The 72089-nt window shown below is 37.7% G+C and overlaps 2 protein-coding genes and 2 pseudogenes across 2 annotated transcripts; 2 read left to right on the top strand and 2 right to left on the bottom strand.

Moving 5' to 3' along the window:
• The first annotated feature begins 345 nt into the window (after nucleotides 1-345).
• LOC124969375 (olfactory receptor 7E24-like) lies at nucleotides 346-1278 on the top strand. The gene has a single exon (XM_047532303.1). The coding sequence runs from the start codon at nucleotides 448-450 to the stop codon at nucleotides 1276-1278; it is 831 nt and encodes a 276-aa protein (XP_047388259.1). The 5' UTR covers nucleotides 346-447.
• A 12971-nt stretch (nucleotides 1279-14249) lies between these two features.
• LOC124969340 (olfactory receptor 7D4-like) lies at nucleotides 14250-15185 on the top strand (annotated as a pseudogene).
• A 6756-nt stretch (nucleotides 15186-21941) lies between these two features.
• Nucleotides 21942-22952, bottom strand: LOC124967985 (putative gustatory receptor clone PTE01; annotated as a pseudogene).
• Nucleotides 22953-27553: 4601 nt separating this feature from the next.
• LOC124967984 (olfactory receptor 1D4-like) lies at nucleotides 27554-64167 on the bottom strand. Its single transcript, XM_047530399.1, has 4 exons — nucleotides 64009-64167; nucleotides 50185-50667; nucleotides 33757-34167; nucleotides 27554-27586 (listed from the first exon to the last, which is right to left on the bottom strand). Exons 1-4 carry the CDS (start codon nucleotides 64165-64167, stop codon nucleotides 27554-27556), a joined length of 1086 nt encoding a protein of 361 aa, XP_047386355.1.
• Between the last annotated feature and the right edge of the window lie 7922 nt (nucleotides 64168-72089).

The raw sequence follows: 72089 nt of genomic DNA, 5'->3' as shown, positions 1-72089 counted from the left end.
AGGAAAAGAAGAACTCAAGACTTTTTTCTTAAAGAAGATTTTTTTTCTATTTCACAAAGATAACAGATCTGTTATATACAATGTTCTTAGTGTTTTAAAACTGGATTTGATTGTTTCTAAAGTAGGTGTGTATAGAAGAAATGGAATAATACAGAAATCAATAATGAAAGAGTCCTAAGAAGTTTGGGATTGTTATTTTGAGAAATACTGGTAAAGGTGTACAGACCTCAATTGTGCATATTTTAATTGTGAGTCCATAAATTAAAAACACACACAGAGCACAGGACACTTGCTTATTTATTTCCTTTCCCCCATTGCCTTTTCTTTTTGAAAGGATTTCTAATGAATATAGTGGAACAAAATCTAACAAGTGCCTCAGAATTCCATCTCCTGGGTCTCTCAGAGGATCCAGACCTGCAGTCCATCCTCTTTGGACTGTTCCTGTCCATGTACCTGGTCACAGTGCTTGGGAACCTGCTCATCATCCTGTCTGTCAGCTCTGACTCCCACCTCCACACCCCCATGTACTTCTTCCTATCCAACCTGTCTTTGGTTGACATCTGCTTCATTTCCACCACAGTCCCCAAAATGCTCATGAACATCCAAACTCACAGCAGATCCTTCTCCTATGTGGGCTGCCTGACTCAGATGTCTCTTTTTAGCATTTTTGTGTGTATGGATAGTCTGCTTCTCAGTGTGATGGCCTATGACAGATTTGTGGCCATCTGTCACCCCCTGCAGTATCCAGTCATGATGACCCCTCATGTCTGTGGAGTCTTCGTTTTTGTGTCTTTTTTGTTTAGCATTTTGGACTCTCAGCTCCACAATTTGATTACTTCACAATGTATCTATTATAAGAATGTGGAAATTTCTGATTTCTTCTGTGACCCATCTCAACTTCTTCATCTTATCTGTTCTGACACCTTCACCAATAATATAGTCATGTATTTTACTGGTGTCATGTTTGGGTTTTTCCCCATTTCAGGTATTCTCTTCTCTTACTATAAAATTGTTTCCTCTGTTCTAAGAATCCCATCCACAGGTAGGAAGTTTAAAGCCTTCTCCACCTGTGGGTCTCACCTGTCCGTTGTTGGCTTATTTTACACAACAGGTCTCGCAGTGTACCTTGGTTCAGCCAAGTCACCTTCCTCCAAGAAGGACGTAGTGTCCTCAGTGATGTACACTGTGGTCACTCCTATGCTGAATCCTTTCATCTATAGTCTGAGGAACAGGGACATTAAAAATGCCCTGAAAAGATTCCACAGCAGAACATTCTAATGTCATTTTGTCATATATCCTTGCTCTAATGTGGTTCAGAACCATCAGTCATTGAGACCATCGCATCCTGCCTCTTTAAATCATTATTTTTGTGGTTCCATGGCTTTCATTCCACTCTGTGGTTCATATCTGAATATTATTTGCTTTGGTTTGTGATTAATTCTATTGCTCAGTATTCTGGAATCCTTTTTCATTGTAGACATCATAATAAAACCAATAAACCCAAGTATCTTCTGTTATTTCTGAGCAAGGACCCTAGCCTCCAGGTGAAACACTGAACTATTTTTTATATAGAGATAAAAGTTACTTCATCTTGAAGTTTCATGTGCACTTTCTTATAAAAATGAATGTAAGATATCTATTTAGGCATGTTATGTCTAGGGGGCATATGAATCGTGCTCCATATTGAATTTTATAGAAATTACCTTGGGAGGTTAAAACAACTGATGCTTGGGTCCTACCACCAGAGATTCTGATTGACGTGAGTCTGACTCATTATTAGAATTTCAAAGTACTTTAATGTAAGTTCAGATGCTGGTTCCTAAAGGGACTAGATTCAAAGGGGTTGGAAATGAGTTTATTTTAGCATCAGACAAGGTGGTTTTCTTCAAATATCTTCTTGAAATGCCTTGTTCTGCAATGCCATATAGGTTGTCATTGTACTGGTTTCATATTATTGTTTTGCTGCTTTAATCTCAGTCTTCTATAGTTACATTTGATGCTGAGCAGAGTCTCTTAAATGGTGACTGTGTTTTCCACCTGATTTTGTTGTTGCACAGTGTCAGGGTGGTCTGAGGAAACTGGATGGGGCAGGGCATCAGGCAGCTCAGGCATGCACCAAGGATCAGTGTAGCCTGCATGCCAGGGAACAACAATCAGGAGCTGACAGATCAACCCTAATGTTGCCTCACAATTGCCTGATGGTCAGTGGAGTCCCCAGCCAATCCCAGGAGGACACAAGGTCTTCAAGCTTCGCCCTGCCCACCCCGGTCTACAGCAGCGATATCCAGTTGGGGCCACGTGCAAATTCTCCAGGCCTCACTCTGGTGACCCGGTGATCCTCCACCGAAAGCCATCTCAATAAAGTTCTTTTTGATTACATCTAGCCTGTCCGTTCTTCAGTTACCTCTGTCTGAGCTTACACACATTCATGCGCTGTCACTGAATTTCACTACCATGAAAATTTGGGGTATTTCACTACTCCCTTCCTACCCCTGTGCTCTTACTGTTTTAGAGGAGTCATTCAGTTACTTTATCTATTGCCACACTCTTCCCTTTTTGCCTTGTTGACCACTAAATCAAACCAATTGCTTGTATTCAGTTTTCTCCACTGAAATAAGGATATTTGTTTCTATTTTCTTGATTGAAAGTTGAGTGGTAAATTGTAGCATGTGGACAAAGGTAAGAGGAGAGTTGCCTACAATTAAAATGTTTCCAACTATGCTCAAGAAATAAAGTTGGTTTTAAACAGATGTCGTTGTTCTGGCTGTTCTAGTGAGTTTTCATGGCGGTATCATATGTCAGGTCTGCCCCACTGGCTGCAAGGCTGGTTGCTCGGCTCCACACTCTCTGGCTTCCTGTCTCGCCCTGCATTCTCCTCCTTTCACATGGGTAATACCACTTGCCATGACACTCATCACAGTCAGTGCCACGCTGGGTCTTTAGCATCCCAAACTATAAGCAAAATAAACCTCTTCTCCTTGTAAGTTACCAACCTCGGGTATTTTATTGTAGTAATAGAAAGTAGAATAACACAAGAGAGTAATTTGCTTACTCAGCCACCAAATTCAAATGTCAATTTCAACTAAAAATACTAAAATCTTAAAGACACACATACCAGAACAATGTTTGACAAAATATCTGAGCACCAATGACCCATCAAGTTTACACATAAAATCGGCATTCACACTAACTCACAAAAAATGCTGAAGATATGTTTTAGAGGCATATATCTACTATTATGATTTCCCCTTAGACTGGTTGGCTTTCTACAGTGTGCTCCCTAAACTACCGAGAGAAGAAATGTGTGGCTTGCTTGTGTTTATTATTAGGAGGATTCAGATTTAGAGTTGTAGAATAAAATGCATGTTTGATTCTCTAAAACTAAGATATAAACTAATGAGGGCATAATTTTCTTAATTGGACACACAATAGGAAAAGCAAGAGATTTTGGTTTTGCTTTTCTTTCTTGAGGATAATCACCATAGAAGAGGGAACTGAGATTAGAACCAAGTAAGTTCAACATTTTACCTGTAAAAACATGGCTACCTTCAATTTTCATTTGCTATGTTCCATGAACTTTTCTGTGGCCAGGACCCTGGTAGGCATTCCTGCCACACAGTGTAAAATGACTTGAAGTTAGAAAAAAATAACTTTCCCTATGGCCCAGTCATTATCATGTGTCAACTGATAGATTCTTCAATTCCTATTCTCCTCTTTATAAATTTTTTCTGTAGTTGTAGATGGAACAAATGCCTTTATTTTATTTGTTTATTTCCCCATGGTGCTATGGCTCACACTCAGTGCCTCACAGGTACTAGGCAAGCACTCTGCCACTGAACTGCAGACCCAGCCCCTATTCTCCTCTTCATAAGAAAAAAAAAGTGAGTATTTGTCTAAATGCTGGAGTGTTGAACTGATGTTTACTTCTAGCAGTAGAAAACTTGCTAGGACTGATTCCTAATTCTCTGATCCACTTTGAGTTGACTTTTGTGCTGGGCAAAAGATAAAATATGAATATTCAATTTCTCAGCATCATTTGTTTAAAAAGACTATTTTTCCCCCAACATGTGTTTTTGGCATCTTTATCAAGTATCAGAAGACTGTATCTATGTGGGTCTGTCTCCTTGTCTTTTATTTTATTCCACTGGTCTTCATGTTTTGGTGCCAAAACCATGCTATTTTGTTATTGAAGTTCGTAGACTACCTGAGATCAGGCATTATGATACCTCCAGCATTATTCTCTTTGGTAAGTGTTGCTTTGGCTGTTCTGGCTCTTTTATTCTTTCAAGTGAGTGTTAGAGCTGTGTTTTCTAGTTCTGTGAAAAATATTGGGTTTTGATGTGGACTGCATTGAATCTCTACATATTGGCACAGACACAGACTTCCAAAACAAGACCCCTTAAACTCAAGAAGTAAAACCAAGAATCCAGAAGTGGAGTGACATCAAGTTAAAAAACCTCTCCACAGCAAAGGAAAAAAGAGTGTGAAGAGAAAGCCTACATTATGGGAGTAAATATTTGCCAACTCTCCTTCCAAAAGGAGATAAACATTCAGAATATAGAAAGAATTCAAATAATGCCAGACAACCCTCACAATTCAAGCACTAAATATGCAAAAGAACTAAACAGACATTTCTCCATAAAATAAATAACAATGACCAAGAAATATATGGGAAAAAAAATTACACATCCTTATTAACGAGGGAATTGTAAATCAAAACTACACTGAGATTTCAACTTATTCTAGTTAGTATGGCAAGCATTAATACAAATAATAATAAATACTGGTGAGGACGTAAAGGAAATGTTATAGTCCTACACTTCTGGTGGGAATGCAAACTGGCACAACCACTGTGTAAAGTGGTGTGAGGATTCCTCAAAAGACTGGGAATGGAAGCATCACGTGACACAGCTCTCCCACCCCTTGGTATTTATCCAAAAGAAGTACAATCAGCATACTATAATGACATGTTAATATCAATGTTTATAGCAGCACAATTCACAATAGCTAAATTATGGAACCAGCCTGGCTGTTTATCAACAGAGAAATAGATATAGGAAATGTGGTATATATACAGAATGGAGTTTCACTCAGACATAAAGAATTAAATTATGTCATTTACTGGTAAAATGGATGAAACTGAAAAACATCATTCTAATGAAATAAGCCAGGCTCAGAAAGTCAGTGATAAAATATTTTCTATCATAGGAGGAAGTTAGAGAGTAATAAAGGATTTTTAAAGGGGGGAATCCCATAAAAATATAAGGGAGATCAGTGGAGTAGAGGTTGAGGGGAACAGAGAAGGGAAGAGGAAACGGAAGAACTGTAGAAGGAAGTTGACCAAAGTATGCTATGTGCACATATGAACATACCACAGAGAATTCCACCTTATGCAGATCTATAAATGGGAAAGCAGTAGAGAAAAGGGAACTGGGAGAGGGAGGAGGGGAAGCTAAGTGCAAGAACTGGGGATTGAAATGGACCAAGTTATATTCATACACACGTCCTAATATGTCAAAATGAAACCCACTGTGATGAATAGCTATGATACACTAATGAAAACATTTAAAAAGTGAGAATTCCAGGAATTAAAGGAAGTCTGATATAAACAGTGCAATTTTGAATATGATACAAAACACATTCTGTTTAACTTCTTCCAGTGTGTGCTTGGGGTTAAAAAAAAGAGGGTGCTTGAGTGGATGTAATGCACTATATGACTTCAAAGTATTCAGCTCTTTGTAATACATTTAAGATTTTCCTTCTCATAGTAATAGACTCAACCAATGACCTTTACAGACAGAAAATTTGATTTTTAATATTAGCTCCTGAATTTATTAGCTGTGTGTGTGTCAGCACTTGACCTAACTCTGAAGTTTTCACTGTTTTTAGTTTTAATGACACTTGCTTCCACTCCTCTAGGATTAAATAGAAATCTGTGAAAATCATAAGAATTCCTCAGGGAGAAATGTCATCTCTGTCATCATCATCATTATTGTCATCATCATCGTCATCTTGTTCCAAGGTTGATGTCCACCCAATAAATTTTTTGGATTCTAAATGTGCTTCAACTCTTGATGCCTAAGAGCCTGTAACATCTTTTGTCTGTGTATGGAGAATGACAGGGTCAAGGGCAATAAATGAATATCAATGATCGGCATGTCAAAATACACCACAGAGAAGCCAATTATTAACACATGTACTTGGATACCATTGGATATATAAATTATTCTTATAAGAAAACGTAAAGACAGGGTGTCATCTATGCAACCAGCACTTTCCCTTCTCCTGGGAGACTGGTGCCTTCTGAACATGTCTCAGATGTCCTGAGAGAAGAAATCCAGGAGTGTTTTTATGTTATCATGAGTAATTAATAGGATATAGTTTCTTTTAAAACCAATAACTGGGTCGACTCATAGAATAAATGATGGGATTTCAATGTTCTGCAAATAATAAAGGGTTACAACAGGGAGGAATGACATAGCCTAGTGGAAATCTAAGAAACAGAATGTGAGAGTTTGGTGATCACACACATAATGTGAGATAGAATTGGAAAATCACACAACAACTCATGGTACTACACAAGTATAAATATCTTCTTTATTCCAGGCCGTCATTGTCTTCCACCTTCTTCTTGCAGTGATACTAATATCTGACCACTTCTGTCCTCTGTGAAATGATTTTGGTTTCCTATTACATTTTTGCTTCTGACAAAGCATTGTAACATTCCTCTCCATCTGAAATTACACTCTGCACACTTGCCATTGATCATTTGATTTTCACAAAATACTCTCTGCTATTGTCCCCACAGAGTTACATCTTTTCTCTCATATCTACTTTTATTTGGTATGTGGTTAATATTTCTTTATATCAATTAATGACACTGCTATCTCTAAATTCTCAAACAAAGTCCTCTGAGTCATGTTGGCCACATGGACAGGAGATAGAATGTGGTCAAAGACTACCATTCTCATCCAAATTACCTTATCAAGTTAAAAAAAAAAAACAAAACAAAACAGAGGAACTAAAGCCTATTTATTTAATTCCAGAAGTGGTGAACACAAATTGAACTAAAGAAGGTACCATCTGCAGCAAGATGAGATTTTTCTAGAAAAGGATAACTCACATCACTGGACACTCTTGCTGAATGTGTGGCATGATATCAACATAGCAACTCTATTAATGAAAGAGAAACTGCCTTTGCTTCCTGTGCCTAATGGCCTGGAATAGCATAGTACAGTCTACAGAAATACAAATATCAGAGGAAATTTCTATCCACATGACAGTTCTTCTGCAGGGAATTTTTGTTAAGACTGTGTTGGTGTGAGGGGTTCTGGACTATGAGGGAGAGCAGAACAGTATCTCCAGAATATTGTTATGCTTACAACTCAAAGCTGAAATGAGATCTGTGTGTGGGCAGCTTTAATATATTCCCATGACCTTCATTTCTGGCATTCATATATCATTTCACAAAACCATTTCTTTGAGTGTGTCCTGGAACCAATGTTTTGCTTCCAATCAATACAATATGGCAAAACTGTTGAAACATTTCTTCTGGAATTAGGGTTCAAAAGGACTCTGAATTTGAACTTCATGGCTGTGTGTTTCTTAGTCACTTGTTTGCTAGCTCTGATGGAAGCCAGTTGCCTTGTTGGGAGCAAACTCATGAGAGTCTCAAGTGGAAAGCACCAATGAATTCTTCTTGCCACATCCTGAAAAGATCTGGTGTCAAGGCACCAGCAGCATGTGAGTGAGCTTGTAAGCTGGAAACTTCCCAACTTGTTCTCCTCCAATATATAGCCTTGAGGTGACAGTGGTCCTAGTTCACACCTTGATATAGCCCCGCAGGATACTCTGAATTGCTTAAGGGAACAGCAACTTATACTTTCACAAAATCAATAGTTTTAATATCTCAATATATATCTGTTTAAGAGAAAAATTAGAGTTTTACTATCATTTAAATATGCAAAGCTTCAATGAGTATAATCACAGTCCCCAAGAAAGGGAATAGCAGGTTAGTCTTAGAAATAAATCTTAACTGGGCAAATGGAAATTGTGTGGGACTATTCCTACGGAATTCCTAATAATCCCTAAATTACATGATTAATACAATGATTGCAGAGAGCAAATTGTTAAAGTCAGAAATTAGATTAACACAATTTGAACTTTATATTAACATCCTTGCAATCAGAAGTCAGGTATACACAGAAGGTTTATCACCAGAAGAGGAAGGTCTCAGAGCCTTACATATTTTCATGTTTTGCTTCTTCTTCATGCATTACTACTATTACGCTGTCAGAGACTGGGAAAACATGGACCAGCCTGACTAATTATGAGCTCCGTATGTGGAGCTCTCAAGGTGACACAAGTATAAATAATCAAACTTTTTCTTTAGCCATTTAGATTGTCCCTATCGATGGTCAACATGCATAGATCTACTTCCAGAGCCATCATCTGCCCAAAGGCATCCATGAGTGACTCTGTCTTCCTCCCAGTTCTGATAAGTATCAGTCCTCATCACATGCCATCTGGTGAAGGGCCAAGAGTTTCTTACACACAGGTCAAGAACTAACAGAAACCCAGAGCATCCCAGTAAGATCTGAGGGAGACAGTGATTTGAGGAGGAAAAGTCAGGGACATCGTTTCAACATCACCTGTTCAGACTTGATAGTCAGGTTAGTAAAATGGAAATGCTCCAACATGCAATGTTTCAGCTCAGGGGCCTATGACACTTACATTCTTCTTGTGAGGTTAGGGAGACTGTCATAGAGAGTTTCCTCTCCTCCACACTGGATCTACCTCTTCTTGACCTCTATCCTACCAGAACAGGAAAATGGTCCCCATAAAGCACTTAAAATGATCATAAAGTTGAATATGATGGTAAAGATGAAAATGATGTTAGGAACTACATCATCATGAACATTTACTTGGAGCTTCTGAAGGCCAGATTCGAAGCTGAGATTTTTTTAAAAAACGTAGCTTGTTACATTTTACTTTTATAACCACCTTCTAAAAATAATAACATACATTATTGTACAATTGAGGATAGAAGCATAGCCTGTCACTCCAGGCAGAGACCTCCTCTGCTCTCTGTGCTCTGCCCCCTGGGTTTCTGGTGAATCTCAGTGGGTAGATCTTGTTGCATTAGATAAAAATATGGACATAATATTTCAGACTTGGGTTTGGTATCTCAACTGTACCCAGAGGGTCAGGTTTAATGAGAAAACCTGTTAAGGAATGTTTGGTATTAGAAAACTATTTAAGAAGTTTCCAATGTCATGGAAAGCAATGGCAAAAAGTAAGAAATGAACTCAATCTGAGACATTTCCTTAACATTGTGCAGCACTGATAAAAATAACTCTGCCCTATTGAAAAATAAGTGTAGAGTATTTATTAAAAGGTATTTAGTGTTTAACCCATTATATTCTATTTTTTCCACATATAGAACCTTAAAAATAGAAAAATACTTAATAAATAATCTAATATCACACCTCAAGTCCCTAAAAAAGAACAAATTAATTACAAAACCAGTAGAAGACAGGAAAAAATTAACTTCAGAGCCAATATTAAGAAAATTGAGGACTGGGGAGATAGCTCAGTTGGTAGAGTGCTTTCTTTGCGAGCACAAGGCCCTGGGTTCCATCCCCAGCACCACAAAAAAAAAAAAAAGAAAGAAGAAAATTGAGAATACAAAATACAAATAATCAATGCAACAGAGTTGGTTCTTTGAAAAGACAATAAACACTTAACAAAATCAACCAAAAGAAAGAAAGAGAAGATCAATAACAGAGATTTTGGAAAAGAAGGTATCACCATAGACATTTCAGAAATAAAGATTATCAGAGACTCTTCTTAAACTTAAATTTTGATAAATTAGACAATCTGGAAGATGTTGAAAAAATTTTAGACATGTACTACCTGCTCAAGTTGAGTCAAGAGTGTATAGAAAACCTAAACAGAAAAATATCATGCACTGAGATTCAAATAGCAAATGAAAGACTTCCAAAAAGAAAAATCTAGATCTGAAAGATTCTCAGCAGAGTTTTGCCAGACCTTGAAATAAGAAATAGTGCTGATCTACCCTCAAACTATTCCATGATATAGAAATGAAGCAACATCTCAAACTCATTCTATGAATCCAGGATAAGTCTGATACCAAAATCAAAGACACATCAAAGGAATAAATACTGCATACCAATATCCCTGATAAGCATAGATGTAAAAGTTCTTAATAAGATATTAACATTCAACATCCAAAAACATATTAAGAAGATAGTGCACCATGATAAACTGGATTTAATCCCAGGGAAGTAAGGTTGGTTCAACATATGTGAATCAAAGAATATAATCCAACACATGAATTAAGGACCAAAAAAAAAAAAAAACAAAGATCATTTCCATATATGAAAAAAAAAAAAAACTCTTGACAAAATCCAGTACTACTCATGTTAAAAACTCTGAAGAAAGGAGTGCTAGAAGGAACAGACCTCAAAATCTAAAATATACACAAGACATGTTTATAGTAGCACAATCCACAGTAGCAAAACGATAGAACAGCCTGGGTGTCAAAGAATGATGAATGAGGAAAGAAAATGTGACATATATATACAATGGAATTTTATTCAGGCATAAAGAAAAATGAAATTTTGTCATTTGCAGGATAATGGATGGAACTAGAGACAATCTTGTTAAGCAAAATAAATCAAACTCAGAAGATAAAGGGGGATATATTTTCTCTCATATGTGGTAGCTAGAGAGGATCAAGAAAAGAAAGGTGAGGGCAGATTTTATTAAAATCAAAGGGAGAGCAGTAGAGGAAAGGCACCAAGACGAGGGAGGTGAGAAGAAATGGGGGGAATGCTGGGGAGTGATACTGACCAAATTATATTGTTATATTGCATGCATGTGTGAAGATGTAAAAATTCCCATCACTGTATACACTATAATGCACCAATAAAAAATGTGGAAAAATAAAAAATAAAAAAATACTATACATGACAAACCCAAAGCCAACATCATACCAATGAAAAACTGAAAACATTTTCTCCAAAATCAGGAATGAGACAGATTTCTACTCTCGTCACTCCTACCTGATGTCATTTTTGAAACTCTACCAAAAGCAATCAATCAAAAAAAATCAGCCAAGAAAATAAAATTCAAGGGATACAAATAGGAAAGTAAAGGTCAGATTATTTCTGTTTTAGTCAACATGATCCTATACTTAGAAGACTCAATTCCACCAGAAGACTTCCAGAATTTATAAACAAATTCAGAAAAATAGCAGGACATATGATCAGCATACAAAAATCAATAATTTTCCTATATTCCAATAATGAATCTGCTGGTAAAGAAATCAGAACACAATTCCATTCATGATAGCCTTAAAAAAAACTGGTAATGAATCTAACCAAGGAGGTGAAAGATCTGCACAATGAAAGTATAGAAAACTGAAGAAAGAAATTGAAAAGATCTTAGAAGATAAAAGACCTCCCATGTTCTTGGAGAGGCAGATTTAATATTGTCAGATATTAATATTGTCATATCAGCCATATTACCCAAAATGATTTACAGATCTAATGCAGTCTCCATCAAAATACCAATGACATTTTTCATTCTCAGAACTAAAATTAATATGGAAGAATAAAAGATCCAGAATAGCCAAAGCAATCCTGAGCAATAAAAGTGGTGCTGCAGGCATCACAATATCTGATCTCAAATTAGAGTAACAAAAACTGTGATATTTGGACAAAAACAACATGAAAATCAATGAAAAAAAGACACAGAGCCAGATCCATGAAGATACAGTCATCTGATCCTTGACAAGGTTGTCAAAAGCATATGGTGGAGAAAAGACACTCTTTGGAGAAAGGAGTTCTTACACATCCACCAATGTTTATAGCAGTGCAACTCACAATAGCCAATTTGCAGAACCAGCCTAGATACCCCTCTTCAGACAAGTGGATAGAGAAAATGTGGTATGTATAAACACTAGACTTTACTCTGCTATAAAGAAGAATGAAAATATGTTATTTACAGGTCAAAGGATGGAACTGGAGCATGCCATGCTAGTTGAAATAAGCCAGACTCAGAAAGTCAAGTGTCAAATGTTTTCTCTCCTGTGGAAGGTAAAGGAAGAAAAAAAAAAGAAAAGAAAAAAGGGGATCTCACAGGGACTTGAATGAAGTAGAGGAAGGATTCCGGTGGGAGGAAAGAGGGGAGGCCATGGGGAAATACTGGTAAATGAAATTTAGCAAATCAGAATATTCATGTACAAATATAACACAATGAATCATGCTTATATATGTAATTATAATGCAGTAATCAATAACAATATAATAATATAAGGGGGATCAGCAGGGTAGAACACAGGATTGGGGAAGAAAGGAGGAAAGGGAAAAGCAAGGTATTTCAGAATGAGATTGATCAACCTGTTTTGTGTGGATGTGCAAATATGGCATAATGAATTCCACTATCACTTATGGTAATAATGCACCATTAAAAATAAAATAAATAGAAGATATTGGATATGTAAAAAACTGGACTTAGTTTCCTTTATAATGTTGTGGACACCATATGATTCAGAGTGCCACAGATTCTTCTAAGGAAGTACATCCAGAGATGTTTGGGGGGGGATGATTTGTTCCTTACAGAAGTTAAACATTACTTAAAATAAATCTTGTGACTTTGAAATTGAAATATAGACAAAAAGAGTTTCTCCAATGGAGGAAATCTATTCATCTTACATAGACACAAGATGGACTGATAATTTTCCAGTCCGCTTTCTTATTTGTACTCCAAGGATGCTGATTTGTTTGGAGAATGGAAAGACAATCGAACATTTTATTTAATGAGGAGCTCTGAGAATTCAAGGTTGAGATTCTAGAAATTATAAACCTCCACTTTTGCCCCTCACCAGCACTTTTCTGATCAGAGCCTCCATGAAGACACAGGAGGACTTCATAAAGACACATCATGGAGAAGAGAAAGCTTCAGTCACAGTCACCATGGAGGGCTGGTGTGACCCTGTGAGGCTGGTTGTGGTGAGAAGGGAAAGAGGAGAGAGTGTGGGTACTGGGCTTTACGCTAGAATAATGAAACTGGGAAAGTTCTCTTATTTTTATTTATGTATCTATCTATCTATTTATTTATTTTTAAAATTTATTTATTTATTTATTTATTATTTATTTATTTTAGCCTTTGAAGGTGAAGTTCCTTTGACCGGGCTTAGTTTCCATTGACATCTTTCTTTTATAGCAATTCTTCCATTTAATTTTCTCATTCTTTGGATTCTAGAGTTTCTCTCTAATAACTTACTTTATGCTGAGTCCCTGAATCTTCTTCATTCTCTCCTATAAATTGCAGGTTTCTGTCAGATTTCCTGCTTCCAATTATTCAGGCATTATTTACTCACCTGAAATCTGTTATGTGGAAGTATTGTCTACTTTGTTCCAAATTTGGTTGGCATTTCTTCTCAGGTCCCTACCTATATTTCCTGGCAGATTAGAGTTACTGATAACTTTGATTAGTTTTATTGTTGTAATTATCCTTTCACCATGGTGTCTAAAAATAGCACCTATCAATAATGAAATTATTTGTTAATTAATTACCAACTCAATTTCCTTTTTTTTTTTAAACATTCCCAATTCCTATAAATGTCCAGGAAAATCTCAAATGATTGTGTTGAGGGAGACTGTCTTGATGTGTTCATGAATTAAATATGAACACTCCCGTGTCTCAATGTAACATTTCCTGTTGCTGTGGTTTAAAAACTACCATTCTTTATTGGGTTCACAAAAGGTCCTTGTTAACTGACAGTCTCCAACTATATAAATGTCTGTTCCATTTTCTCAAATCCATTCTTCTATTGTGGTTATCATTACGTGTATTCAGTATATAGTTTTGTGATGAATTATGTCAACAAACATTCATATGTTGAGGAGGCTTCCAAACAATGAGTATTCTTGGTTCATCATGTATTATTCTTCTAAAATAAATATCAATGCATTGTATGTAACCTTACTATTTAATTTTATGTCTATATTCAGGCAAGAGCTAAGCTTGAAATTTTTTCATTTATTATATAGTAGACATTTGGTCTCATTATTCATTACATATCTAACATTTGTGTTTGTTGAAAAACAAATATAAACAAAAGAAGGAAGTCCATCCAAGATGATGCTGTAATTTGGGAACAACTTGGCTGTTTATTGAACATTGTCTTTGCCTCCTTCTCTAGAAGATACACCAGCTACATGGAAGGAGAGAACCACACAGGCTTATCACAGTTTCTCCTCTTGGGTCTCTCGGAGGATCCTGAACTTCAGTCCTTCCTCTTTGGCCTGTTCCTGTTCATGTACCTGGTCACAGTGCTTGGGAACCTGCTCATCATCCTGGCCATCTGCTCTGACTCCCACCTCCACACTCCCATGTACTTCCTCCTCTCCAACCTGTCCTTCACTGACATCTGTTTCACCTCCACCACAGTCCCCAAGATGCTGGTGAACATCCATGCACATAGCAAAGATATTTCCTACATAGAGTGCCTCACTCAGGCATATTATTGTATGGTTTTTGTTGGAATAGATGTTTTACTGCTGACCATAATGGCATATAACAGATTTGCAGCCATCTGACACCCCCTGAACTATATAGTCATCATGAACCCCCGGTATTGTGGCCTTCTGGTTCTGATTTCTTGGCTTATTATATGCTGGGTGTCCCTGATTCATATTATATTGATGAAGCAGCTGACCTTCTCCAAAGGCACTGAAATCCCACGTTTCTTTTGTGAAGTGGCTCAGCTTCTCAAGGTGGCCAGCTCTGATACTCTTGTCAATAACATCTTTATGTTTGTGGTAGCTGTTGTGCTGGGCATATTTTCTGTTACTGGAATTTTGTTCTCTTACTCTCAAATTGTCTCCTCCTTAATGAAGATGTCCTCTGTAAGCAAGTATAAAGCATTATCTACCTGTGGGTCTCACCTCTGTGTGGTCTCCTTGTTCTATGGAACAGGACTTGGAGTTTACCTCAGTTCTCCTGTGACTCACTCTCCCCAGAAAATCTCTATTTCCTCATTGATGTACACTGTGGTCACCCCCATGTTAAACCCCTTCATCTACAGCCTGCGGAACAAGGATGTGAAGTGGGCCCTGTGGAGACTCCTCAGCAGGGCAGGCTCTTGTCCCTGATGGATCACTGACCTCAGAACTAAGTGGAAGTTGTGTGCTCTAAAAGCAAGTGTTGTGGATTTCAACATCTTGGCTCATTTTCTCCCACAAAGGCCAGGTTGAATTTTTTGCTTTCCAGAATCACATATCCCTTGCTAATGTTTTTCCTCAAAAGTTTCCTCTGTAGTTCTATTTTAACATTTCTTCCCTATCCATGGTCCATAACGTATCAAGTTTGGTAACTTTTCTTACAGATATTCCTGAGACTTCTGACATGATGGAAATTAACTGCATTAACTACTGACATATTTTCTAAAAAATTAGTGCTGAAAACTTAATGTTCTTCACCTTAGTTTGCTTTCTTGTTTCCCCTGGAAGGAATGAAATGAAAACCATCAATGCAAAGTGTTTACCTCATTAGACATGTGTTTTTCTTTTTGCATGCACTACTTCATTTAGTCCTGAAGTCACTTCTTTTCTGTATTTTCTCTAATTCACCCATTTTCCGTAAGAAAGAGCCTGAGAATGGGGTTCTTGCTAACCTGGAACCAGACCCTGAGCCCATGTCCCTCCCTTTGCTCTCCTACATTTTTTAAGAACAGTGATTGGATTTTCAACATGTCACCGGAGTCGAAATTTGAATGTGTGTATTCTGATTTGGCTCTTGTGATACGATGCCTGGGAAAACTCCAATGTTGCTACATTGTTTGTGGTCCTGGATTTTCTCCTTACAACCCTTTCTGTCTTCTTTTGTTCATTCCTTCCTCCCTCATTCTCTCCTTTGCCTTCTCTCCTTCATTTTGACTGTTGTACTGGAAATGGTCACTTACCTGCTCCTTTTTATAGCTGAATAATATTCCAGTGTGTGAATATACACAGAATGCAAGCTGTTTTTCCTTTCACCCATTGATGGCCATTTGGGTATTTACCATCTTTGGACAATTGTGAAAGAGGGCTTCTGTTGATATGTTTGCATGTTTATCAGTTTGGGTACAGCCATTTAGCTGATCAGAAACCGCATACACTATGGTTGTTCCATCCCATTGGATTTATTCATGAAGTCCTGGCCATCTCAGTTTGTGGAGTATCCTCTGTAATATTTGTACAATGACAAAATCAACTAACAAAGCTATTCTTAAATCCTACACTGGCTGTTAAGCAGCAAATGACTAAACTTGTTTTCAATTATTATTTTCATAATCTCAGAATGGAACCCCTGTGTCATACAGTCATTGTGTGGCTAATTCTTTGAAGAGTAGCCAAATAAACTTTTAATTCTAATTTATACAGTTTCTAATGTATTCATCTCCTTGCCAATACTTGTTATTTTCAAAAATTTTCAAAGTATAGCTCTTTATTGGATATGGAGAACTACCTTATTTTGCTTTTGATTTGTATTTCCCTATGACTCTCTGAGCTTGCTCTGGGGGGCTTATTGGTATTTTGTATGTCTTCTCTGCAGAAATTCATTTCAACTCTGTGCTCATTTTGCAATGGAGGTGTGTATACTTTTGCTTCTACACTGTAAGATTTCTTAATATGCTGTTGGTACTTGACCTGTTTTGCAAATATGTGTTCCCTTTCTATATTGTGTTTCCCTTTATTTCAAGTATACAATTTTACATTTTTTACTATATTCAGCATGATATACAATAGATACTTTGAAGTTATTTCTCTGAGGTGAATATTTGTGTCCTTTTACCAACACCTACTAAATCTCTGCCCACAGCCTCTAGCAGCCAACATTTTACTCTTTGTTTCCTTGAGTTTGACTCTTTTAGGTTAACTGTGAGTCCATGTGGTGCTGTGTTTTTGTTATGGGATCATTTCTCTTAACAGAATGCCTCATAGGTTAATTCATGCTGCCTGAAAGGACAGGGTTTCCTTCTTTTTATGCCTGAATAAGGTTCCTGTGAGTTTGCTCACATTTAGTATCTAATCATCTGATTGTAAGCAGTTCACTTTGTTCCATATCTTGGCTATTGCTAATCATGCCATGATAATGGGAATGCACAAACATCTTGACATACTGATTTCAGATGTATTAGATATATGTGTAATTGAGGGATTGCTGGATCATCTAGTAGTTCCTTTAATTTTTTGAGGAAACTCTGTAATTTTTTTCTCCAATGTCTGCATCAATTTATATTCTCACTAATAGTGTTCAATAGTCTCTTGTTTCCAAATCCTCCATAATGCCTATCATCATTCATCTTTTGGATAACAGTCATCCTAACAAGCGTGATGTGATATCTCATTGTGATTTCTATTTGCATTACCCTTTGGATTAGTGGTGTTGAATATTATTTCACATACATATCACTAATTTGTAAGTCTTCTTTTTAGAAATGTCTATGCAGTTAATTTGCCAATTCATAATTGAGTTATTTATTTATTTTTTTTACTATTGCATTGTTTGATTTGCATTTATTTTAGATATTTTCCTCTTATCCAATATATGAATTAAAAGTATATTCTCCATCCCTGTAGATTATTTTTCTATCTCTCCAGTGCTTTTTTTGCTACATGGAGGACTTTAAGTTTGATATAATTTTTTTTAAATTTTGCTTTTGTTGCCTATGCTTTGGAATTCATATACAAGCCATCGTTTCCCTGGTCAATGTCATTGAACATTTCTCATTGTTTTCTTCCTGTAGTCCTACTCTCTAGTTCCTTTGGCCAATCTCTATCTTTAAATTGGGGATTAAGATGCATTAAGATTCACAGAAGTAGAAGGAAATAAAAGCAATTGTCCTTTGAAGAGTCAGGGTTTCTTTTCTCACCACGAAGCTCGACTGTACTTTACATTCTCACTGACAGGTTTCAGGAATGGTAATATATGTGGCCAATTATTTTTTTTAAACTGACACAAAAATTGTACATACTGATGGGTTATTATATGCTGTTTTCATATACATATACCCATTGTGTAATGTTCAAATTAGGTTAACCATATCTAAGTCCTGAAGCATCATTTTTTGAACATTTTCAAAATAATTTCTAAATTTCTTATATTACTTAAAAACTCAGTTTGTGCCATTTTCTTCTACAGATTGATTGAACCATATACTTAAGGGAGAATTTGTTCTTCTATAACAAGAATCTGATACAATTTCCATTTTCTGCAATTCAGATTCATGTCTCTAAGGAGAATATTCTGTATTCCTTCTATACTACTGATCTGTGGTTCCTATTCCTTGTTTTGTATGTTTTTTGCTAACATGGATAAGATCACAATTCTAATTTTTCTGTTAATTTGATATATACTTGTATATTAAAAACTGCTGGTCTTTACAAAATTACTTGCTAAATTTCTGCTCTCTTCTAATGTTTCAGGGTGTCTAACAAATCTGCAGTAAAAGTGCTTTCCGAGTTTTCATTGATCTCATGACTTCATTAAAGGTGACATGCTCACAAATTATATCATTTGAATGTGGGCAGGATTCAGGTTCTTGCAGGATGGTAGCCAGAGGCCTTCCTTAGTTTTAAGCACAAGGGACTCTCATGAAGGCATCTTATGGCTATAGCAGCTGGCTTCCATCAGTGTGAGCAGGAGGTAATAGAACAAGCCCTATTACCAAGACATTGGTCTGTAAGCACATTGTTACTATAGTGATGTCCCTATGCTTTTCAGGAAGGTCTCCCACTCATCAAGACACCACTGTGTCAGAAAAGAATTCCTTTCATCCAAACTGGAAAAAGAATCCACAGATGCAATTATGAAGTTCCTTGACCTACAGTGGTAAAAGCCACCTTGGTTCTCTCCTAGCTGTAATAGCATATTAAGCTGCAGTCATCCTGAGCCCAAATACAAATGTATAAGATGGTTTCTGATTTTTTCACTCATCAGGAAAAGTGCTTCTCTCACGCCAAGTGTATTATTGTTAGATTTTATGTGTGTGTTATCACCTAATGAAGTATTTAAGAAAAAGTATTTTTGACTTGTCTTTATTGAAGTTGATAAAATAAATTCTAATACAACCTTGAGAGTTATGGTCCTTGGAAACATTCCACATTTCATCCATCACAGACTCTTGTGGCTCACTGTGACAAACTCATGCATTAATCCTTCTCTGATCCATGTTATGAAGCATTATTATATAATCCTAATCAGTTGTATGTGCATGGAAGAAAAGAATCTATCTGCTGTGTGTGCAAACATGCTGAGGTGAATTTGACAGGACCAAAGAACCACAGAAGCATGAGCGTGGAGCTGCACTGGATAGGGGTCATTTGATGTTGAGGCATTTTGCTGTGTATGGGAGGCAGCAAAAGTTAATTCAAAACTGCCGTCTTTCCACAGTGAATAGAGAGGATAAGACTCTAGATGCTCCACCATAGGGTAGAGTAAACACACGTTGAATGAAAGCCAGGAGAGCTACGTTTGTGCAGTAAAATGAGTCAGTTGCTTAGTACTTTTCCTAATCTTTCCTCACATGATGAATGTCTTTAATGGAAACAGGATAATTCTAAATTCTGACATTTTTTTGGTGTGTATGACAAATGTCTATCATCAGTGTTTCATTCCTTTTTTATTTGTAGAATTTTTCAAACCTCACCCAACATTCTAGGATTCTTTACCTTGTAAGCATTGATTAAGAAGTCTAGATCCTATTAAACAGTCATGACAATTTATAAACAAATTTTACATTTAATCTCTAAGAACTGCTTGGAGATCTTCTTAGACATTTCCAGTTTCTAGTGAAGAAAGAAGTTACTGGGTATATGAATGTCAAATTCCCTTTTCCAATTTTTTTTTGTAAGACAGTAAACAATTTCTTACAGGCATGTACACTATCTGTTTCATCTTTGATTTCCTTCACCTAAGTACCATTAAAAGTGAGCAATTTGAGGCCATGATAGCTCCAGAATGTGCCCCAGTCCACTCAGCTAATAATTTTCAGCTCATGTTGAAAATCATATTTGACCTGAAAAATCCATATTTTCAATAATTCCTTGGTCTATAATATGTTGATAATGAGATCTTTGCTTTATTATCCATAAATATGAACTAAATACTGTTCTAATAGGTCTGGTTGATTATATCTCCTGATCAAGCCTTTCAAGGAAGTGCTTTAGTTATCAAAACCCTATAGACTTGGGAATTAAACAAAACATGATTTGTCTCTTGCTGTACATCACAGTTTATAATATCATGATACTTATGAATTCTGGGAATGCACCTTTAAACCACATCCTCTAATGTAATAACAGGAGCTATCATTGACAGGGAATCGTCATTTAGGGTGCTCATGACATACTTATGTATAATCATTGCATGGTTTTGGAAGAAAACACTGTTGCTGTTAATTTGCTGCTGAGGAATCTGAGGCTCAGAAAGAAGTTGGAAGCTGCCAAAATTGTCATGTTTATAAGCCAATATAGGAGTGATGAAGTGTGATGAAGTGTCTATAATCCCCAAATTCTTTCTATTATGTATGTTAATAAAAAAATTTCATACCAATTTTAGACATCCATTGAAAACTTTATAAACTTTTCCCATGAAAGGTGTTACTGCATCATGACATTCTCCTTGATCATTAAATAATAGAGGAAAACCCAAAGCATACCTGCAGGAAGAGTGTACTGTGGGACATGAGTCAAAATTATTATCTCACTTATGAAGTTCTTCAGCTACCTATAGCTGGAGTCACAGAACTTGGAAATCATACAAAAAAAGTAAAGGAAGCCAAAATTCAATTCATTTGAAATGAAATAGTTGACATACTATTCAATACCACAGAGCCACACAGCAACTGTAATCCAAGGCTACCACTGATTCCTCACTTGGACAGCTGAACAAAGCCACACATTTAAAACCACTCTTATTTCTTGAGCCCATGTTGAAATATCACAACTACAGAAACTCACAATATACCTTTACTCTACTGGGATTTATGATTTAGAGTTTCTTTAATAAATTAAAAAGAAAGCTATATATTTTAGTGGAGAATTAGTAGAATGCAGAGAATCTTTTGAATTTATACTGCAGTATACTGCAGTACAAAGGTAAAAAGGGACCTCGTTACACATGAAGGGAGTCTCTAAAACACTGAAGTTTGTGGGGTGTGAAAGCAATAGTGGAATATACTGAGTTTTCAAGGTAGCAAATTGGTGACCATGAATGAAAGAGTATGACATCATATTCAGGTGGAAACTAGAGTAGTGATTTCAAGTCTCCACTCAGTATCACAAGATCCCTATGGACAGGTAAGATTACAGCAGATAGAAAATCCCCTAAATCCAACCTAAAGATAATCTGGTGTGAAGGCCAATGCATTTAAAATATTTGCAAAACAACCTTGGTCTTGCTCAAACAAGTACATTTGTAACTTACCCATTTGAGCTTGATTTTTTAAAGGAACGATCATCTGGGTCTTTCCTGGAACTTTATAAAACCCTCATACCTTATCTAAATAAATCAGACCTAAAATGAGTTATCAGATTTTTATGTCCCCTGTTTATTTCTGCAAAGTCAACACTGAGGACTAGTAAAACAACCCCTACATAAAACTTGCCAAAATAAATATGTTGGGTGCAAATTTTAAAGAGAATATATATGAATTCTGTAAAAGAATGTAATTTAAAAGCGTATTTAGAATTTGGCCTGGAGGATAGGATCATCGTTCAGAAATGACAGAGACTGCTGAGATATATTTATTTATTTATGATGATTATATGACAAAGAATTATGAACACTTGTACAATACAATTATATACGAACCAAAGGAAGTGGTATTCCTGTATAAAATATGGAGTGGAATGAGAGTCTTGCAGTTAAAAGAGTAATTTGACCAAGAGGCTAAGATTTCCAGGTCTAGACGATTGATTCTTCCAGTAGAAACTATGAAAATGAGGGGAGAGATAATGAGATTAGATTACTTGGCTCTGTAGCTTCTTCAGGGCAATTTTAATGTCCCTGTTCCTCAGGCTGTAGATGAAGGGATTCAGCATAGGGATGACCACAGTGTACATCACAGAGAACACAGTGATCTTTCCAGGAGAATTTGACACTGCTGAAGTAAAGTACACTCCAATGGCTATTCCATAAAATAAGCAAACAACTGAGAGGTGAGACCCACAGGTGGAGAAGGCTTTGTACTTCCCACCTGTAGATGGGATCCTCAGAATGGAAGAAACAATTTTATAATAAGAGAAAAATATCCCTGTTAGAGGAAAAAAACCATAAATGGCACCAACAGTATACACAAACATATTTTTGGTAAAGGCATCAATACAGGTAAGCTCCAGGACTTGAGAAGGTTCACAGAAGAAATTAGTGATTTCCACATCCTTGAAATAGGTAAAATATAAGACAATCAAAACGTGCAACTGGGACTCTAAAAGACTGAATAAAAGAGACAGACAAACTGAGAACATACAGAAGTGAGAGTTCATAATGGCTGAGTAATGTAGGGGGTGACAGATGGCCACATACCGGTCATAGGCCATCACAGTCAGAAGCATGTCATCCATACATCCAAAAATGGCAAAAAGAGACATCTTTGTTAGGCAGCCCACATAGGAGATGATTCTGTTGTGAGTTTGGATGTTCATAATCACCTTTGGGACTGTGGTGGAGATAAACCCAATGTCAGCCAAGGACAGGTTGGAGAGGAAGAAGTACATGGGGGTGTGGAGGTGGGAGTCAGAGCTGACAGCCAGCATGATGAGCAGGTTCCCAAGCACTGTGATCAGGTACATGGACAGGAACAGTCCAAAGAGGATGGGCTGCAAGTCGGGGTCCTCTGAGAGCCTCATGAGATGAAATTCTGAGACACCTGTTAGATTTTGTTCTTCCATATTCCTTGTACACCTTTGGTGAAAGAAAAATGATTGAAAAAGAAAACGGTTACTCAGAACTCTATATATTTTGATTCACCCTTGAAATCCATAAACCATTAGCAATATTTCTCAGTTGTAATAAACCCAGTCTTCTTACTTCTCTTTCATTATTGGTTTCAGTGCTATTCACCTCTTTCTATACAGACCTACTTTGTAAATGCTCAACTACACAGGTTTTAAAGATAAAAATAAAAATAAATGTATTTTAAAGATAAAAATACATATCTCAGTGAAATAAAACTTACTCATTAAAGAAAAAGAGAAAAATATTTCTCACTTTTAACCCCAAAAAAGTAGTTTTTAAAAAAAGAAAATTAAAATGCACAAGGACACTTCTCAAAAGAAGAAATACAAATGGGAAAAAAATATGAAAACATGTTCAACATCCCTAGCAATCAGGGAAATGTAAATCAAAACTACATTGAGATTTCATCTTACCCCAGTTAGAATGGCAGCCATCAACCAAATATAAAATTAATAAATAAATGCTGGCAAGGATATGGGTCAAATGGCTCACTCTATGTTGGTGGGACTGAAAATTAGTACAACCACTCTGAAAAGTGGTATGGAGTTCCTCAAAAGACTAGAAATTGAATCACCATAGGACTCAGCTATTCCATTTCTTGGTTTTTATCCAAAAATCTAAAATCAACACATTGTAGTGAAACAGTCACATCAATCTTTACAGCAATTCACAACAGCCAAGCTAAGAACCAGTCCAGGTGCCCATTAACAGATAAATGGGTAAAGACAATGTTGTATATATACACAAAGCAGTTTTACTCAGCCATAAAGAAGAATGAAATTATGATCTTTGCTGCTTCATGGATGGAAACAGAGAACATTATGCTAGGTGAAATAAGCCAGACTCAGAAAGTCAAGAGTCAAATATTTTCTCTCATATGCAGAAACTAGAGCAAAATAAGGGTGAGGAAAAAAAAAAAAAACAGAGGGATTCCTTGGAAATAGAAGGGAGATCAATGGAGTAGAGGAAGAGAACTGAGTGGGAGGAAAGGGAGCTGGAAAAATGGAGGAACTGCAGAATGAATTTGATCAGCTATGCTATGTGGATACATATTCATAAACTGAAAATACCAAAGTGTATTCCACCTTTACGTTAATCCACAAAGCACCAAGTGAAAAAAGTTGATAATGCATCTCTGAAAACATAATGCTCCTGTTTTCTACCAGGTTTTTTCTACTTCCCATGTTTCTGATTTCACTTTCTTGTGAGTGAAATCCTAGCTCACAAATTTTTATATTCAGAAATTATCAGCATAATATTCTCCAATTCCCTTCATTTATCTGCAGATACCATAATATTATTCTTCCTTATGACTCCATAATATTCCATTGTGTATATACACCACAGTTTCTTAATCCGTTCATCTATTGAAGGGCATCTAAGTTTTTTCCACAATCTAGCTATTATGAATTGAGCTGCTATAAACATTGATACAGCTGCATTACCATAGTATGCTAATTTTAAGTTCTTTGAGTATAAAACAATGAGTGGGATAACTGGGTCAAAAGTAGGTCCATTTCAAGTTTTTTGAGTACTCTCCATACTGCTTTCCAGAGTGACTTAAGCCAATCCCAAAAATCGAAGGTGGAATGTTTTCCCTGATAAGTGGATAATGATATATAATGGGTGTGGGGGAGTAGGGGATAAGAATGGAGAAACATTAAGTAGAGGGAAATGAGAGGGAGGGAGTATGAAAAATGGTGAAATGAGACAGACATCATTACCCTATGTATGTGTATGGTGTGAATCTACATTGTGCAAAACCATAGAAATGAAAAGATGTACCCTATTTGTGTACAATGAATCAAAATGCAGTCTGTAAAAAATAAAATAAGATAAAGAAATTATCAGTATAGGCCTGTACATTTGGTGGACTTCAAAGTTTGGTAAGTACTTTAGAGTTGCATGCAGATAACAAATATCATCCCTGATCACATAGGTGGCATTAGGATACGCTGCACCTGTCCTGAGTAGGAATGAAAGCAACACTAGACTATCTCTGCTTTTGAGAATGATTGAGCAGATTGTTAGGAATGGGGAGGAAGGTGGTCAGCGGCAAGCACGTCCTGTCGGGGGGCAAGAAGGCAGGGAGTGCTGTGCTGTTAGTGCCTTTGCTTCCTGGGGGCGCTGTCTGGGGTCTGCGGCCATTCCTCCTATCTAGAGACGGAGCAGCAGGCACCACCCACTACTCTGCTCAGTGATCCACCTGGAGCATGGGCTGGAGGAGCTCAGTGAGCAAGGGCTCTTTTCTGGGGTGACGAGGATGGAAATGACCGGGTGGGTTGTGGGTTGTGCAAGGGACCCCGGCCAGGATTCTTCTGGCAACATGAATTCAGAGAACTCATTTCAGTCAGGTCTTTTCTCTTATCAAACTAACAACTTAGCATGAGTTGCATGAAAAGGTATTCATTCTGTTTCAGTAAATATCCTGGGAGCTCACAACCAAGGGCACACTGTGCACGTGCAACCAAGCGAGCTCTCCAAGCCAAGGATTAGACCTCGCCTGGGAAACCCTCAGAAGGGGCTGGTGTCCTGGAGACTACCCTGCTCATCCTGGATGCTTTGTGGACCTTTGAGAGTGCTCGCCGCTGGCTCTCAGGGACCCATTCTCTGCTGCTGTGGATGAGACGTCTTAGGGAAGTGGAACCAGGGTGGTAAGAAAGGAAGGTTGTTTTTACTGACGGGAGGAAAACTCATTTAATTCAGTAATTGTCAATACAGTTCCAAATCTGTCACATAGTTCTAAAAAATAAACAAAATTTTAAAGTGTGTTTGCTATTACCTTACATTATAACAGCACGATAACAAAATCCCATACCATATTGGCCTGGTAATAAGAGCCCCTGAAAGAGATAACTGATTTGATTATTTTCTTAAATTTTTTCATGGGATAATGGCATATTTCCAATTGCCTGAATAATGTACTTTTAAACTGTCTAGGCCCATGGTTATTTTGTGATTTCCACTGCACTTCAATTTCCTATTCACTTTACATTTGTCACTTGACCCTCTACCTAATTCAAGTTGGAACTGGAATTATTTGCATTTCCCTCTCCTGCATCACACATCTCTACAGTAAGCTACAAAATTACTCTAAATGGATCCTCCTCTCAGGATTCTCACGGCTACTCCCTAACATCAAATTCTTATGCTTTCTATCTTTGGTCACTTTTTGGACAGTAATAGGGATTGAACCCAGGGGTGCTCCACCACTGAGTCACATCCCAGTCCCTTTTATTTCTTATTTTGATACAGGGTCTTTCTAAGGTGCTCAGGGCCTCACGAAGTTGCTGTGGCTGCCCTTGAATTTACAATCCTTTTGCCTCAGCCTCCCAAGTTTCTGGGATGCTCTTGTTTATCTTTTTTTCTTTTAAATCCATTTTTAATTTTTGGTGCATTGTAACTATACATAATAGTGGGAATATTTATGCCATATTCATAAATCTGATTAAGATTATCTCATCAATTTCATTCCCCAGTACCTTTCCATTTCCTTTCCTCTTTTTATTCTAGCCTATTGATCTCCCTTTTATTATTATTATTATTACTTTAATTGGTTCATTATAATAAATATAAGCAGAAGTCATTGTGGTGTATTCACACAAGAGAGCATAATTTGATAGATTTTATTCCCCATTCCCTCCTCTGCTAACTCCCTCATAATCTCCTTCCTTACTCTATTGGTCTCTCTGTTAAGGAAAATGAAACTTTTGATGTAGATGTTTGGCATCTTCACTATCAACAAGTACATAAACTTCAAAGTTACAGCAGCTGATATTCTGTATATTTGCATCCTCCTGACCTCCACAGACTGTCTTGTGCATCCTGCTGATGAGGAAACCATGCTTCCACCAGTCCTTCCATCATCTCTCCTCTCCCTCAGCACTTACTGTGAAAAGTTGCCTCTTTCCTGGGTCATGACCAAGAGCTGAGGACCTAATGCCCCTCCTCTGCCTGGTGTCCACTGAGATCTCAGGCTCTGCAGTCAGAATTGATATGAGTAAGGTGACAGACAGGAGCTTCCTGAGGCAGAAAAGCATGGGAGAGGCAAATGCAGGTATGGGGCCAACTGGACTGGAGGCATCGACTGAACGGCTGGAGGCTCAGGATGGTATTGATTATTATATGACCTTGGAGGCTCCAAGCCCAGAGCTCATAATTAGCCCAATTGGTCCATGTTGGCCAAACCTCCAAGGACTTCCTCATGTTAGTGGAGGAAGTAAGAGAAGAGAAAAAAATGTCCACAGGTTTAGGGCTGTCCTCAGGAGGAAGCTTGTGTGTTCTCTTCACAGGTTTCCCCCTACCCTTTTTTTTTTTTAAGATTCAACTTCTGTTTAATTCAGTTGATTATTGTGCAAAAATATACCTAGCAAAAATTTACCATTTTAACTGTTAATTCACAGATAAGTGGCCTTGACTTCATTCATATTGCTATTTAACCATCGCCAAGATTCATCTCCAGTTACTTTCCATCTGAGTATAATGAAAATTTACACCCCTTTAAATAACTTCCCCTTCCTTATATCTCACATCTCTGGCCATTGCTATTCACCTACAAAACATAAAGAGTAATTAAAGCCGTAAAATTGAAAAGCAATGTGTCCAAAGAGCAGGGATTCAAAGCTAAGTGGTTTTGCTCCCTTTCCCAGTCTGCCCTCCAAGTGAAGCTTTGGTTTCTGAGATTAGATGGTTCTGTGGAGCCTCCTGAGGATATTTCAATGCCTCTGTCATTGAAGGCGTGAAGGGTTCAGCAAGAAGGTGATGACCGTGTCCATCACTGAGGCCACTACTTGGTGTCACAGAGAAAGTGACACAGCTGAACTCCATGAGCCGTTCCAATAGATAGGCAAACAAGTGACCGGCAAGATTCACAGGTAGAAACGGCTTTATCTTTCCAGCTGGTGGTGAGATTCTCCAAAATTTCTTTATTATTTCTTGTACATTTTCTTTATAGTAAAAGAAAAGGAACCTTCAGAGAGGAAGAAAACTGAAGCTGGAAACAACAAAATGCCTGATTATGTTATGGGAGAAGATGTGAGATCAGACAAGATTAAAAAGTTGAGGGGGACACAGAAGAAATTAGAAGTTTTGGCATCTTAAAAAATATGAATTTTAAGAAAATCAAATTGTGCAGCTGGAAATCCAAGGACAGACCACAAAATCATCAAATCTTAGAAAAAACAGAGGCAAGGATTCATGATGACTGAATAATGCAGAGAGTGACAGATGGCCACAAAACAGAGTTCATCACAGTCAGCAGTGTGTCATCCACACTTCCAGAAGTGAGAGGAGAGGCATCTATGTGAGGCAGCCCTCACAGGAGAGGATTCTGCTGAGTTAGGGCATCCACAGTCGTCCTTGAGACTGTGGTGGGGATGAAGCAGATGTCAGGCAAGGACAGGCTGGAGAGGAAGAAGCACATGGGGCGTGGAGGACAGAGTCAGAACTCATGACCAGGATGAAGAGCAGGTTCCTGAGCACCTGACCAGATGTGAGGGTAGGAACAGTTAAAAAAAAAAAAAAAAAAAAGACAATCTCTAGTTCTGGATCTTCTGAAAGAGATTCTGAAGCATGAGAACATTGTAGTTCTCATAGCCTTGACAACTTTCCAAAACAGAAAAGTTGGTAGGAAAATGAAAAAACAAAAATAAAAATAAACCACTCAGAATGCTATGCACATTTTGTATTCAAGTATCCCCAAGTGGAGTGTTCAAAGTTGACATTCAGTTTCCCAAACACTGGGACCAGTTCATGGAAAAATATTTATGTTTTATGCAGTTGTATTTGTAGGAACCCAATACAATCCTAGTAAATTATATATATAGTGAGAAACTCACTTGCTTTTTATGATTTTTCCATTTTTTCTTCTCTATGGCTTTGGAAAAATGCTTCATCTTTTTCTGATCAAAAACCCTCTCATGTACATTTGAGGAAGTTAGCACCAGAAAAGTCCCCAAAACTGATTCTCAAGTCCCACCCATTTTATGCCAATTAGTATATTTTCACATTGATACTTTCTAGCACTTAAATTTCAATTTTCTTATCTCAGCTACAAGAAGGCTACTCTAGGTTATTATTTTTGAATGCACACTATGAGATAATTCAGAAAAAAATAAAAGAGAAAAGTAGAGGAAATAATACATATAAACTTGGGACTTTTGCTCACATCTAAAATGGACATGATAACAGTTTATAGTGCTATTGTAAAACAGTTTTAAATTTTTTGCTGAAATTACATATAGTATGTAATTCTCCTTTATGAATATGTTTACCTGTTAATATTTTTGCTATGGTTTCAATATGTGGTATTCCCCCCAAAACTTATGTGTGAGACAATACAAGAATCTTCAGAGGTGAAATAATTAGATCATGAGAGCTGCAAATGAATCAGTGGGTTAATCCACTTGAATGGAATAACTTTGTAGTAACTGTTGGCAGGTAGGTTGTGGCTGGAGAAAGTAGGTCACGGCGGGTATGACTTTGGGTGTATGTTTTGTCTCTGGTGAGCAGACCTCTCTCTGCTTCCTGGTTGCCATGTCTTGAGCTGCTTTCCTCTGCCATATCCTTCTGCCTTTCTCTTCTGCTTCAACTTGGGCCCAGAAAAATGGAATCATCTGACTGTTGAATGAATCTCTAGAACTAGGGGGCAAAATAAACTTTTCCTCTTCTACATTGTTCTTGTCAGGTGTTTTTGTCACGGTGATAAAAACCTGACTAAAGCAGAAATTGATACTGACAAATGGGTTTGTTGCTATGACTCACCTGACCATGTGGTTCAGAAGTATTTGGAACTGATTTGTGGAAGGAGTTTGGAAAAGCTTGTAGATGCAGAATGGAACATTATGAACAGTTTAATGGGAAATTATAGTGGGAGCTCAGAGATCAGAATGTCAATAGGAAAGACTAAGCTTATGAGGTTTCAGAGGAGAAAGAAGACTATTGGAAATTTGACTAGAGGCCATCCCTGTTACATTCTGGCAAAGAATCTGTCTCTATTTTATCCATGTTCTGACACTTTATATGAGACTGAATTTAGAGGTGATGGACTAAATAATCTGGCAGAGAAAATTTCAAGGAAGTACAGCATTCAGTCTGTGGCATGGATATTGCCATCACTTTTTAACCAAATTTACTCTGATAATCAGGAGTAGAAAGCAGAATGGAAAGATTTGAAAAACTTTTAATTTGGCTAGAAAAGTACATTTAAATCTAGGGCCAAGAAAGTTGTTATTTAAAACATTATGGTCATTAAAGAGATGCTAAGTAGTTTACATAAAGACATTAGGTAAGATGACTTTGAGGGCATCTCAGAAATCAGCCAGACCATACCCATCTCAACCTCATGGATGTAGAAGTAAAATTTTCTTTGTTAAAGACCGTGAAGATACCTTGCTTATAGAGGGGGGGTCCTGGGAAATCATTTCACCATTATCAACCACACAGGCTCTCAGAAGCTGCTGCAATCATGGTCCCAGGAGGTCTGACCACTGCCTGAAAATGGCAGCAGACCTTTGTGTCATCTCCATTTTCCTGGTTCTGCAGGAATGTAGTAGGCTGGCATTTGGGGTCACCAAGGCTTCCACTAAAATTTCAAAGGAAGGACTTGAAGGCTAGACAGAGTGTAGCAGGGCTAGAATTCCTGCAGGCAGCCAGTGAGAGGGCAATAAGTGAAGAAGTGAGAAGGAAGTCAAAGCTCAAGAGGATTAAGAGATGCCAGTAACAGAATATCTGCTCAGAAAAGCTGTAGAAATTAGGCAGAGACAAATCAAGAGAAGCCACGTAGGCTCAACCAGCAAGGCCATACAGGTGGAGATACACAAGTCCTTTGGATAAAACATGATGCCTTGTGCTGCAGACACTGGGCATGGAGCTACAGGACTTGTTGTCCTGCTGGGTTTCAGTCTTACTTTGGTCTCATCCCTTCCTTCTGTGCCCTCCCTTCTGCCTTTTGCAAAGGAAATGTTTACTCTAGGCCACTGTACATTGGATATTTGTAACTCGCTTTTGATCATTACAGGGGCTCAGAGCTAAGAACTGGTCTTGAGTCTCAGGTAAGATTTTGGACTTGGACTTTTGGGCAATGCTGGAACTGTTAAGACTATAGACTAGAAATAGACTAAATGTATTTTGCTTTGTGAAATGGGCATGAGATTTTGGTCGCTGCAGCAGAAAGATGATTAGATTATGAAAGATGAAGCCAAATTGGTGGATTAATCCACGTAAATGGATTAAATGTGTAGTATCTGTAGGCAGGTGGGGTGTGGCTGGAAGAAGTACATCACTAGGGACATGATTTGGTATGTGTATTTCATCCCCAGTGCGTGGACCTCTTTCTGTCTCCTGGCTGTCATATCCTGAGGTGCTTTCCTCTGCCATGCCCTTTTGCCATACACTTCTGCCTCAACTTGGTTCCAGAGAAATGGAGTCAGCCCACCATGAACTGAACCATTGAAACCATGAGCCAAAATAAAGGTTTCCTCCTCTAAGTCATTCTTATCAGGTCTTCTTGTCAGTCATGAAAAGATGACTAAAACAATTTAAAAGTATCAAGATACTTTGTATTAGACCCAAACCAACTTAATCAGAGAATCCTCATGGGATACTCTTGGTGTTTTTTCTACATCAGAGTTGAGATCCATCCATTGCCCCAGGTTCCTATAGGGCACTTGGAAAATGGTTCATTAATATTACCTGCTAGTTTTGTCAACAATACTCATTACACATGTGGGGATTAAACCTAAGGTTCTGTGCCTTCTATGCAAGCTCTTCTCTACAGAGCTGCTCCCCACCTCAGAGCAGGCTTATTTTTACATAGATACATATATGTCCATACTGATTCATGTATCTATAATCATTTTCCTTTGAGACTTACCAAAACACGACTTAAGACTTACCTAACTACACCTATTTCCCCCAAAACGAAGTAGTTTACATAGCCATGTAGATTAAGTCTCTGTGTAAAGCACATGCAACTACTTCAAATGATTTACGTGATGCATAGTGAATCCTGGGGGAGAAATATAATTAAATTAGAGAGTGTATTGTTAAAAAATCTTTTCAAAATCCTTGTGTCTCTTTCCACATCATGCAAATATCTGAAAGTTTCCAGGTAATATGTGCATGTGAGATAAATATTTGAATTCCAATAGTTTATGCAGGTTCCTTTTTATTACTTTTTAAATTATTTATTTATGTTTTACAGACTGCATTTTGATTCATTGTACACAAATGGGGTACATCATTTTGTTTCTATGGTTGTACATGATGTAGATTCATATCATTCATGTAATCATGCATGTACATAGGGTAATGATGTCTGTCTCATTCCACCATTGTTCATACCCCCCTCCCTCTCATTTCCTTCTACATAATCTAAAGCTCCCCTATTCTTCTCTCACTCCCCACACCCCCACTCCCATTATATATCATTCTCCACTTATCAGGGAAAACATTTGGCCTTCAGTTTTTTGGGATTGGCTTGTTTCACTTAGCATGATATTCTCCACTTCCATCCATTTATTTGCAATGCCATGATATTATTATTCTTTATGGCTGAATAATATTTCATTGTGTATATATACCACAGATTTTTTATTCATTCATGTGTTGAAGGACATCTAGGTTGGTTCCACAATCTAGCTATTGTGAACTGATGTGGCTGTGTTATTGTAGTATGCTGATCTTAAATCCTTTGGGTATAAACTGAGGAGTGGGGTAACTGGATCAAAAGGTGGGTCCATTCCAAGTTTTCTGAGGATTCTCCATTCTGCTTTCCAGAGTGGCTGCACCAATTTGCAGCTCTACCAGCAATGTAAAAGTGTGCCTTAATAACAAATATTTGTTTATTGTGGTGAGATATTTCCAACAAAAATTATCATTTTTACCATTTTATGCACACTATTTGGAATATTAAATACACTCACCTTATTGTGCAGCTATCACCAACACCCGTTTCCAGAAATAATTCATCTTTACGAACTGAGACTATACCTATTTTTAAAAACTCCAAATTACTTCCCCTCCCAATTTTTGCAATGATGATAATACTAGGAAATATGACAAGGAAACAAAGTCAGAAAACTACAACAAAAATGAGAGAAAAGAAGAATGTGAGATTTCCAGTTGACATGTTTAGTTTCATTGACTTTTCCAACCTCCATTGCAAACGTATGTCACAGGTCCTAGGATTAGATTAGACTCTTCCTATGTGCAGCCTCCTCAGGGCCCATTTAAAGTCCCTGTTCCTCAGGCTGTAGATGAAGGGATTCAACATGGGGGTGACCACAGTGTACATCACTAAGGTCAATGCACCCTTTCTAGGGGAATGGGACGCAGATGAACCAACGTACACACCAAGCCCTGTTCCATAAAGTAGACAAACAACTGACAGGTGAGACCCAAAATTGGAGAAGGTTTTATGCTTTCTACCATTGGATGGATTTCTAAGAATAGAGGAAATAATTTTATAGTAAGATAAGAGGATCCTGGAGATGGAAAAATTCCCAAGTATGGCACCAATAAAGTACATGACTAAATCATTAGAAAAGGTACCAGAACAGGCAAGACTAAAGAGTCGAGAAGGGTCACAGAAGAAGTTAGCAATTGCCACATCCCTGAAGTAGTTAAATTGTAAGAATATCAAGTTGTGCAGCTGGGATTCCAAAAGACTAAACAAAAAAACCATCAAAACCAAGAAGCCACAGAGACAAGGTTCATACTTACTGGGTAATGCAGGGGGTGACAGATGATCACAAACTGGTCATAGGTCATCACAGTCAGAAGCATATTATCCATATTTCCAAAAAGGATGAAAAAAGACATCTGTGTCAGGCAGCCCTCATAGAAGATGGCACTGCTGTGAGTTTGGATGTCCATCATCATGTTTGGGACTGTGGTAGCAATGAAACAGAGGTCAGTCAAGGACAAGTTGGAGAGGAAGAAGTACATGGGAGTGTGGAGGTGGAAGTCAGAGCTGCCAGCCAGGATGATGAGCAGGTTCCCAAGTACTGTGACCAAGAACATGGACAGGAACAGTCCAAAGAGGATGGGTTGCAGGTCTGGTCCTCTGAGAGTCCCATGAGATAGAATTCCAATATAGATGTAAGGTTTTTGAGTTCTATATTGCTTGAGCACCTTTTGAATTGGAAAAAAATTAAAGGTTTGGAAACGTGATACATATAGGCCAATGACACCACTTTTGTATTTTTAATCCAGCATTTCCCAGGTACAGTTTTCACACCTGAGTTCCCTATGCCTTCAGGTATTTTCTTGTTTGTGATGAACCAGAAGCTCTTAGCACTCTTTTCTGGTTGATATCTGTTTTTTACCTCCTTCTATGCACATCTACCTTACAGAGGCCCAGCTGAGCAATGTTAGAAAGCTAAGATATTAGAGATAAGTTGTCCATGATCATAGTGAAAGACAATCTATTCTTTAAGAGAACATAGAAATAAGAAATATCCTTCCCCTTTTAAGAAAAAGATCATTTTAATTGAAGGTCATTAAAGCAGTAAATATTCCTTATTTTATTTTAAGAAGATGCTACAATTTTCCTTGACTTAGAATGTTTATAAACACTTCATAAGAACTAGGACTGCATTACCTAGACAATAAATTAAAAATTATATTTCATAATCAGAAAGCATTGCTCTGTTCCAATATCCACCCAGAAACTTTCCATTTTTCTTGGGTTTTTCATTACCCTCCTTTTTCTTTATAAATGTCATTTACCTTTTATTTGTTGTTTTTTTAAAAAATTGTTTAAAAATTTGTCTCATTCTGACAAGTGGTTGACACCTAATTTTGATATCAAATGTTGTAGGTAAATGCACATATTAGTAAATGACATCACTGACCTTACAAATATGGCATTAATGTCTTCTGCACCCATCAATGGATATCAAATGTTGAAAAGTGAGAGAATATTTTTAATTTTTTTTTAGGTTTATATGTATCAACCCTATTTATTCCTCATAAAACGTGTGGAAGACATTTATTTCCTCTTGATTTTGAATTCTACAGTAGCCTAGTCTTACAGCTAAATTGGTTTTTGAACAACATAAGTCATTTTATTTACACTGAAAGACTTGTGTAACAGGGTAAAAATCACAAAAAGCATTCTGAGTCCTAACTTTCTCAAAACCAGTTAACTGAATTTCAGGTGGATGTTTCCAGATACATGGGTTGTAATTCTCTCACTTCTGGTACATTATGACACTTCATATTTATTATTTTGGCAGTTCATACCATGAGTTAATTTGGAAAATAAGAAGGAGACAGATGCATGATCCTGTGAACTTGAACCACCAGGCTGAACACTGACTATTGTAAACCCTTGGAGGCTCCCTGCACAGAGCTCATAATTAGCCAAAATGTTCCCTGTTATCTCAATCACTAGGAATGTCCTCATATGAGTGGAGGACAAAGAAGAGGCAGGAATGTGCCCAGACTCTTTTGGTTCTTCTAGTAGTAAGAAAGAATCAAGTGTACTCTTTACTTCTTTAATTCTTTCTTGGTTTATTGTGCATATTCATTACGCAGAACAGTGGGTTTCATACCTTAATGCACAAAAGTTAATTTGGTCAATACTATTCCCCAGATTGTGCCTTCATCTGCTCTTGACACACCTTCCCTGATCCTGTTTGTCTACCTTAATGCTTTTCCTTCTACGTTAATGACATCTTTTCTTCATCTTTTGCCCTCTTGATTCTACATATGAGAGAAATCCTACAACACTCATTTTTCTGTCTGGCTTATTTTGCTTAATATGATACTATCTTCTAAGATATAACTATATTTATGTGGGTTTGTCTCTGTGTCTTCTATTCTGTGCCATTGGTATACCTGTCTATTTTGGTGCCAATACCATGCTGTTTTGCTACTTTTGCTTTGTGGTATAGTTGAAGGTCTGGTATTGTGATATCTCCTGCTTCACTCTTTCTGCTCAGGATTGTTTTGGCTATTCTGGGTCTCATATACTTCCAGATGAATTTCATGATTGCTTTCTCTATTTCTATGGGGAATGTCATTGGAATTTTAATTGGAATTACATTGAATCTCCATACCACCTTTGGTAGTATGGCCATTTTGATAATATTAATTCTGCCTATACAAAAACAGGAAAGATCTTTCCATCTTCTAAGATTTTCTTTAATTTCTTTCTTTAATGTTCTGTAGTTTTCATTCAGAAGTCTTTAACCTCTTTTGTTAGGTTGATTCCCAAGTATTTTATATATTTTTGAGGCAATTCTAAATGGAGTGGTTTCCCTAACTTCTCTTTCAGAGGATTCATAATTTATGAGTAGAAATGCAAAGATGCCAAAAACATTTGCTGGAGAAAAGATAGCTTCTTCAACAAATGGTGCTGGGAAAACTGGAAATCCATATGAAGCAAAATGAAATAAAACCCCTATCTCTCACCCTGCACAAAACTCAACTCAAAGTGAATCAAGGACCTAGGGATTAGACCAGGACCCTGCACCAAATAGAAGGAAAAGTAGGACCAAAACTTCCTCAGATTGGACAAGACTTCCGTAACTAGACTCCCAGAGCACAAGAAATTAAAGCAAGAATCATTAAATGAGATGGATTCAAACCAAAAAGCTTTTTCTCAGCAAAGGAAACAGTCAATAATGTGAAGTGAGAGCCTACGGAGTGGGAGAAAATCTTTTCCACACATACATCAGACAGAGAACTAATCTCTAAAATTTGTAAAGAACTCAAAAACTCAACACCAAAAATGCAAAGAACCCAACCAATAAATGGGCCAAGGAACTGAACAGACACCTCACAGAAGAGGATCTACAAGTCAACAAATGTATGGAAAAATTCTTCACTCTAACAGTTAGAGAAATGCAAACCAAAACCATGCTAAGGTTTCATCTCACTGCAATTAGAATGACTATTTTCAAGAAATAGGTGTTGGCATGGATGTAGAAAAAAAGGCACACTCGTACATTCTGGTGGAGTGGCAAATTGGTGCAGCCACTCTGGAAAGCAGTGTGGAGATTCCCCAGAAAACTTGGAATGGAACCATTTGACCCAGTTATTGCACTCTTTAGTTTATACCCAAAGGACTTAAAATCAGCATACTACAGTGACAGAGCTACATCAATGTTTACAGCAGCTCAATTCACAATAGCTAGATTGTGGAACCAACCTAGATGCCCTTTGGTAGGTGAATTGATAAAGAAACACTTGGTATACATACACAATGGAATATTATTCAGCCACAAAGAAGAATAAAATTATGGTATTTGCAGGTAAATGGATAGAGTTGAAGAATATCATGCTAATTGAAATAAGCTGATCCCCAGAACCCAAAGACTGAATGTTTTCTCTGATAAGTGGATGCTGATTCGCAGGTGTGGGGATAAGAGAATGGAGGAAATCTGGATTGGGTAGAGGGAAATGAGTGGGGGAGGAAGCAGGGAAAGGAAAGATAGTGAAATGAAACAAATATCATTAACCTATGTACATGTATGATTACATAAATGGTGTGAATCTATATCATGTACAACCATAGAAATCAAAAGTTGTATCTCATTTGTTGTACAATGAATCAAACTACAGTCTGTAAAAATAAAAATAAATAAATTTTTTTAAAAATACGATACTATCTAGTTCCATCCACTTTTCTGCAAATGACATATTTTCATTCTTCTTTATGAGTGAATGCAACTTCAATCTGTGTATGCAAACATATGTATGTATGTATTATATGCACATATATCACTATATATGTGTACATATTTATATATATTATATTTTCTGTATCCATTCATATGTTGAGGGCCATCTAGGCTTATTCCATAACTTGGATATTATAAATTATGCTACAAATATTCGCTTCTTTCATGTACTTAATTAAAAATTTTTTTTGTTCTAATTAGTTGTACATGACAGTAGAATGCATTTATATATTTAAATACATCATACATAAATGAAGTGTAATATCTCATATTTCTGATTATACAAATTGTAGAAACACATCGTTCATGCAGTCATATATGTACATAAGGTAATAATGTCTGTTTCACTCTACTGTTATTCCTAGCCTATAACTCTTCCCCTCCCTTCACTTGCCTGTAACTGATATAAAGTAATTCTATTCTCCTCTATTCCCCTGGCCTTATTGTGAATTAGCATCCACATATCAGAGAATGTTTTTTGGACTTATTTCACTTAACATGATAGTCTCTACCTTAATCCATTTACCAGAAAATGGTAGAATTTCATTCTCTTCTGCACCTGAGTAATTTTCCATCATATATAAATATGATATACACCACTATATGTATATATATATATATCACATTTTATTTATCAATTCATCTGTTGAAGGGCATCTAGGTTGGTTCCACAGCTTAACAATTGTGAATTGATCTGCTTCAAACATTGATGTGACTGTATCACTGTAATAAGCTGATTTTAAATCCTTTGGGTATAAATGAATGAGTGAGATAACTCGTTCAAATGGTGGTTGCATTCCAAGTTTTCTAAGGAATCTCCATACTTCTTTCCAGAGTGGCTGCGCCAATTTGCATTCCCACCAGCAATGTATGAGTGTAACTTTTCCCCCACATCCTTGCCAACATTTATTTTTTGCTTCTATTCTTGATAATTTCCATTATGATTGGACTGAAATGAAATCTTAGAGTTGTTTGGATTTACATTTCTCTAATTGCTAAAGATATTGAACTTTTGATTATGCATCTTCTTCTGAGAAGTGTCTGTTCAGTTCCTTAACCCATTTATTGATTGGGTTCTTTGTATTTTTGGTGTTAAGTTTTTTGAGTTCTTTATATATCCTAAAGATTAATAGTTTATCTGAGGTTCATATGGCAGAGATTTTCTCCCAGTCTGTAGACTCTCTTCACATTATTGATTGTTTCTTTTGTTGAAAAGCTTTACATTTGAGTCCATCCCATTTATTGATTCATGATTTAACTTCTTGTGCTTTGGGGATCTTGTTAATGAAGTCAGATTCTAGGCTGACATGATGAAGATTTGGGCCTACTTTTTCTTCTAGTAGTCACAGGGTCTCTGTTCTACTGCCTAAGTCCTTGATCCACAGTGAACTGAGTTTCATGCATGGTGAAAGATAAGGGTTTAATTTCATTTTGTTATATGTGGCTTTCCATTTTTCCCAGCACCATTTGTTTGTTGAGTAAGTTCTTTCCTCCAGTGAATGTTTTTGGCACCTTTATTTAGTATGAGATATCTTTATTTATGTGGGTTTGCTTCTATGTTTTCTATTCTGTACCATTGGTCTCTATGTCTGTTTTGGTGCCAGTACCATGCCATTTTTGTTACTATTGCTTTGTAAAATAGTTGAAGTTCTGGTATTGCGATACCCCCTGTTTCATTCTTCCTGCTAAGGATTGCTTTAGCTATTCTGGGTTTCTTATTCTTCCAGATGAATTTCATAATTGCTTGCTCTATTTCTGTAAGGTACATCATTGGGATTTTAATTGGAATTGCATTGAATCTGTATAGCACTTTTGGTAGTATGGCCATTTTGACAATATTAATTCTGCCTATCAAAGAACATGGGAGATCTTTCCATCTTCTAAGGTTTTCTTTAATTTCTTTCTTTAGTGTTCTGTAGTTCTCATTGTAGAGGTCTTCCACCTCTTTTGTGAGATTGATTCCCAAGTATTTTATTTTTTTTTCGAAGCTATTGTGAATGGGGTAGTTTTCATTATTTCTCTTTCTGAAGATTCATCACTTATGTATAAAAATGCACTAGATTTATGACCATTGATATTATATCCTGCTACTTTACTGAATTCACTTATGAGTTCTAAAAGTTTTCTGGTGGAATTTCCTGGTTCCTCCAAATATATAATCATGTCATGAGCAAACAGGGATAGTTTGAGTTCTTTTCCTATTCACATCCCTTTAATTTCCTTGGTTTGTCTAATTGCTCTGGCTAGAGTTTCAAGGACAATAATATGGTCTTTTGACAATATCAGTTCTGCCTATCCAAGAGCATGGGAGATCTTTCCATCTTCTAAGATTTCAATTCCTTCCTTTAGTGTTCTGTAGTTTTCACCTCTTTGCTTATATTGATTCTCAAGTATTTTATTTTTTTGAGTTGATTGTGAATGGGGTAATGTTCTTTATTTCTATTTCAGTGGATTCACTACTGATGTATAGGAATGTGTTTGATTTATGGGTATTGATATTATATCTTGCTACTTTGACAAATTCATTTATTATTCTAGAAGATTTTTGGTGGAACTCTTTGAATCTTCTAAATATAGAATCATGTCATCAACAAATACTGATAGTTCCAGTACTTCTTTACCTATTTGTATACCTTTAATTTCCTTCTTCTGTCTAATTGCTATACTAGAGTTTCAAGGACAATGTTGAATAAAAGTGGTGAAAGAGGGCATCCTTGTCTTGTTCCAGATTTTAGAGAGAATGCTTTCAATTTTTCTCCATTTAGAATTATGTTGACCTTGTGTTTAGCATACAGGGCTTTTATGATATTGAGGTATGTTCCTATTATCCCTAGTTTTTCTAGTTTTTTTAAACATAAATGGGTGCGGCATTTTGTCAAATGCTTTTTCTGCATCTATTGAGATGATCATATGATTCTTGTTTTTAAATCTATTTGTTGTTATGAATTATGTTTATTGATTTTTGTAGGTTGAACCAACCCTGCATCCCTGAGATGAACCCCACTTGATTGTCATGCACTATCTTTTTAATATGTTTTTGCATGCAACTTGCCAGAATGTTATTGAGAATTTTAGCATCTATATTCATCAGGGATATGAGTCTGAAATTTTCTGTCCTTGATGTGTCTTTGTCTGGTTTTGATATCAAAGCCAAACTCATATGATGAGTTTTGAAGGGTTCCCTCCTCTTCTATTCATGGAATAATTTGAGGAGTATTGGCGTTAATTCTTCTTTGAAGGTCTTGTAGAACACAGGTAAGAATCCATCTGGTCTTGCGCTTTTATTTATTGGTAGGCTTTTAATTGTGCTTTCTATTTCATTACTTGAAATTGTTCTGTTGAAATCATGCATGACTTCCTGATTCAGTTTAGATAGATCCTATGTCTCTAGAAATTTGTCATTGTCTTCAATGCTTTCTATTTTATTAGAGTATAAATTTTCATAATAGTTTCTAATTATCTTCTATATTTCAGTTGTGTCCATTGTGATATTTCCTTTTTCATCATGTGTTTTAGTAATTTTGGTTTTCTCTCTTTTTCTCTTTGTTAATGTGGCTAAGAGTTTATCAATTTTATTAATTTTTTCGTGGAACCAACTTTCTGTTTTGTCAATTTTTTCAACTTTTTTGTTTCATTCTCATTGATTTCAGCTCTAATTTTAATTATTTACTGTCTTCTAGTACTTTGGGTGTTGATTTGTTCCTCTTTTTCTAGGGCTATGAGATGTAGTATTAGGTCATTTATTTGTTGACTTTTTATTCTTTTAAGAAATGAGTTCAATGCTAGGAACTTTCCTCTTAGTACTGCCTTCATAGTGTCCCAGAGAATTTGGTATGTTGTGTTGGTGTTCTTATTTAACTTTAAGTATTTTTTTATTTCCTCCTTGATTTCTTCTACTGTCCATTCATCATTACATGCTTTTCTATGACTTCCTCATTTTGAAAGTCTGGGTGGGTAATAGTAGAGGTCTGAATTGGTGTTCCCCTATACACAATTTGCTTTTTTTCTCTCATGACCTTTAAACTGTTATCCTTATTCTGTATTTTAGTCATTTTCATTAAAATTTGTCTTGGTGTGGGTCTGCTCTAATCTTGTACATTTGGAGTTCTGTAAGCCTCTTGTATTTGATTCATGTAGGTAATTTATAAGGAACCACTTGCATTTTATTTTCATTCCTTATTTGGGTAAAAAAATGAATGAAAAAAAGAACTTAGAACTTTAACTTTCTTGTTTTTTAGTACTGGGGATTAAACTCAGAGGCACACAAAAAATAAAGCAGCATCCCAGTCCTATTTTTGTATTTTATTTAGAGACAGTGTCTCACTCTGTTGCTTTGCACCTTGCAGTTGCTGAGACTGGTTTTGAACTCACAATGCTCAGTTTCCAATCTCACTCTACTACAGTGAAGAATGAAAGCACAGAAAATGCAAAACAACAGGTGGACACAACTCTGTAAGTTTGGTGTGGCAGACTTCTCCGAGGTACATTTCAAATGGACACTATGGGTACTGAGAACAGGCAGTTCTGCTGTGCAGCCTCCTCAGGGTACATCTCCTGTCCCTGTTCCTCAGGCTGTACATGAAGGGGTTCAGCACAGGGCTGACCACAGTGACCATCACTGAAGCTACTGCACTGTCTCTGGGAGAATGTGACATGGCTGAACCAAAGTACCCTCCAAGGCCTGTTCCTTAAAACAGACAGACACCTGCCAGGTGAGACCCACAGGTGAAGAAGGCTTTGTACTTCCCACCTGAGGGTGGAAGTTTCAGAATGGGGGAATCTTACAGTAAGAGAAAAGAATCCCTGAGATGGGAAGAATACCAAATATGGCACTAAAACATAAATAACTGTGATATTGGTGAAAGTATGAGAATAGGCAAGGTTAATAAATTGAGAAGGGGAACAGAAGAACTTCAAAATTTCCATATCTTTAAAGTTGGTAAATTGTAACGAAATTAAGTTGTGTATCTGGGAGTTCAAAATGATTGTGTAGTTCAGTAATGCTTGCACATTTTGGGGGGTAAAAAGCTTAGAATAAGGTAACTAAAAACCAGGTACCTAGCAGAAGTGAAGTGTTCCTCCTGAATTCGATACTCCTTCAGCAATTTTCTCAGTGTGAAAGACACAATCCTAGAACTCTTGCATGATTGGCGTCTGTGTTATTCTCTTCCTTGGAAACACACATTCTTAAGTGGCACAGAAATGAGCAATGTTAGACCAAGAAAATCACACTAACAAGGCCATAGTCATGGTAAAGTGCAGCTCTCTCTTCAAGGGCAGCAGAGAATAAAGAACATCCTTCCCACTTAAAAAATTCAGTGTCATTAAAGAAAATTTAAAAGCTGTCAAATATGCCCAGTTTTATTCTATGACAATGGCACAAATTTCTTCATTAGGATATTTATAAGTACTGTGCTAAAGTAGGCACTCCATTATTTGAACACTAAATTAAATTTGACAGTTTATAGTCAAAAGCATCCTATGTAACAGATTAAAATGAAGTTTTTCAATATTCTTATATGTCATGATCATCCAATTTATGAATATAGATTCCACCCAACTTCTGTTTGCCTTTTAAAAATTGTCAAACAAGCTTTTAAATTTTCTTTAATGACACTGAATTTTTTAAGTGGGAAGGATGTTCTTTATTCTCTGCTGCCTTTGAAGAGAGAGCTGCACTTTACCATGACTATGGCCTTGTTAGTGTGATTTTCTTGGTCTAACATTGCTCATTTCAGTGTCACTTAAGAATGTGTATTTCCAAGGAAGAGAATAACACAGACGCCAATTGTCCCCAACTGCAGACACAGGTCCTCGGGAGACTGAGTCAGTCAGATCTCAAGCTTGAGGACAATCTGGGTAAATTAATCAACTCTGGTCTTAAAATTCTAAAACATCTGGGGATTTAGCACAATGGCAGATCTCTTACCTGGCAGGCACAAGACTGATGTTAATACCCAGTTTCAAACACAAAACTATGAATATGTCACTCCTAACCTACTCTGAAGAAATTCAAATTCTGACACATATGATTTTGTTAAATACACAAAATCTGTGACATTACTAACCACAAATGTGGCATTAGTGCACAATGCATATTTCATCCAAGGTTTAAATTGTAATGTAATATTATGAAATTCTTTTAAAACTTTTAAAATTATTTAGCAGTTTCTTTGTCTGATGACACTATCTCAGTAGTGTATTTTGTAGGAGGACATCTCCATGAGTTCTCTTATTCCTCATTTCTATACTCTACAATGGCCTGCTAGTTTTGCTTCATTGTTATGACCCTTCTTTGTCCTTGTTCTCTTTAGGTATACAAGACAGTAGGGTGCATTTTAATATATTCTACATTCATGGAGTATAACTTATTCCAGTTAGGATCCCATTCTGGTGGCTGATGTTAATCCTTTAATTTTCACTTGAGGACCTCAGCATGGAGCATAGGCACCTATAAGGTAAGTGTAAATTGCAAGTTGGAACCTCCTTGTGCCTAGTTAAGAGGTTTCTTGTTCATCCTGCCTGAATGGTGAACTGCGGCTCCCCAACTTCAGCTGCATGAAGACCACCTGTGTGCATTACCATTGTCAGCTGACACTGTGATTCCATTGTATAAAATACAAAAGAGAAAAGGACAGGAAATAAGGTAAACACACCTCCTCTGTAAAATGGGGATAAGCATTATGTACCTAGCAAAGGTTTTTGAGAGAAAGAGTTTTTTTATTATGGATCAAATTCAATGCAGATTAAAATAACAAAATAAATGTCAAACACAAGAAGATGAATTATATTAAAAGGGTCCTTTCAGCTACCATTATAAGGGCAAGATGAGCAGATTTCAAAGCAGAGTTCTAGTTACTGTTCCTGGTGCACGTGGTTACACTTAATCTCACTTTCACTGTGGCACACTGAGGCAGCCTCTGACATCACATGACAATCGCCTTCCCAATACCAGCATTTTCCCTCCTTCCCTACCTCCCCCACTCCCCTCCCCTTCCCTATTGGTCTCCCTTCAACGTTGTCAGAAAGATTTTAAACAATCTTTGAAACTGTGTCAACTTGTGGTTACGTGATTCATTTATCAATATATTTACCGTGGATATTTTAATATATATGGATCTCTGCCTTCACCCAAACTAATGTCATCTCATTATATATATGTGAACTCAATGTGGTTGAGAACCACTGTCCTAGAATATTATCTGGACTTCAGAAAATGATCCTTTAATATTACCTGTAATTCCAGGCAGTAGCACCCTCTGCATTCATTAAAATACAAACATTTAGTAATGTGTGCTCCAAGCTGATATTTTATACACATTTGAATTATGACTTGCAAAATTTGAATAATTGATAGCTCTGTATGATTCCATTCTTCTGAAGGATTCCTGTCCCCCAAAGGTAAATTCTGTCAGGATTTGGTAGACATATTTTCCTGTCAATACTTCCATGTCAGTTTTGGTTTATGAAATGGATTATAAAATTTTTGGTTAAAAAAAAAAACTTGCCTAAAAACATCTAATGTTTATCTAAGCTGTATGTATCAAAAAAAAGTCTTTTCCCTGAAATATTCTAGTTTACATAGAGGTGGTTTTAAATCTCTCTGTGATGTACCAGCAAGTAATGGAAAGAATTACTTGATGATTACACATTATTTATGAGTTCATTATAAAGACAATACTTTGATATTCTTATGCTTTTATCCATATCATATCACTAAAAAAACCCCATGCTCTACTTGGGCACTGGGTAGTTTTTTGAATTCCAACAATTGATGCACATTCAGTTTTACTACCAATTATTCTCATTTGTTGTCCCAGTAAAAAGTCAGTCATCAATACATCCCTTTGTCCTTATAAACACCCCCAATGTATTCTTACGGTCTGTCTATTAATAATCCTTCCATGACACCTAAACAAAAAATGTCATCTCCTCCAGTCAATCAATTGCTATTGGGTGCCAGCAGGGGAGACTGTGTCCTGCAACGGCAGTCAGAAAATCACCCTTGCAGTCCAGAGTCACTGACCAGCTGTTGTACAAAAACATGTATGTATCTCTCCTCCTCTCTGAACTTAACTTGTTACCAGCTCCACAACATGCTTGGCACATGAGTGGAGTTTAAGCCTGGAAATAATTGGTCATTGCAGTCACTTTTTTAAAAAGACAGAATTTGATGTCACAGAATAGTGATCTTTTGAGCAACACAAATATTTGCTAAAGAGCACCTAGGTCTGGAACAATGTGAAACTGTAATTTGTCTCATTCCAAGCTGTAAGATTTACCCAATGTCTTCACCTATTGGCTCTTTTTAACCCATTAAAGCCTCTGCTATGATTTTGAAGGACTGATTATGTAGATGTGCTTCAAGGATTGTAAGACCCATATGTCCATGACATAGATGCAAACAACAGCTATGTTACCTGGTCTCTAGCTCTACAAGACATTCCTGAAAGGGTGAAAATTACAGAGAGAAAAACATCAACGTTAATGAAGCCACACTGATTATGGAAAGATTTGTGGACCAAAAATATTAGATTCAATATCTAGAGAGATATTAATTTTGATGTCTCTTCTGGGCCTCCAAGATATAGACTCTGGGCAATTAGAAATGAATTAGTCATTCTTGTCAAATATATAATTTATTTTTATTGTCAAAGAAAAATTAAATGTTTTACTTAAGAAATAGGAGAAATTATTAAAAGGATATTTTAATTGAGCAATGTCACCCACTGCTCTGCCCTGTGATCTAGCAGGAGGTCACAAAAGGAACAGGACACTAAGCAAGGGGTCTCTTCCCATAGTGACAGGAAATGAAAAGGACTTTTGGGTTGTCAAGGGGACTCCCTGCCAGGTTTCCACAGCAAGAAGCCCTTGTCTGTAATCAGACAGGCTGGCAAAAACAGAACTCACTCTTTCCTACCTAATAGCCTCATGAAAGTTACTAAGTTACTTTTCATTTGAAATCATTATAATGTAGACACTTTTAGCAACAGAAAAGCAATACAGATCAATCCTAAACAGCTACAGAGAACACAAATGAGTACTTGGGATTTAAAAACTCTCAGGAGAGCTTCGTATTGTTGTAGTTGGTGTCTTCCTCCTCCTCATTCCCGTTGTCTCCCTCCTAATCTTCTGTGGTGCTATAGACCAGGGTGGAAGGACCCATTGTCTCCTCTCAGGGGTGAGCTGTGTATGGGAAGTGGAACCATTGTGGGAGGAAAGAAAAGCAGCAAATAAGAGCTCTGAGACTCACCACCACCAAGAGCAGAGAATGTACAGTCCCCACAGCTGAACTATGGCACCTTGGTGTCCTCTCCTCTGGCTGCAACAACGATGAGGAATCCAAACTTCCCCTCCTCCCTTCACCACCTCCCTTGGCACTGACTAGGTAGCACTGGGCCTCCGCTGTGTCAGGACCAAGGACTGAGATCTGATGCTTCCCCTCTGCTGAATCTTTAGTTGAGGTTTGGTCTGAGTCCTCAGGATTGAGATGAATACCTTGAGAGGCAGAAACTTCCCAATTCAGACAGCCATGGAGGAACGAGATGCATATGCGGGTCCCACTGCACTGAGTCAAGTTGGAGAGCTGGAGGCAGAGGATGTGTGCTGACTGTTCTGTGACCTTGGAGCCTCCATGAATAGAGTTCACAATTAGCCAGGCTGGGTCTCATTCTTCATCTAACTTCTAACTTCATCTTCTTCTAACATTAGCAGAGGAAAAACAAGTGAAGGAATTGAATGTCCGCTAAGGAGTATTGTCTCTTCCTTTAAGCTGGAAATCATGGGCAGTATTTACTTATTTCCTGTCATTTTTATTGCCATCTATTAACCTACTCATTATTAGGATTCAGTGTGGTATTTCCCTCCATGCACACAGTGCACGTTGATCCCCATCCAACCATCATTCTAGTCTCCCCATGCCTGTGCACCTTCCCCACTTCCTAGCAATCACTACTCTACATGCAGGTTGACTTTGCTCACTTTCCAGGTGTGAGAGAGAATGTGCAGTACTGACCTTGCTGTGTCTATGTTTTTATTTTTTATTTTATTGCTTTATTTTTTGAAATAAATTTTTCATTTTGCTTCCATTGCTCATTGAGGCAAAATTTGCCAAAAGTGTGCTTTCCACCATTTTCAGTGAGCACAGTTCCATGACGTTCTGACATTCACATTGTGGCACAATCTGCCGTGCCACCAGTCCCCAGAAATTTTTCATCCACCTGAACTGAAAATTTCACTTCATTCAAAATCTCCCCATTTTTTTCTCCCTGACCCTAGGTGTCTCCATCCCACTATGGAACATGGGGAGGTATTACAGATATGAAGCTACAAAACTATTCTGAGTATAGATTTACTTATGTATATATGAATGCCTCTGTGTATCTTAGCTTTCTTTCCCATTGACAAAATACCTAGGGAGAATTATTTAAAGCTTAAAAGGAGGAAATATTTATTTTGGCTCACTTAGAGGTTTCAGTGCATGACCAGTGACCCTGTGGTGAAGAAGATCACCAAGGCTGAGGAAGTATGGGGGCGAAAATCTGCTCTTTTATGACTTTCTGAAGCTGTGTGTGTGTGTGTTTGTGTGTGTGTGTGTGTGTGTGTGTGTGTGTGTGTGTGTAAGAAAGAGAAAGGAGAGCATGTGAAGGCAGTTATTAATATCAAGAAATTAAATCTGAAGATAACTCAAATCATGATAAAATGTTACATATGAAGTACATGCTATTAAATATTTGCTTTTCAGTTAAATATTAATTTGCTGTTTATTCATCTATTTGGGAATAGAAAAGAAAGTAGAATGAATCAGACATCACTCTCCTCTGCTCATATATAAATACATGACTAATGTAACTCCACATCATGTTCACCAATGAGAATGGGATCAAAATTATAATGGGTTCCACCCCATGTATGTTTAATATGTCAAAATATACCCTACATTCATGTATATCTAAAAACAACAAATAAAAGAAAGCCTCATTATGAAATCCATCCTCTTGCCCTTCATACATACTTTCAAAACATTTCTGAAGTATATTCAGCAATAATTCTTCCAGGATCACCAATCAAGAAATTTCACCTTGACAAGGGAATGATATTTCCACTAGGCTGCAGAAGAGGACTCACTGCTCTGGAAGGAGGTCAGGAATTGAGCACTGGAGCCTCCTGTCCCTGGACATTTGCAATATGCAGCAAGTGTGCATCTTTCCACAGCTACGTGCAGACTGCATGGGAAGATAAATGTATCACCCATTTCTTCAATAAGCGTGCCCCTAGTCACTTGGAATATAATATTTATTTAGTCATAATATTTTTTTCCAAATAGAAAACCTATCCTTAGCAAACAGGGAGTTTATTGATGAATTCAGTTGTGAGGAGGCATGGGAATCTGGAATGATGTAAAACTATAAACATCCCTCAGCTTAATTCAAAAGTTTTCTCTACCTCTACACTTCTTTACTTATTTCTTTTTTCTTTTCCATGAACTTAATATATTCGGCTGTAATCTTTGAATAATCAAATGTGTATTGTGTAAAGCTGAGTTAAAAGTCCCTAATGAGCACAAAATAATCAGAAACAAGGACTACTTTATATTTGTTTTCTATTGAATGATTCTGAAATAGATGACATTGGACACAGGAAAATATCACTTACGTTAAGGGTACATTGATTGAACCAATTCTTTTAAACCTATTTTTCTAAGTGTCTATTCCATGCATAAATTAGGTTTTTATTTTTAGGCCTCTTGTGTGCCAAGCAAGGTGTAGTATATAGTAAATAGGGTCTGGAATGTGGGAAGAGAAAATGAAGATTTAGTTATTCCTGTCCAAACACAGCATATACATATGTAAAGACAGAGTGAACTAATTACCTTCTCCCAGAATTTTAATTTCCTAAACTAAAAATGTGCAACCATTCAATAAAAGCTCTGCATTCTGTCTTCTCCCATTCCTGGGAACCACCTTTCCACTCTAAAACATGATGAGGAAATAAAGACATCATCCTTGAAGTTAATGTGATAAGGAGGCTGGATTTAATATCTAAATGTTTACTTGTGCTGCATTTCCAGAAGACATTCCAAATGTATGCCACACACCTGAGATTACACTGTTCTCAGGGCACATTTAATGTCCTTGTTACTCAGGCTGTAGACAAAGGGGTTCAGCATGGGAGTGATCACAGTGTTCATCACTGAGGCCACTGCACCCTTCCTGGTGAAAGATGACTGATCTGAAGAAAAGTACAATCCAATGCCTGTTCTATAAAATAAGCAAACAACTGAGAGGTGAGACCCACAGGTGGAGAAGGTTTTGTACTTCCCACTTGATGAAGGGATTCTCAGAATGGTGGAAACAATTTTATAATAAGAGAAACAGATCCCTGAGAGAGGAAGAAAACCATAGAAGGCACCAACAAAACACCTGACTGTATTTTTGGTATTGGTAAATGGTAATCCCACCAAATTGTGCAGCAGGGATTCCAAAAAGCCCAAGAAAAAAGACACCAAAACTAGGAGGCCACAGAGGCGAGGGTTCATGATGACTTGGTAATGCAGTGGCTGACAGATGGCCATAAAGTAGTCACAGGCCATCATAGTTAGAAGCATGTCATTCATACATCCAAAAATGATGAAAAGTGACATCTGTGTCAGCCAGCCCACATAGGAGATGGCTCTGCTGTGAGTTTGGATGTTCACCAGCATCTTTGGGACAGTGGTGGAGATGAAGCAGATGTCAGTCAAGGACAGGTTGGAGAGGAAGAAGTACATGGGGTTGTGGAGGTGGGAGTCAGAGCTGACAGCCAGGATGATGAGCAGGTTCCCAAGCACTGTGACCAGGTACATGGACATGAACAATCCAAGGAGGATGGACTGCAGGTCTGGGTCCTCTGAGAGTTCCATGAGACATGTGTCATATTTGGTGCTTCTATTCTGCTTGTACAACTTTTGAAAAAGAAAACATGATTAGAAAAGGGAACAAATAAATGTCAAGTACTCAAAATGACACCAATTTCTTTGATTGCAATTGTTTAAAACACTGTGTAAGAACTAGCACCCTATTAGCTGAATACTTACTTAAAGTGTTAGTTCATATCAGAAAGCATGCTACCACCCAGGAAATTTTTAGCTTCTTGACTTTTCATATAAGCCTTCCTGGTTATATTCTCCTCACCAAAATTTTAATTGTGTATTTTAAATTATTCATACACTATTTTTACCCTTAGCTTTAGTGATCTCACCGTTTGTGAGTGTACACACAAGTACTGGCATCACAGACCACAAATGTGTCCTCTGTGTGCCCCACAGAGGTCAGTGGTAAAACAGAAATGCTGGAACATATTTTGGAGTTCTATGTTTTATGCATGTAATTTGTATTAGTCCCTTGAAAAGCCCATTAAATGTCTAGTGAGGAAGACAGGTATTTGATTTAAAAAAAAAATCACTTTCCTAATGTCCTGTGATTAACACCTCATTGTTTTTCTGACCTTAAACTCTCCCATAGATAGTTGAGGACTGTAGAACCAGGGAAAACCCCAAGCCTGTGTGAGTCCTTCCTTCTTACACCATTTAACAGACTTTCACATCAATATCTCTGTACTTGGATGCAACTCTCTTACCTCAGCTACTTGAAGGCCATTCAGGGTTATTAGTTTTTGATATAATGATAATTATATCATGATAATTATACCATGATATAATAAAAAAATTCAAAAGGGAAAATTAGAAGAAATATGATAAATATGATTGGCCATTTACTCATGTCTAAATTGGAGACAATAATTTCTTAGTTTATGGTATTATCACAATGCTGTTATTAAAATCTGTATTTAAAACTGTGAATATTTAAAACATTTTTTATCTTTTTCTACACCAGGGTTGAGACTTAGATTCTTAGAATTTTTGCTAGCACTTAGAAAAGGCTCCATTAATACTACCTATTACTGCTGTCAATAAGTCCCACTTTTTGTATTAAAAACCAACACTTAGAAATATAGATTACAGAACTGGTAATTTATAGGAATTTGAATTGTCAGTTACAAAATTTCACTTCTTGTTTTCTCTGCAGAAATCTATTCTAATGCTCACCTGCTCTGCAAAAGAAATAGCTCTAATGGTTCAGGAGATACATTTAAAAATTTTTTGTGTTCATTTTAGCACTGGGGACAGAAGCTGGAGCCTTAGGCATGCTTTCAATGCCTTCCCACTGAGCTGAAATCCTAGCCCAATGTGGGTATAATTATTATTAGATATATGCATGTCAGTACTGATTTGTATGTCCATAAGCAGTTTTCCTTAAGACTTTCCTAAAAAGTCCCCTGAATTATATAAATTTTATACAACAGATGTCCTATACCCCTCAACTGGACTAAGTTACATAGTCATGCATATTTAAGTATGCCTGTGAAGTACATGAGCTACTTCAAATGACTTAGATGATGCATATCATATCCTGAGGAAGGAACAGCAAAAAAATTTTTGCAATAAAGAAAAAAAAAAGCAACACTGAAGTCCTTCTGTCTCTTTCCATATCAGAGAAATAAAATCTCCAGGTGATGTGGTCATGGAGTTATTTCCATTCCATTAATTGATGTGTTCTCCATTTTACTATTACCTATGTTTGGTATCTCCATAAAAATCAGTTCTAGTCAAATACAACCTATTACTTTTAGGGTATAAAGTAAAATGTGTACAAAGTAAAATAATACTGCTGATGTATGTTTCATAATCATCCTGATGTGATGATTGACCAAGAAATGTCATCTTGCACAGGGAATAATATTTTGATTTTTATTTCAGTAGAGGACACAGCACCCTGAGACAGGAGTAAGAACATCCACATTACAGCCCTGGCTCTCTGACCTCCTATATAAGTGGAATGTGTGCAAAACTGTCCACCTCCCAGGGTGCATACTGCTTAATGCAAATGGAGAGGAAAGCACCAACATCTTCCACATATAAAACATATAAGATACAACCAGATCCTAATAAACATTTGACCATTGTATTCTTTTTCCATGTAAAGAATTCAATCCTTATGGATATAATGAGTTTATTGATAAAAATATTTGCAATAGGCTGGCAAATACTGAAATGCTGTGATTCCAAAGTGTACATCAGAAAGTAAAGTTGACTTGGCCACATCTCTTTATTCCTCAACAACTTTGTCATCATTTCTGAATAACTGAATAACATAGATGTTTGTGTGACCATCATACAAACTCAAGCAAGAGCTGTTGTTTCTTGTGTCCTGTGTTTTGACATTCCTGAAATGGATAAAAGTGCAGAGAGGAGAGTACCAAGCCTGTTGAAGCCACACTGATTATAGACAAGCTCTAGAAACAAGGAAGAGTCCATTCAATGTTCAACAGAGATATTTAAAATTTGTGAAGCCTCATGTCTCCTAACCAAGGGTCAAGCTCTGGGAATCAGGAAATAAAAATGATTAGTCATTCCTCTCCAAATACACATCATATGTTTAAGTAAAGGTAAAATAACATGTCCTGTTACAGAAATTGGAAAACAGTGATTTCAAATGAAAGGACATTTGAGCTGAATGGTATTGATGAATGTAAGTTTAACTATATCATTACTAATCCTAGGTGTGTTTCACTATTATTTTATATGTCCATTACACATTAATCACATAAAGAACACTATTTTCTGTTTTGTACTTACTCAATCCAGTTGCAAAAAAAAAGAAATTATCGCAGCAGACAATGTTGAGCATGAGAGTACTACCTTGCCCTGAGCCACAGACACTACTGTTGGAGTGACAGATTCAAAATGAACTTAAATTTAATTGCACTGACAATTTTCATTGCTTCCACAAATCTTAGATTTTTAAGTAGATAAAACAAACATCCAAAACCCAGAGAAACCTGAGCAACATATTTAAACTCTGTGAAATGCCCTCAGTAGGAAGAAAACCAGCACTTACTGTATCTCTTTTTTTGTGATTGAGGGGACAGAACACAAGAGTGGATATGGGTGTAGAGAGCTGCAAGGAGACCCAGGAGTGGTCAGGAGGGAATCTGTGCTGGGTGATCCTGTGCCTGCTCCTCCAGGGACCTTGCCTGTGACCCTGAGCTGTCCTTGCTGTACGTGGCGTGGCAGATACCAGACACAGCTCTCCACTCTGTTCTGCCAGGACTCACAGTGGAAGCACCCCTGAGCCAGGGCTCCAGTGGAGGACATGGTGCTCTGAGAGGGGAGTCAGGAAAGAGAGACAGGGATGTGAATTTTCTTCTCGTGTTCAATAGTGGATCACTTGCCAGGATCCTCCCGGAACGTGCCTTGTGTCTGTAATCAGTCAGACTCATTCAAACTCTCCTCATTATTCTGACTTCTCTACCTAGGCATAGTTATAAAACATTACTGTCCTCCTTCCTTCCCTGGAAAACATAGGCACTAGTGCTTTGGGAAAACTCTGAGAGGACATGAAATGAATCAAGCTACGCTGGCCCTGTGGCCCAGAGCCTGGCTTGCAGGAATGTCAGGGGCATGCTCTGAGGGCCCCAGAGCTGCACCGTGGCCTGATTTCTAAGTTGGCACCTGGCAACTTGCCAGACATAGCTGCACTCATAAACAAGTTTTAGGAAGTAACTCTGGTTGGCTGTTGTACATGAGGCAATCCTGGTATCTGCCTGGAGACTGTTCCTTGATAGGCTGACTTTCCTGGTAGTCTACTCTCTGATAGGCTGATGTTCTCAATATAAGTCTGATACTTGTGGAATAAAGCCCTTTCAGTTCCTGTGATGAAGAAGAGCGTACATGTTGTGATTGTCCCCGCAGTTGGTGGGCGATCATAAGTGGTGCCGAAACCCGGGAACTTGAGTTATAAAGAAGGAACTGATCAGGTAAATACAGGGAAAGTAAAGTACATTCTGTCCAGGTTAAAGTTCACAGGAAAAGCGACGAGTTAAAGTTCGCGGGATAAGCGACGGAGATTGAGTGTTTGTAAGTGCTTTCACTTTTGTTTTGCTAGTTAAAGTGCTTTGCATTCTGTTAGTTTAATAGAGAAATATGGGCACTGAAATGTCACGAATGCGCATGGAAGGTCCCTTAAAGGATTTGCTTCGGCCAATGGAATTCCTCTTGAAACTAAAACAGCCCGAACTAAATGCAGAGAGGCCATAAAACAAGGGGAAGAGGTTTTGGAGGAAATAAAAGAGGAAAGGTCTAAAGCATCAGAAAGGGCATCAATAAGATCAGAAACAGACAAGGAAAATAAAACTGGGTGTGAGGATAGTTCAGATGAAGAGGAGGATTTACTATGTAAAACAAAAAATCTTGCTATTACAGGATCTACTAAAGAAAAGATGGGGCAAACACACAACACACATGGTGACCCTGCGCTCTCAGGTCTTAGGGCACACAGCTTCCGCAAGCGAGCGGGCAGATGGAAAGGGATTCCTTATCTTCAAGTCTCTTCTTTCTTGTCTCCTTCTTCCCCACCCTCTTAATCCCTCCTCCTCCTCCAACTTTGACTCAGCTGTTTCTGCTTCCATTCCCCAGTCCAGCCCACCTAGTCCTCCTGCCATGAGGTCCCACGTACACCGGTGGGTAGGGAGTAACCAGCCCAACCATCAGTGGCATGTCCTAGTAAGGAGTATAATATAGTAGCCCCAGTCCCCAAAAATATTGGGAGATAATTGTTTCACAATTTTCTGCGTCCAAACCTGAATTGATTACTAACCAGGATTAAGGGTTAAAATGCCCTAGGCATCAAATTTCTGCTGGAACATTTTATCCACTTTCAGATCCAAATCTCAGTCAAGGCTTACATTGAAATGTAAATAGAGAAAGCCTGAAGGCTCAGTAGGAGACCTGTCTCAAACCCCCCCCCAAAAAAAAGAAAAAAAAGGAGCAAAAAGTCTTACATGAACTCCAGCAAAAGTAAATTTTATGGTGCTTTACTAAAGTAATTAATGGCCGTATCATTTTTCCCGTATCATTTTTCCAGGACTCTTGTTTTTTTTGAATTCTACATATTTTTTGAGCTCATGACTTTTTTGATCAGTTCTATATTTTTTTTTATTCAACTAGAGTTTTTGAACATCTGTTACATTGCAATGGAGATTCACCTGAGAAGTTTCAAGGCCTTTGATTTTGTGTTATGTGTATGTCGTGCTGTCTGATGTCATGTTTTGTCTGTATCAAAACTGAGTGCTCCTAAAATTAAAATGTAAAAATGGATCCAAATACTTTTAATTCACGTGATTTAAAAAAGGTTCAATTTAAATTGGGTAAACTAATAGAAGTAAAATGTCTTGAAAATAACTCGCAAGTCTCTAGGTGGTCAAACTAATAAAATGTTGATGTTTATAAAATGTCTAATATCAATTTTTCTAGGCCTCCAACAAGAAAAAGCTGGCAAATACTGTTCAGGACACTTGTCTGATATCTTGGTTTTTACAAAATAAGTGAATTAGAGTTGACATGCATGGGATTACTCAAATGTGTTTGTAGAGAAAATCGTATTGTGTCATCACAAACTAAAAGCAAGGTTACTAAGAGTTATGTCCTAATAGGTATAATTCTAGAAATTTCATAAGAGTTGTTTCAGAATGTGAACAAAAAGGGGTCAATAGGAAAGAGAAATAAAGGTTCTGGGTATGCAAATATATTTAGTAAAAGGGAAAAGGAAATGTTTCTGGGTAAGAAAGTGCTTGTGTGATGAAATAAATGAGGGTCTAAGTAAGTGCTAAGAAAGTCTATGTAAGTAAAGGGCAAGTTTCAACAAGTTTGCATGTAACTAAGTTGGTTGTATGTATGTGAAACATTTAAAAGCTTTTTAAGGTTTTTCCTAAGGTGAAATACTAATGTTCTAATATAAATCAAAGTTTAATCTATATGGTAAAATGACATGGTAAAATAACAAGGATTTCTTAGAAACACTAATTTACTCTTAACTTTGTGTCTATTAAGTTTTATTCTTTAGAACAATTAGTCTTAAAAATAGGGGTTCATACAATTATGGTTAAGCAACTGTTAGAGTATTGTACTACGTTATAGAGTCTAAATTTTTCTTTAAAAACTAAATTTGGTAAGAACCAATTTCTCACTAAATTTGAAATAACTCTAACCACAGGTATACCTTATAACCCACAAGGACTCTTTATAAACAAAAAAAGGGGACCCTCAGGTCCCCTAAAGATAAACTTTCTCTTTGCCTCTTTATTTTAAAATTTTTTTAACTCTGGATAATGAGGGCCGCTGTGCCTCTGAGAGACATGGCAATCATAAACAACATGATAGAGCAACGGTAAAATGGACAGATGTTCTTACAGGACAATGGAATGGCCCAGGACCTGGTGCTTTACTGGAGCCACGGCTCGGTTTGTGTGTTTCCACAGGATAAAACATTGCTTATCTGGGTTCCTGAGCGACTAACTTGACCAGTGCCAACGCTACCAACAAGTAACTCAGATGCTTCTGATGTAACTTCTGACGCCCCCCTTGAACTAACTTACAACCTCTTTTTAGTCTCTTAGGATGCTATCTCTCTCAATGTTGGAATGCTTCTAGGTTCCCGCTGGCTGTCTTAATGTGTGTTCCTATGCGGAATTGCCAGTGTTGGCATCACAGTGGCCGTGGTCACCATGGTAGCAGTCTCTGCAGTGGCAGCTGCAACCGCAGCAGCAGCATTGACACAACCATACAGACAGCAACAATAATCACTTCGTCGAAAATACAGCTGCAGCCTTACAGACTAAAGAGACCCTAAAACAACATCTAACAGCAGGCATACTCCTTGTAAATCAAAGAGTGGACTTACTACAAGAACAAGTGGATATCTTGCAAGAACTTTTGGGACTGGGATGTGTTTATCCTTTAAGAGTAGTGTGTGTCACCCCTATTGCTTATAAAAACCTTAGCTCTGTGGTTATGTTATCTAAAATTCTCTCTGTCTACCTTACTGGTAATTGGTCATCTACGTTTGAAAATTTAACCAGTCAGCTATGAGCTGAAATACTCAGAGTCAATGCCACCAGGGTTCAAGTTGCATCGGTATCCAAGATGTTCTCTTTGTTATCTAACGCCCTGGGATTGACTAAACAGTGGGCTGGAACAGCAGCTATTCTGATTATTATCTGCTTAGGGATAACCTATGTTATACGCCGCCAAATCAGAGCTCACCAAGATGCCCGATGTCATCAATGGGCTATAGTACAGACTTTGTCAGCAATTGAGACAGGCACATCCCCCCAAGTATGGCTAAGCATGCTGGACCAGTAGTTAAAGACGGGTAAGATCTGTGGAAATGCATACCAACCTAAGACAGGGTTCTGACGCCTGGAGGTCAGAATTCCAATGACGGGTAAGGATGTAATTTGCCATGGACAACCTAAGACAGGCATGGTCCCAAGTCATTTTTTCTTTATTTAAAGAATAAGGGGGAGATGTCAGGGGCGGGCTCTGAGGGCCCCAGAACCGCACCGTGGCCTGATCTCTAAGATGGCGTCTAGGCAGCTTGCCAGACATAGCTGCACTCATAAACAAGTTTTAGGAAGTAACTCTGGTTGGCTGTTGTACATGAGGCGATCCTGGTATCTGCCTGGAGACTGTCCCTTGATAGGCTGACATTCCTGGTAGTCTACTCTCTGATAGGCTGATGTTCTCAATATAAGTCTGAGACTTGTGGAATAAAGCCCTTTTGGTTCCTGTGATGAAGAAGAGCGTACGCATTGTGATTGTCCTCGTGGGCGGTGGGCGATCATACAGGAATCACTGAAACGCGGGTGATGATGCCATGGTGACTGGGTCCTCGTCTTCACCATCATTGTCTTTGTGATGACTTTGCAGAATTAGGCAACAGAGTGGGGACCAGTACTTTCATGTTGTGATGTGTCCAGCAAGTATTACAAGTGTGGGAGAAAAACAAGGCTTTGAATGAGGTGCCTGGAAACCTGAGGACACAACAGCACACAAACCACACACTCTGCAGAGCTGGATTTTTGCCCATCACTGTCCCCCATGTTGCTACCCACTTCCTCAGTCAGTCCTGACAGGGAGAAGACAGTGTTTCTGAGGGGCCTTCCTGCACCCATCTTCTCCCTGGTCACTTACTGGTTTAAGCTGTTTCTCTGCTGGGTCATGACCAAGGTGTGCAGATCCTTTGCACTTCCCCTTCCTCATACTCCCTGAAGCCTCCTGCTCTTTCCTCAGCCTTGGTATAAATACAGTGTCAGACATTAGCTTCCCCAGAAGACAGCACTGGGAGGAGGAGACAGAGGCGTGGGGTCCACTGGGTGGGAGCCTTCAAGCTAAAAGCTCCAGGCACGGCCTCATCACTTACCAGTGACCTTGGAGGTTCAACACACACAGGCCACAATTAACCAAATTGTGGTTAATGTGGTTAATGTGGTTAATGTGGTTAATTGTGGTTAAATTGGTCTAGGTCACCCAAATCTCCAAGCACACTTAATATTAACAGAGAAAGAAAGAAGAGGAAAGGAAGGCCCAGCAAAGTTTTGGGTTCATTCTCTACTCAGGAGGATGTTCGGTCCGCTGTGGACTGGGTTTCCTTCTTTTCTTTTATAAGATTCACTTTTATTTTATTTCCATTTTATTAACATGAAATATATCTAACATTAATTACCATTTTTACCATTTTAAGTGCACCATCAATTTGTGTGGATTACATTCACCTTGCTCTGCAGCAATCACCAACACCCATTTCCAGAAATATTTATCTTCCCAAACTGAGACTTGGAATCCATTTAAAATACCCATATTACTGAACCCTCCAAGTCATGGAGATGACTGTTCTACTATGAAAAATTATGAGTAATTAAAGGTAAAATCTATGAAAATAACGTGAAAAAGGAGGTAGGTTTTGTAGGTCTATAGGTTTAGTTTTGATGCCACTCCCAACCTACATACACCCTCAGGATTTTTTCCCATGGTGACAAGCCCAAACTTCTGAGCATTCTTTCCTGGATAATTTCCATTTTTCATGCTCATCTCTGCACAACTAGGTTAGAACATCATCGGAACAATGGTAGAAAACTCGTAGTATTAGAGGTAACAATTCCATGATCACAGTGAAAAGCAGTCTTTTTAAAAGTAAGAGATAAAATAAATAAAATAAAATAAAATTCATTACATAAAATAAATTGCATTACCTACTTAAGGAAAAATTCATTCAAAGTAAAGGCATTTTAGGCAGCAATATATAATTTTTTTACTTTTAGTCAAGGGTAAAATTTCTCTTGGAATAATTGTGAAAACTCTATAAGTAAGTGGACTGCCTTCCTAAACAAGCAGTCTAAGCTGAAGGTTCATGATCAGCAATCACTGTTATGTGACACGAACCTACTGTGAGTTTATATATGTAGTAGGGTTTTCTGATTGCCCTCCTTTGTAACTTAAGTGGGCACCCCATTTTGTTTTTGTTTCTTTAGCAGCATTTAATATGTAAGTCCTGTCCCTGACATTTGTGGATATCAAGGTTTGAGAAGAAAATGATTTAAATGCACCTATTATATGAAATTGTGAATTGTAAAGGTGGCATTATTAATAGACTACATCAATGAGTATAAGTCTTGTAACGTGAAAACTGGCTTTGAAATGTTTTATGCAGGTTTATGCATATACCAGCATTTGCTCCATTTCAATCCTCAGTAACTTCCCTCTCCCTCCCGTCCATTCCCTTGAATCTCCTTTCTCTGTTCCACTATTCTTGTTATTTTCATGAGATCCTCTTTTTGTTTCTTGTTTTGTCCTTGCTACGACACACAAAAGAGACTATTTGAATCTTAACTTTCCTTTTCCATGTTTTTATTAGTACATTAAAGTTATACACAGGAGTCAGCTCATTTGGATATATTCATAAATATATATATATATATATATACACATACATATATATATATATACATATATATCACAATTTGCTACATTTCAGTCCCCAATAGTTCCACTTCTCTTCCTTACTCCCTTCCCTGATCTCTTCCTCTCCTCTAATAGTATTCTTTCTTTTATTTACTGTTTTTTAATAGATGCATTATCATTAGACTTAAAAGTGGAACTCATTGTGATACATCCATCTATACATCCAGTGTTTCTGAACCCAAGTAATAAGGATTACCCTAGCAATCACTTTTTTTTAAAATTCATGAAATTTTCTTCCATGATGTTTCTATGATTGAATGTTATAGGTAATTTTCCATAATAGCATGTGATGCAAGAAGGTATTAATTTCCCTTTTATCTGGGTCTTTCAGACAACTCTGGAAAGGAAGAAGACACAGGCATGAATGTTGGAAGGCAGGGTCCCTGTATCTCATGTTCTGTTTCTGTGACCAAAGAGGAGTCTAACAGCATTTTCAGGGAGTGCTTTCTCTTATACCTCTTCTAGCCAAGTATAAGCTCTGGGTAGCCTGAAATGAAGGGCTCATCATTCCTTTCTAAATATTTAGTATTTATTTCATGTGGATGAAGATGAAATGTTGTACTAGGAAGCTAGCAGAGCCAGAACACACGGTCACAGGATATTTAAGTCAATCATACAATTTTTAGTCCTGTGATTATTAACAATATTTCTGACTGTGCCCTTATTTTACATTTTCATCACACAATGCACACCTACTGTCTTTCAATCCGTACTCAATGCAGTTGTATCAATTACACATCAAACACAGGACAGTGCTGAATCTTACAGATGCTAACCTGACATGTGTCTTAGAATAGTAAGTAGATCCAGCAGGGATGCACATAAAACTTTCATCATCTGCATTCAATGCAAAGAATATTTTAACCATCAGGAAGGTTTGAGAAGAGGTCCTGAGGTCTCAGACACAGAGAGGTCTAGGCACACCATATAACAATTTCCAGACTCCTGAGCAGGAATGGAATCAGCCTCTCCTTTACAGTTTCAATGCTCCGTTTACAAGAATAGAGGAGGATGCAGAGCACAAGGCTTCCTTGGATTGGGAGCCAGAGAGACAGCTCTGTGCTGGATTATTGTGCCTCTACCCCTCCTGTCATCTTTGCATGTCATATGTAGGAATCCTTCCCACAGCAGAGGCCACAAGTGCCTCTCAGTGCTCTTTCCTGTGACCTGTTGGGAACCTCAAAACCATGGAGAGCAAGGGGTCCCTTCAGGGAAGACAGGGAAGAGATGGTTGGCTGGATTTTCATGGGGAGGACCAACCAGGAGTCTCTATTCAAGCACCAAATCTCAAACCAGTTTTGAGTCTTTTCTACCTCTGTACCTTACTTAATATGCAAATCTGCCCTCTTTCTTTTTATGTACAATCATTAAAATTTGGCCAAAAAAGAAGCAGCAACACCACTCCTGCTGTGGAGAAGCCATGAATAATACTTCATGATGTTGTGCTTGCTGTTAACCCTCCTCATTCTTTTCATCACCATCACAAACCTTTTGGAGTGCTCACAAAACAGGGTAGAGGGACACAAATTCAAGGGAAGCAGATCCAGTGTGAAGGGAAGCAAAATTTTCAATGACATTTCCACAACAAAGTACAAAATGTTAACATTCCACATGGTTTAAATATGGCTTAATGGTGACTTTCCAACATGTTCCAAGTATTATTTTGTCCTGATGGGGAGGAATGAAACAAAACTTTTGACGGTCCATCCCTGATACATCCTCTCCCTCAGCAATTTCTGAATTACACTGAGCCTCTGCAAAATCATAACCAAGGACTAAGAATAAACACCAGTCCCACCACCCAGTGCCTAAAGAAAGCTCAGGCTGTGTCCTTAGGACTGAGATGAATACACTGAGGGTTATGAGATGGAGTCAATCATGGGAGAGGAGACAGATGCATGGTCCTGTGGACTTGAACCACCAGGCTGGGCACTGACTATTGTAAGAGCTTGGATGCTCCCTGCACAGAACTCATAATTAGTCAAAATGTTCCCTGTTATCTCAATTAGTGGAGGACAAAGAAAAGACAAGATGACCACAGAGCATTTTGGCTCTTCAAGTAGTAGGCAAGAATCATGACATAATTTTGTTCTTCTTTATGACTGAAATATACTTCATTGTGTGTGCATATGTATCACTATTTATGTGTACATGAGTTAGTATATCATGTTGTCCATATCCATTCATACTCTTTACTTCTTTCTTGGTTTATTGGTACATGTGATTTGTATAGCACAGTGGATTTCATACCTTAATGCTTAAAACTAAATTGCCTCAATACTGCTACGCATCATCTCCCTTTATCCTCACTTGACACACCTCCCCTGATCCTGTTCAATTACCCTAATGCTTTTCCTTCTTCTTTCATGACATCCTTATTTAATCTTTTTCCCTCTTGCTTCCACATATGAGAGAAATCCTACAATGCTGGTCTTTCTGTGTCTGACTGACATTTTTGCTTAACATGATACTATCTAGTTCCATCCATTTTCCTGCAATTGACATAATTTTGTTCTTCTTTATGACTAAAATATACTTCATTGTGTGTGCATATGTATCACTATTTATGTGTACATGAGTTAGTATATCATGTTGTCCATATCCATTCATGCATTGAGGGATATCTAGGCTTAATCCACAACCTGTATATTATGAATTGTGTTACAAATATTCACTTCTGTCATGTGAATATTCTGACCACACTGACCATCACTGAGCTAATGCACTGTCTCTGGGAGAATGTGACATGGCTGAACCAAAGTATCCTCCAAGGCCTGTTCCTTAAAACAGACAGACACCTGCCAGGTGAGACCCACAGGTGGAGAGGCTTTGTACTTCCCACCTGAGTATGGGACTTTCATAATGGGGAAACAATCTTACAGTAAGAGAAAAGAATCCCTGAGATGGGAAGAATACCAAATATGGCACCAAAAATAAATATCTATGATATTGGTGAAGGTATGAGAAGAGGCAAGGTTAATAAATTGAGAAAGGTAACAAAAGAAATTCAAAACTTCCACATCTTTAAAGTTGGTAAATTGTAACAGAATCAAGTTGTGCATCTGGGAGTTCAAAATCCTAAATAAAAAGACACCAATTCTACGAATCCACAGAGACAAGGGCTCGTGATGACTGAGTGATGCGGTGGGTGACAGGTGACCATAAACCTTTCATAAGCCATCACAGTCAGAAGCATGCAATCCATAAGACAAAAATGATCAAAAGAGACATCTGAGTCAGTCAGCCCACGTAGGAGATGACTCTGCTGATAGTTTAGATGTTCAGAAGCATCTTTGGTACTGTGGTGGAAATGAAACCCACGTCAGCCAAGGACAGGTTGGAGAGGAAGAAGTACATGGGGCTGTGGAGGTGGGAGTCAGAGCTTACAGCCAACATGATGAGCAGATTCCCAAGCTCTATGACCAGGTACATGAACAGGAACAGTCCAAAGAGGATGGGCTGCAGGTCTGGATCCTCTGAGTGGCCCCTGAGTTGGAATTCTGTGACGCCTGTTTGATTGTGTTGTTCAGTATTGCTTGTACACATTTTGGGGAATAAAAGGCTTAGAATAAGGTAACTCAAAATCAGGTACCCAGCACAGTTGAAGGGTTCACACCTGAATTCAATACATTTGCAGCACTTTTTCTTAGGTGTGGCAAACCCAATCCAAGAACTCTTGAATGATTGGCTTCTGTGTTACTCTCTTCCTTGGAAACACACGTCCTTTAGAGGCACTGAAATGAGCAGTGTTAGACCAAGAACATCACACTAACAAGGCCATGGTCTCAGCAAAGTACAGCACTGTCTTCAAAGGCAGCAGAAAATAAGGAACATCCTTACCATTTAAAAAATACAATATCATTAATGGAAATTAAGGAGTTGTTAAATATACTCAATTTTATTCTCAGACATTGGCACAAACGTTCTTCATTAAGATATTTATTTATAAGTACTGTGCTAGAGCCAGCAATCCATTATTTTGAACACTGTTAAATATGACAATTTATAGAGGAAATGATTTTCCCCTAAAGAGTATTGTCTCTTCTTCTACTAAGTTGTAAACTTATATGTAAAATTTTACTTATTTCACATCATTTTTATTCACATTTTTGGAGCACAGCGTAGTATTTCCCTCCATGCACACAATGCATGTTGATCCTCATCCAACCATCATCCTGGTCTCCCCGTACCCGGGCACCCTCCCCAGTGCCTACAATCACTACTCCACATGCAGGTTGACTTTGGTCATCTTCCAGATATGAGAGAGATTATGCAGTACTAATCTTGCTGTGTCTGATTTTGTTTTTTGTTTGTTTGTTTGTTTTATTTTTTGAAATACCCATTTTCATTTTGCTTCTGTTGTTCATTGTGGTAAAATATACCCAAAGTGTGCTTTCCACCATTTTCAGTGAGCACAGTTCCATGATGTTCTTACATTTGGTGCAATCTGCCATGCCACCAGTCCCCAGAAATCTTTCATCCTCTTGAACTGAAAAGTTGCACTGCATTCAAAATCTCCCCATTCCTTTCCCCCCTGACTGGGTATCTCCCTCCTATTTTGATACATGATGAAGAAATTAAAGATATCAGGCTACAAAACTATCCTGAATATAGATATATGTGTGTAAATGTGAATGACTCTGTGTCTGTTACTTTCTATCCTTGTGACAAAATACTCCAGAAGAACAATTCAAAAGTTTGAAAGGAGGAAGTATTTCTTTTGGCTCATAGTCTTAGAGGTTTCAGTGCAAGGTCAGCAGCCCTGTGGTGAGGCAGAACACCAGGCTGAGGGGGCATGATGAGGAAATCTGCTCCCTCATGACATTCTGAAACTGTGTGTGCTGTGCATGTGTGTGTGTGTGTGTGTGTGTGTGTGTATGCATGTATGTTATGTGAGAGAGAGAGAGAGAGAAAGAGGCAGTTAGCTATAATAAGATCTTAAATTTATACATAAATCAAACCATGATAGAGTTCTACATAAGAAGCATATGCTATTTAATGTTTATTTTTCAATTAAATGTTTATTTTTCAAATGGCATTTTTATTGACAGTGATAGCAAGTAATATTAGTGCACCATTTTAAATATCTGGAGGCATCAAAGGCAGAAGTTCTCAACTTGGGTCAAGAAAAGACCACCAAAATGGAACTGGAGACCATCATGCTAAGTGAAATAAGCCAATCCCACAAACCAAAGGCCAAGTGTTTTCTCTGCTATGCCAATGCTAACACAAAATAAGGGGATGGGGAGGAAAGAAATTCATTGGATTAGACAAAGGGGAATAAAGGGAGGGAAGGTGGATAGGAATAGGAAGGACAGTAGTTTGAATCAAACACAAACTTCCTATGTTCATATAGGAATAAACGACCAGTCTAACTCCACAACATGTACAAGCACAAAAATGGGAACTATCCTCCATGTATATATAATATGTCAAAATATATTCTACTCTCAGGTATAAATGAAAACAGCAACAACAAAGACCACCAAGCATTTCAGTTGCAGATATTCTGATTTTTTTTTTCCTGAGACCAGGGTATATTTTGAAACATCCACAGATGTTAATAAATGGACAAACTATTCTATTAGATTTAACTATTTTAAAAACTTAAAAAGTTATTATATACAGTAAGTAATTATGTCTCCAAATTATAAATGTCCAAACTGCCTGAGTGTTTTAGACACTATCTCTTGTGCATTATTTCTCTGTGCATTGTTTATCAACTAAATCTTTGTGAGAGCTAATGAAATAATGAATGAGTTTCCTTCATGCAGACATAAGACACTCTTATTGTAATGCATGTATCAGAAAGAATTGACAAGAAAGTCTGTTAATGAAGATTACAAAGTTTGGAACTGAAACCCAGACTTTAGAACTCTCCCACACTGCTAAAGTCCTTAACTATAAAATGGAAGTTCTGGGATTAGATAAACAATAAAACGGTCTCAACAATCAACATATAATACACAATAAAAATCAACAAAGCCAAAGACAGATTTCCTTACCAGATATTTTACTGAGATTGCTCAGCTTTGATAGAAATAAACTTATTTAAAACTCTACTATGTATTTATACCACATTTTCTTTATCCATGTATCTGTTGATGGGCACATGGGCTAGTTCCATAACTTGGCTATTGTGAACTGCAGTGCTTGATGTACCTGTATCACTTCAGCATATCATTTAAGTTTCTTTGGATAAATACCCAGGAGTGGGAATAATTCCTTTCCTAGTCTGTTGAAGAAGCTCCACATTCAATTCCAGAATGGGTATACTGTTTTGAAGTTCCAAAAAAAAGTCTCACTTTTCCCCACATCCTTGCCAGCACTTATTATTTGTATTCTTGAGAATTGCCCTCCTGACTGGAGTAAGGTGAAATCTCAGGTAATTTTGATTTGTGTCTTCCTAATTATTAGAGGTGTTGGAGATTTTTTCATATACCTCTTGGTCATTTGTATTTCTTCCTTTGAAAAGTATCTGTTTTACTCTCTCATCCATTTATTAACTGGGTTATTTGCTTTATGGTGTTAAGTTTTTGAGTTATATACTAAATATCAATCCCTTTTGTAATATTTGTTGGAAAAGGCAACAAAACCAAACATCCTGACCTGTCAATCCTTCCTCCTTGGCCACTTTGCCTTGGTGATTCAGACTTGAATTCTTCACTTGTCATAGTAGAATGGTGGTTGGAGGGACTTGGGGTGCAGCAAGTAGAGGGTTTTTAATTAGGTGCATATTGAAGGTTTGGGAAGAAGAATTTCTGAAGTAGACAATGTGGCAGTTACACAACAATGTGAAGAAAATGTCACCGAAATGTGTACTTAAAATAGTTGAAATGATAGGTTCCGTCATAAGCCTGTTACTCCCATGATAGTGAAAATAAATAGGGGATGGATCATTCTGCAAGTTATATTCCACAAAAGTGCATTATCATAACATTAACATTGTGTCATGCATGTACAAATATTGAAAGGTAGTCAGTGGAGTGATAACTTCCATGATCATCTATATTTGTTCAAGATAAAATTCCTTGAGATCTTTGCTTTTTAGCTGACTAGATGTGCAATGGTAACCCAGTTTGCTTGTTGATCAGTCTTGTCAAGAGACACAGGTTGTCTGCCATGGTGTTTCAGATCACCATAGTTATCAAGCAGGCTGCACACAATCACCAACCGTAGTGACATACAGCTACACCCTTCAGTTTCACCTCATCTTAGCTGTTGTACTTGAGTCACTGTTATTCCTATACCCGGTTCCTCATGCTTGCAAAATGACTTATGGCCTAGTTTATTGTATAAAGTGATTTATAAAGTGTTATGTTTTATGTTTTACTATGTTTCTCACATAAATTCCTTTTAAAATATAGACAAATGTCTTTTAAACAATGGAAGAAAAGACAAATGAAAAAAGTGAGCAGGATGCACATATTTCCTACCAAGTTGAAGAATATATTCAAAATGAACTGTGGGCATTAATCTTCTCTTTGTCTTCTTCTGTCATTAGTGTTAGGAAGTCCTTAGAGATTGGAGTAACATGGAGCAATTGACAAATTATGAGTCCTATGCATTGGGCTTTCACAGTCATTTAATAGTCAAGAGTCAGCCTGTCCCTCTGGTCACAGCTGGATGACTCCAGTATCGAGGGCTCCACACCTGTGCATTTGCATCAGGAAGCTGGCCTGCATCAGGAAGCTCCTATCTGATGCTGTATGCTTGTCAGATGCTGGATACATATATTTATCCTGGGGTAAAGTCTGAGTCTTTGTTGGACATGGAACTATCTTCAGATCTGCATTCCTTGGTCATGACCCAACAGAGAAGCACAGCAATCAGGTAAATACAAAAGGAACTCTCAGTTGTGGGAAAGACCCTTGAAGTGTTGTTTCCTCATAATGAGTACAAACATGTCCATTTGTAATTCAAACTCCTTAATCTCACCTGGCCAGATATCTTCAGTATCTTGAAATCTTTGATATCAGGTCAGGTGAGATTATCAATATGTAAATTTTTGCTATGAAGACTGTGGAGTTTACATTCTTGGTTGTGGCAGGGGTACCAGAAATCTTATTCAAAATTTGCTTTCCACCCAAACTGCTTCTACTTTCCATAGGTATATCACCTGAAGTAGCAGAAAATGGGTCCCTTAAGTAGTACAGATGGGCTTGTTCCACCACCTGGCTATTGTGAATTGCACTGCTTTAAACACTGTTGTGACATGACAGTAGGCTGATAAGAACCAAGGAGTGGGATAGCTGGGTCATATGGTGATTTCATTCTTAGTCATTTTGTTTGTGTGTGTGTTTTGAGGTGCTTGGTATTGAACGCTGGACTTAGTGCATGCTATGCAAGCACTGTATCACTAAGCCATTTCCAAGCCTCATGTCTAATCTTTTCAGGAAACTTTCTCCCCACTTTTCATAGTGGTTATACTAATTTGCAGTCCCAACAACAATACATGAGGGAACATTTGCCCCACATCCTTGCCAGCATTGATTAATTTTCGTATTATTGATAACTATCCATTCTAACTGCAGTGAGGTGAAATTTCAATGTAGCTTTGTTTTGCATTTCCCTGATTGCTATATCAGGGATGCTGAACATGTTTTCAGATATTTTTGGTCATTTGCATTTCCTCTTTTGAGGGGTGTTGTAGTGCTTCTTAATATTCTTTATTAAAAAAGAATTTTTAAATGGAAATAGTATGATTGCCCACCGCCCGCGAGGACAATCACAACGCGTACGCTCTTCTTGATCACAGGAACCAAAAAGGAGTTTATTCCGCAAGTCTCAGACTTATATTGAGAACATCAGCCTATCAGAGAGTAGACTACCAGGAAAGCCAGCCTATCAAGGAACAGTCTCCAGGCAGATACCAGGATTGCCTCATGTACAACAGCCAACCAGAGTTACTTCCTAAAACTTGTTTAAGAGTGCAGCTATGTCTGGCAAGCTGCCAGACGCCATCTTAGAGATCAGGCCACGGTGTGGTTCTGGGGCCCTCAGAGCCCGCCCCTGACATCTCCCCCTTATTCTTTAAATAAAGAAAAGATGACTTGGGACCATGCCTGTCTTAGGTTGTCCATGGCAAATTACATCCTTACCCGTCATTGGAATTCTGACCTCCAGGCGTCAGAACCCTGTCTTAGGTTGGTATGCATTTCCACAGATCTCACCCGTCTTTGACTACTGGTCCAGCATGCTTAGCCACACTTGGGGGGATGTGCCTGTCTCAATGGCTGTCAAAGTCTGTACTATAGCCCATTGATGACATCGGGCATCTTGGTGAGCTCTGATTTGGCTGCGTATAACATAGGCTATCCCTAAGCAGATAATAATCAGAATAGCTGCTGTTCCAGCCCACTGTTTAGTCAATCCCAGGGCTTTAGATAACAAAGAGAACATCTTGGATACCGATGCAACTTGAACCCTGGTGGCATTGACTCTGAGTATTTCAGCTCATAGCTGTCTGGTTAAATTATCAAACGTAGATGATCAATTGCCAGTAAGGTAGACAGAGAGATTTTCAGATAACATAGCCGCAGAGTTAAGGTTATTATAAGCAATAGGGGTGACACACACTGCTCTTAAAGGATAAACACATCCCAGTCCAAAAGTTCTTGTAAGATATCCACTTGTTCTTGTAGTAAGTCCACTCTTTGATTTACAAGCGTATGCCTGTCTTAAAATGGTTGTTTAGAGCTTCTTGAGTCTGTAAGGCTGTAGCTGTATTTTTGACCAAGTGATTGACTGCTGTTGCTGTAGGTATGGCAGTTGCTAGTGCTGCTGTTGCAGAAACCACTATTGCAGTGACCACAGCTGCTGTGATGCCAAAATCTCTCTTGTCTCTAGATAGTAGTACTGCCAGTTCTGTATCTGTAACAGAGACTGGAACAGTTAGGAAGGTGGGAATATGCAATTGCTTGAGGTGCAATTGAGAAGAAGTTAAAAACATAAAAAAGGGGGGACACACAAACTGAGGTAGGTGTAAAGGTAATATTTATGGTACACGTAGATTGTGAGGCAGCACCAGTGAACCTAGAACTGTTTGTCCATGTAGAGGAGTTCCAAGTACATAGCCAAAATGCCCCTCCTAAGAGACTGAAAAAAGATTGTAAGTTAGTATATCCTGAAGCTGCAGTGAAAAGCAACCGATTGTCAAAGGGGTTGACATGTTTCATGCCTAATTGAACATTATTAGTGAAGTTATCATTAGCAGTGAAAGAAGTGAAATTGAGAGTGAAAAAAAAATTCATTTGTGCAGGAGTCGCTGGTCCTGCATGTTGACAACCTGTCCATATAGGAGGTGTACTGTGTTTAGGATTAGAAGGAGGGAAGATTCTAGGGGTTTTGAAAGTAGTTCCTGTAGCATTATGTCTGTGAGGTACCCATCCTGAAAGTAAAACAGCATCTCCTGTTAAGTTTTTTATGTATTCTTGAAATGTAGAACCATTTTCACCTGGGCGAAAAGAAAGAGTGGCTAAGGGGTGAAAGACTGTCAATAGCATGATCGTCAGGAGTGTCATTGGTGTCTTCATTTTGTTGATCCGAATTACTTGTTAGTAGCATTGCCACTGGTCAAGTCAGCCGTTCAGGAACCCAGATAGGTGACGTTTTATCCTGTGGAAACACACAAACTGAGCCACAGCTCCAGTAAAGCACCGGGTCTGGGCCATTCCATTGTCCAGTAAGAACATCCTTCCATTTTACCGTCGCTCTATCATGTTGTTTATGATTGCCATGTCTCTCAGTGGCATAGTGACCCTCATTATCCAGAGTTAAAAAATTTAAAATAAAGAGGCAAAGAGAAAGTTTATCTTTAGGGGACCTGAAGGTCTCCCCTATTCCCCCTTTTTGTTTATAAAAAGTATTTTTGAGGGTGAGATATGCATGTACAACAATATCTTGTCCTTGTGGGTTATAAGGTATACCTGTGGTTAGAGTTATTTCAAATATAGTGAGAAATTGGTTAAAAGAGGTTGAAGTATAAGCAAGGCCATTGTCCGTTTTATGTTGTTTAAGGTTACCAAATTCAGGAATGTGAGTAACTGTCCCCTGCCCATGGCAATTTGTCACCACCTGCAGCAACACTTTGCGCGGGTATAGAGGATAGAGGAACTGAGGTTTGCTTGCTTTAAGAGAAGAGAGAGAGAGAGGCTTTGCGTAAGAGAGAAAGACTTTGCTTAAGAGAGAGAGACTACACTTTCAGAAATCTTATCTTCTTAGTTTTGCTGCTGCTTCTTAAAGATGCATCCTGCATCCTGTGAACTAAGGGTCCGTCTATCTAAGGTGCTTTAGGGACGTGTCCCGCATACTGCAATCTGTGATCTGCAACCTAAAGATGTGTTCTCAGTTCTCCACTCTGCAATCTGCCTTCCACCACTGCTCCTACTCGCTGTTTCTATCTGCTTGCTGCTTCTTCTTCTTCCTTTCTGCTAATGGCTTCTCTGTTTCTTTCTGCTAGCTGCTCC

The sequence above is a fragment of the Sciurus carolinensis genome, chromosome 17 (genome assembly GCF_902686445.1).
Source record: "Sciurus carolinensis chromosome 17, mSciCar1.2, whole genome shotgun sequence".
Classification (NCBI taxonomy): domain Eukaryota; kingdom Metazoa; phylum Chordata; class Mammalia; order Rodentia; family Sciuridae; genus Sciurus; species Sciurus carolinensis.
The sequence above is the reverse complement of the archived record's forward strand: the minus strand, read 5'-3'. Positions and strand labels throughout refer to the sequence as shown.

Excerpts from the sequence above, each read along its gene's own strand:
- LOC124969375 (XM_047532303.1), top strand. The coding sequence starts at position 448 with ATGTACCTGGTCACAGTGCTTGGGAACCTGCTCATCATCCTGTCTGTC.
- LOC124967984 (XM_047530399.1), bottom strand. The coding sequence starts at position 64,167 with ATGTGTACAAGCAATACTGAACAACACAATCAAACAGGCGTCACAGAA. Across the intron at positions 34,168-50,184 it reads AATCCCTGCTGCACAATTTG|GTGCTCAAGCAATATAGAAC; the intron begins GTGGGATTACCA and ends CCAATTCAAAAG. Across the intron at positions 27,587-33,756 it reads GTCACCCCCTGCATTACCCA|GTGAATAGCAATGGCCAGAG; the intron begins GTAAGTATGAAC and ends TATGTTTTGTAG.